This window comes from Nomascus leucogenys, chromosome 22a (assembly GCF_006542625.1).
Source record: "Nomascus leucogenys isolate Asia chromosome 22a, Asia_NLE_v1, whole genome shotgun sequence".
NCBI classification, from domain to species: Eukaryota; Metazoa; Chordata; class Mammalia; order Primates; family Hylobatidae; genus Nomascus; species Nomascus leucogenys.
Window position 1 is genome coordinate 49741671 of NC_044402.1, and position 72089 is coordinate 49813759.

Here is a 72089-nt window from a genome sequence, read left to right on the forward strand (position 1 = left end):
CAGATACAAAGTAGAGTTGTAGAATCTACAAAATAAATGAAAACCGTAGTCCTTGACCTTGTGATGCCTAGAAATTTGTCAGAGAAAAAGGCAAGATTTAAAATACAGAAAATAACACTAGAAAGTACAGAGAACTTGAATATGACTTTTGAATGTGGGTGGTGGTAAAAGAACATGGAGTTTAGAGTGATAATGTGTTTGTCTCCTCCATCCAATATAGATTTAGGTGACCTTGGGCATATCCAATGAGATAACCATTGTAAAAACACTTTAAAATGTAAATCAGAATGCTGAATAAATGTTAGTTGTTTTTACTTATTATCCAAATCATGAATTAGGTTATTTAAAATGGAAAGAATTTTATGTGATAGAGTTCATGTCCTTCCTGAATAGGTTTGGTGTTTTTCTTTTCATTTTGAAACAGAGTCTCACTGTGTCACCCAGGCTGGAGTGCAGTGGTGTGATCTCGGCTCACTGCAACCTCCACCGCCCGGGTTCAAGCGATTTTCCTGCCTCAGCCTCCCAAGTAGCTGGGATTACAGGTGCCTGCCAACACGCCCAGCTGAGTTTTGTATTTTTAGTAGAGACGGAGTTTCACCATGTTGGCCAGGCTGGTCTCAAACTCTAGACCTCAGGTGATCCGCCCACCTTGGCTTCCCAAAGTGTTGGGATTACAGGCGTGAGCCACTGCACCCGGCTGGTTTGGTGTTTTTCAAAAGTACTGTACTACTGGTAACACTAAGATTCTGGTGGGAGCCTTGAAATTCATCCTATTAATAGATACTGTTTTAAAAAAGTGACCTATTCATGAAATTAAAATTAGTGTCAAGGCTCATCAGCTTTACTTTCTTTATGCACTTTTCCTCAATTTTGCTAATTCTAATGTCATGCCTGACAAGGAATATTTGATTGATAATGGGTTCTCATCTGTGAGCACAAGCTTCCTCTCCCACACCTTTCTTACAGCTATTCTCACTTGTTGCTCACCCCGCTGCTTCTCTTGGTTCAGGAGTTCAACATCGAGACTGTTCTTCCCTCTCTTTCCAGTGCTCCTCCATACTCAGGCATCTCTAATAGCTTTACACACCTCTATGAAATTCTGGGTTGACAAAAAGGCCCAAAATAAACATGTGAGCTGGGTGAGGATTTGGACTGTCTTAAATGACTTGTTTCTCAACATACGTAGACAAGTATTTTGCCCCTGAGTCTGCTACATCCAGTGCAATTAGAAGACTGAAGGTGGAGTGAACTGCAAGGGATGGCATACAAGGGACCATTTATTTATCATGGTGTTTCTTTTAGGTGGAACAATTACGTTGGCTTCATCTACTTACTGTTCTCTTCCCTAGGTCATTCCACTCTAGGCAATATGCAGGCCCAGAACTAAGGTAAGGCAAGTGAGGCTTGCCTTGGGTGGAAAATTTAACAAAGTGCCAAACAACTTATTAGTTAAGATAAATAATATTTTAATAAATCAAAATTAATGCAATGAATCCATGATAAGCAAAATATCAAAATTATAAAGTTGGGATCATTATTACTGGATTTTTCCTTTTGCTTTAGGTCTCAATATAGCTAGGCAAAGCACTGTTACTAATCCTGTCTTTAATATTTTGATATTTTGTTTGAAACAGGTCTTACTGATGAACATCCTCCTAGATCAAAGCCTTTGCATTTGTGTTCCCTCCACTGGAATGCCCTTCCTGTATATCAGCAAGGCTAGCTCCCTCATTTCCTGTAGATTTTGATTCAAAGGACACTTTCTCGGTAAGATCTTCCCTGTCCATGCCACCTAAAGTTTTTACCATTACCTGCCTGCCCCCCACACATATGCACTTCATATTTCTTTCCCCTTTTCAAAAATTTTTCCAATATTTACTACTATCTTGCATTTTATTTCAATTGTTTTGGTTATAATGGCAGAGATTTTTAGTTTGTTCACCACTATATCTCCAGTGTCTAGAAGTGTGTCTCCACAAAGAACACACATTTGCATGGACGCACACAGGTGAACAGATGGAGAACAGCAGGCAGCTGGTAGTATGGTGGGGAGGTGATAAAGGCAACTTCTAGAGCAAGCTTGTCCAACGCAGGCAGCCCAGGACGGCGTTGAATGCAGTGCAATACAAATTCATAAACTTTCTTAAAACATTATGAGATTTTGTGTGTGTTTTTTTCTTTTTATTTTCTTTTTATATTTAAAATTTTTTTTCACCTAACCCTAACCCTAATCCTCTAACCCTAACCCTAACCCTAACCTTACTTTTTTTTTTTCTTATCAGCTATCTTTAGTGTTAGTGTATTTTATGTGTGGCCCAAGACAATTCTTCTTCTTCCAATGTGGCCCAGGAAAGCCAAAAGATTGGATACCTCTGTTTTAGAGCTTTGCTGCCCAATACAATAGCCATTAGGCACACATGACTATAGAGCAGTTAAAATGTGGTTCATCTAAACTGAATGAGCTGTAAGTAAGTGCAAAATACACACTGGATTTTGTAGACTTAGTGGGTTTTTTTTGTTGTTGTTAAATATATAATATGTTAATAATGTTTTATACTGATTATATGTTGAAATGATGACATTTAGGGTCTATCGAATAAAATATATTGTAATAAGTTAATTTTATCTATTTTTACCTTTTTAAATGTGGTGACTGAAAAGATGTGAAATTATTTGTGCAGTCGCAATTGTAATTGACGTTGTATTTCTGTTGGACAGTGTTGTGCAGAGTTATGCAACATTCCTAGAGAAACCTGGAAAATGGCTTAGGTGGCTCATCACTGCGGAAGATGGATGAGCCATGATTGTAAATCTTTTGTGGTTTGCGAAGGGTCAACGAGGCTGTGAGGACTTGCCTCTCAGCAGAAGCTGAGGCCCGGGGCTCTAGGGAGCCAGGATGCCAGGAGGGACCCTGGAAGGGGGACCTCTGCCTCGGGGTTTGGTGGACAGTTGGCCTGAGGAATTCCCACCTCCTGCCCACCAGCAGCCCATTTCCTTTCCTGTAGTTGGGATCCTATTCTGCAGTCTGATGTCTCCTGGTGCTTGGGGAACTTCGAGCTACAGGCACAGCTAGACAGAGCAGGTTTCAGAAGTCTGGCTTCTTTGACTGCCCATGGCAGGAAAGGAACTTAAAGGAAAGAATCAATTTTCTGTTGTTTGTCTATCCAGGAGCCAGAGACATCCTGGAGAATCCATCCTGGTTTTTCCACTCCAAAACAGGCTAATTTTATCTAAATCAAGATATTTTATCTAAAGCAAGAATGTTGAGATTTGGATGTAGGTTAGGTGAAAGATGATGAAAAGTGTATTCTCGTGGATTGTATAATTATGATAAAGCTCCATCCAGCATCTCAGAGTTGTGAAGATGAACTGAGGTAACTTCTGGAAAGTGACTACACACAGTGCTTCAAAGCTGTCAATTTCAGTGTCCCACAGGACACTGTGGTTGACTATCAAATGTCCGGTCCCCTATTCTGTCATGTTAAGAGATTCTTTTTTTTTTTTCTGAATAACAATGTGCCCATTTAAAAATATTTACCTCTCCAAACACTTGAAGATAGAGGAAGCCTTTTGACCCAGTTCTAGACAACAAGATGAAAGCAAAACCACTGAATGGAGTTTTTAGGAAAATTGTGTATTTTATGACCAAAAAAAGAAAAAAGAAAAAAATAATGACTCAACCAGCCCATACCTTTGGCCCTTCTTTCCTCCTAGAATTTAGAGAGGAGTCCCTTGGTAGAATGGCCATCTTTTCATGAGGAGGCAACCATGAAGATGAAAGCCATTTGCTGGAGGCAGAAAGTTATTGAACAATATTGAAGCAGAAAGAGAAGAAACATGGAATATTCATGATGTCATGGAGCTGCTATAACCACTTTGAACCGCCCCTAAGACACAAATTTTAGGCAGGCATGGTGGCTCACGCCTGTAATCCCAGCACTTTGGGAGTCCGAGGTGGGTGGATAAACTGAGGTCAGGATTTCGAGACCAGCCTGGCCAACATGGTGAAACCCCATCTCAACTAAAAATACAAAAAATTAGCTGTGTGTGGTGGTGGGTTACTGTAATCCCAGCTACTCAGGAGGCTGAGGCAGGAAAATCGCTTGAACCTGGGAGGTGGAGGTTGCAGTGAGCCGAGATTGTGCCACTGCACTCCAGCCTGAGTGACAGAGCAAGCTTCCATCTCAAAAAAAAAAAAAAAAAAAAAAAAGACACAAATTTTAAACTGGTTGGCTACTCCTTGTATTGAAACTTTCTCAATAAGTTTATCTGAATGATTCATGTTCATTGGGACACCATTTCAGTAATGATCAGGTCATTAGCAAGGACTTTTTAGAAAAAGTATAAAAATAAATGTGGAAATGCCAGTGACTTAAAAGTCTTTTAAAGGAGGCATATATTACTCCAAGTTCTTTCTTAGTTTTTGTCAAAATACACAATTTTTGCCCAGTTTTAATCACTGAACAGGCAGAATATTGATGCAGTTTTAAAAATTGTTTATAGATTTAGTGGGTACAAGTGCACTTTTGTTACATGGATATATTGCGTAGTGAAGTCTGGGCTTTTAGTGTACCCATCACCTTAATAGTGAACATTGTACCCAACAGGTAATTTTTTTTTCTTGAGGCAGAGTCCCCTCTGTTGCCCAGGCTGGAATGCAGTGTCACGATCACGGCTCATTGCAGCCTTGACCTCCTGGGCTCAAGCAATCCTCCCACCTCAGCCTCTCAAGTAGCCGAGACTACAGTTGCATGCCACCACACCTGGCTAATTTTTTATTTTTATTTTTGCAGTGATAGGGTCTTTCCACGTTGCCCAGGCTGGTCTTGAAATCCTGGGCTCAAGCAATCTGCCTCAGCCTCCCAAAGTGCTGGGATTATAGGTGTGAGCCACTGTGCCTGGCCCCAGTAGGTAATTTTTCAACCTTCACCCCTCTTCCATCCTCCCACCTTTTGGAGTCTCCAATGTCTATTATTTGCCTCTGTACATCCATATGTACCCATGGTTTAGCTCCCACTTATAAGTGAGAATATGTGGTATTTGACTTTTGTTTCTTAGTTATTTCACTTAGGATAATGGCCTCCAGCTCCATCCATGTAGCTGCAAAAGACATAATTTCATTCATTTTTATGGCTGATATAGTATTTTTTTTTTACCTAACCTTATGCTATAAACACTATCCCATGTCAGTTTTTGTTTTTTTGTTTTTGTTTTAGGTGCTTCAAAATGGTTCTCATTAGTGAATGTCTCATATTGACATAAAGCAAAATATTGCCTTTATTGTTGTTTTTGTGTGTAAAGGTCACTAAATATATGTGTAAAGGCAGTCTGAAGTAATTTGGAAAGGAATTGAATTCCAGTTTGTCTCCAGAACTCTATAAATTTGCTTATTAGAAATTTCTTTCTTTTTTTTTTTTTTTGAGATGGAGTCTCGCGTCTCGCTCTGTCACCCAGGCCGGAGTGCACTGGCATGATCTTGGCTCTCCGCAACCTCCATCTCCCAGGTTCAATCAATTCTCCTGCCTCAGCCTCCCAAGTAGCTGGGGCTATAGGCATGCACCACCACACCCAGCTAATTGTACTTTTAGTAGAGACAAGGTTTCACCATATTGGCCAGGCTGGTCTCGAACTCTTGACCTCAAGTGATCCGCCTGCCTCGACCTCCCAAAGTGCTAGAGTTACAGGCATGAGCCACCACGCCCAGCCAGGAATTTCTTAATAATAAGTGTAAGTATAGATTGGGACAAACTAATGTTAAGTGCCTCCTGGTGTAATGCAATAAGAAATATATAATATCACCTATGTGATGAGCCAAACAGGATTACCTTGAATTCCATCTTGAAGAAAGAATCAGATAAATTCAAATTGTGAGATATTAAAAAAAAAATCACCCTGGACTCTTCGAAACTATGTCAAGAAATTAAAAAAAAAAGTTGAGGGGACTGTCTTAGTCCCTTTGGACTACTATGTCAAAATACCATAAACCGGGTGGCTTATAAACAACAGAAATTTATTTCTTGCAGGTCTGAAGGCTGAGAAGTCCAAGATCAAGGTGCAGATAGATTTGGTGTCCAGTGAGGGCCCGCCCTCTGGTTCATAGATGGCATATTCTACCTGTGTCCTTACATGGTGGAAGGGGCAAGTCAGCTCTCTGTGGCCTCTTTCATAAGACTACTAATCCCACTCATGAGGGACCCACTCTTATGACCTAATCACCTCCCAAAAGCCCCACATCCTAATACCATCATATTGGTGATTAGATTTCAATATATGAATTATGAAGGGACACAAACATTCAGACCAGGAAGAGAAACTGTTCTAGATTAAAGAGACTAAAATGTTATGATAAATGCTATGCATGATCCTTGGATTCTAGATTTAAAAACACCCACAAAATACCCAATCCCACCTCAAGGACATTTTTGGAACAATTGAAGAATTTTGAACATATCCTGTATGTTTTGAGGGTAAGGATGACATTGTGATTATGAAGGAAAATGTTCTTTTTATGCATTCATGACTGAAATAGTTAGAGGGGAAGCATCATAATGTCTGCAATTTTCTTTCAATTGAGTAAGAAACCAAATCATAACAACTAGTGAATCTAGGTAAACGATATATGGGTGTCTGAACTTTTCTGTAGGTTTGAAAGTTTTTAAAAGGAAAATTGGGAGCTGGGCATGGTGGCTTATGCCTGTAATGCTAGCACTTTCTGAGGCTGAGGTCAGAGGGTCACTTGAACCCAGGAGTTCAAGATCAGCCTGGGCAACATCTGTCTAGAGACAGGGTCTAGCTCTACAAAAAATCAAAGATCAGTTGGGCATGGTGGCACACAACTGTGGTCCCAGCTACTCGGGAGGCTGAAATGGAAGGATCACTTAAGCCCAGGAGGTCAAGGGTACACAGTGAGCCATGACAGTACCACTCCACTCTAGCATGGGCAACAGAGTAAGACCCTGTCTCAAAAAATAATAAAATAAAATAAAAACTAGAAGAAAGATTTATGAAAAACAATTTTGAGAAATTTTAAGAAAGGTAGTAAAAGGTTACCTGTGAGAACAATTCCATTTTAGCTGAGCATTCAACATCTGGTACTTTCCTTGACGATTAAAATGTATTGTTATTTCAAAAACTGTCCCTATTTTCTTAAAGTTCTTCAAATATATTTCTATGCTCTATGCAAATGAACATTTGCTCATCTATAAATAAAATTTAGAAAATAAAACCCATCCTCCCATTAAAAAGGCATGGTAGGCATTTATTTTTATCCCTATAAGCATAATTTTTGCACCACTGCTTTTTCTGCTAAATCGGGGTTAGCAAACTGCTGCCTACAGACCAAAATTGCCCCATGGCCTGTTTTTTAATGGTCTGAGTGAGGAATTATTTTTATATTTTTTAATGGCTTGGGGAAAAATCAAAAGAATAATAAAATTTAGTAACATGAAAATCATATGAAATTCACTTCAGCGGCTATAAATAAAGTTTTGTTGGAACACAGCCATATTCATTCACTTATATATTGTCTATGGCTACTTTTGACCTACAAGGGCAGAACCCTAATTAAGCAAAAGGTTATTCATCCAAAAAACAATTTCATTCTTCACATTAGAAAATATGCATTGCAAAATTATACTCAATTATTATAGTTTGAATAATAATATAATTATATTGCATCAATGAAAATGTGCTTTTTCTTTTGTTATAAGTATGTAATATACACCATGGAATACTATACAGCCATAAGAAAGGAATGAGATCATGTTCTTTGCAGGGACATGGATGAAGCTAGAAGCCATTATCCTCAGCAAACTAACACAGGAAGAGAAAACCAAACACTGCATGTTCTCATAAGTGGGAGTTTAACAATGAGAACACATGGACACAGGGAGGGGAACAACACACACAAGGGCCTGTAGGGGGTGGAGGAGGGGAGGGAGAGCAGCAGGACAAATAGCTAATGCATGTGGGGCTTAAAACTTAGATGATGGGTTGATAGGTGTAGCAAACCACCATGGCATGTGTATACCAATGTAACAAACCTGCATATTCTACACATGTATCCCAGAACTTCAAATAAAAATTTAAAAAAAAAACAGTTATCTATTCCTTGGAATAATTGAACAAATTATTGATTATGCTTTATCATTTAAAATAAATGTACATTTTGTCTTAAAAAAGTATGTAATAATATCCTCAATTTTGCCTCTTGGCCCACAAAGCCTAAAATATTTACTATTGGCCTTTTGCAGAAAAGGATTGCCAGCCCCTAGTCTAGGTCATAACTTTTCTAAAGATCAAAAATATATTCTAAATTTCATTTTCCTGTGTCACTATCTGAAAGAAGTATTTCATCAACCAGCTTGGTAATTCAAGTCTACATCAGATACTAAATGGCTTAAATTTACAATTATCCAAGTAAGACATATCAATTTCATTGGCCTATCAAGTAGTTTATAACTCCAAAAGAAAATTTTCTTTACTTACACAAATTCTATAGTACTCACTCTATCCATATGATATTTTCACTATACATGTGACCATTCACATATAATACTCCCTGCTGTTTACCAGTTCCTAAATTCACATAATTTATGTATGAAACCAATTCTTATCCCCTTCAATCAAAGTACTAAAATTCTACTTAGAGCAAATGATATGATTTGGTCTTATTCAATTTAATTTCCCCCATTTTGTTGTTTAGAGTTCTAGCATCAGGAAGGCATCATTCTTAAGTTTTGACCTGGCTGTCAAACAACTGAGCACATCAACTTAATTAGAGAGAACCAAGATGATGTTAATGCCTATTTACATTTTAAGATGAGAGTTAAATGATCTTGCATAAAATGTTTATCATTTCTGAGAGTGAGATCTAATGTGTATCGAGAAAGTGGTTTCCAAACTACGAAGTTTCTGAAGAAGTCTCCCTAGATAGAAAGACATCTGTCTACAAGATCGAGTGGGATGCTTCTGTGTGTTTCTAGGGTGGAAAAGTCTGTGAATTTAATAATTAAAATCATGACTCTGGGCCGGGCATGGTGGCTCACACCTGTAATTCCAGCACTTTGGAAGGCTGAGGTGGGAGGATCGCTTGAACCCAGGAGTTTGAGACCAGACTCAGAAACAAAGTGACAACCGTCTCTACAAATAATTATTTAAAAAAATCAACCTGGCGTGGTGGTGGGCACCTGCAGTCCCAACTCCTCGGGAGGATCTCTTGAATCTAGGAAGTCAAGTCGGCCCTGAGCCATGATCGTGCCACTGCACCCCAACTTGGGCGACAGAGTGAGATCCTGTCAACAAAACAAAACAAAACAAAAAGTACAACTCTGGCCTTCACCTAGCTTAGAGGGTGAGCTCAAACTGATTCCAAAAGAAGTTTTGGTTCTTGCTTCCAATGGTAACAAGGGGGGTTGGGAAGTGATTAATTAAACATATTTCCTCCACGAAGAGGGTGGACAAATTCCTTTTTTAGGAAGGAAAAAAGGGGGAGCGTTGGTAGTAGGGATCTTCCACAGAGGGGTAAAGTTAAGGAGGTGGAAATGAAAGGGAAGAACAAAGGGTGAGAAGCAAAATGGTAAAAGGCGAAATCGAGAAAGAGAAGTGGGTGTTCCAACAGTAGAGGGGATCATTAACGCAAATTCGTCCTTTTATGTTCCCACACGGCTCAAGTTGGGGAATGCAAGTCCTAAAAACAGGCGCGCCCTAAGGATCCTACCTACTTCCCACAAGAAGCCTTCACGCAGCCAAGGCGCGCGCCGCATAGCACACGCGCGGATTCGTTCTCCGTTTGGTAACTGACAGGAAGCGGAAGCCGTGCGTGGGAGGCCGATTCTAGTGCGCCTGCGTGGCCGCGAATCACCAGCCAGCTTCTGGGTCTGTAGTAACCGCCCAGCCTTGAGGCGCGGCTCATGCCCCCGGTATCCCGGTCCACCTATTCCGAGGACATCATGGGCTCTCGGAGAACAGGACGCAGCTCCTCGGGGAGCCCACCATCCCCGCAGAGCAGATGTTCCTCTTGGGATGGCCGTTCCCGCTCTCACTCCCGCGGCCGTGAGGGCCTCAGGCCTCCTTGGAGTGAGTCGGACGTGGGCGCTCTTTACCCCTTTAGTCGCTCTGGGTCGCGAGGGCGGCCCCCAGGATTCCGCAACTACGCCTTCGCGTCCTCTTGGTCGACCTCGTATAGTGGATATCGCTGCCATCACCACTACTGTGCAGAAGAACGGCAGTCGGCGGAAGACTACGAGAAGGAAGAGAGCTATCGGCAGAGGAGGCTGAAGGAGAGAGAGAGGATTGGGGAGTTGGGAGCGCCTGAAGTGTGGGGGCCGTGTCCAAAGTTCCCTGAGCCAGATTCTGACGAACATAGCCCAGTTGAGGATGAAGAAGAGGTAACGCATCAGAAAAGCAGCAGTTCAGATTCCAACTCGGAAGAACATAGGAAAAAGAAGACCAGTCGTTCAAGAAACAAGAGAAAAAGAAAGAATAAGTCGTCTAAAAGAAAGCATAGGAAGTATTCTGATAGTGACAGTAACTCAGAGTCTGACACAAATTCTAACTCTGATGATGATAAAAAGAGAGTTAAAGCCAAGAAGAAAGAGAAGAAAAAGAAACACAAAACAAAGAAAAACAAGAAAAAGAAGAATAAGAAGACCAAAAAAGAATCCAGTGACTCAAGCTGTAAAGACTCAGAAGAGGAGTTGTCAGAAGATACCTGGATGGAGCAGCCAAATGTGGCAGATACTATGGATTTAATAGGGCCAGAAGCACCTATAATACATACCTCTCAAGATGAGAAACCTTTGAACTATGGCCATGCTTTGCTCCCAGGTGAAGGTGCAGCTATGGCTGAGTATGTAAAAGCTGGAAAGCGAATCCCGCGCAGAGGTGAAATTGGGTTGACAAGTGAGGAGATCGCTTCTTTTGAATGCTCAGGTTATGTCATGAGTGGTAGCAGGCATCGCAGGATGGAGGCTGTACGACTGCGTAAGGAGAACCAGATCTACAGTGCTGATGAGAAGAGAGCTCTTGCATCCTTTAACCAAGAAGAGAGACGACAGAGAGAAAATAAGATTTTAGCCAGTTTCCGAGAGATGGTGTACAAAAAGACAAAAGGGAAAGATGACAAGTAAGGACTTATTTGTTGCACAGCAGGACTTTTAACAACAAAAATTTTATATGACCAAAAGTGTTAAAAGGCTTTACAGTGCTACTGTACTTACCATATTAGTAAGTCCCTCAGGAAAAAGCTTCTTTTGAGATATCTTTAGCAGCTTATTTTTTGTTATTTTAACTTTAAAAAGTAATATGTGCACATGGTTTTAAAAATATTCAACCATTATAGGAGGAGAGTTAGTAAAAAGTGAATCTTTCACTTTAGCCCCTGACACCTTTCCCCCCAAAATATATATTTTTGGTGTCTTATATACAGAATATACATTCTGTGCATATACAAGGGTATATGTTGCAGCGTAAAGATTAAAAGCTATTAAAGGTTTTTTCGCTTGTTACTCTGTTTTGCCATTCATTTGCCCCGGGGGACCAAAAGAAGCCCAGAAAGAACAAAGGATTCAATGAAGTGTATACTTCTACTTTCAGTTAACAGACTGGCTTAGAAAATAGGAAAGATTTAGTGGCTCTTACAAATGAAAAGTCTAGAAGAAGGATGGATTTTCTGCATGGTTTTAATTGGACTTTGGCTTTCTTCTCCACTTTTTTTTTCTAAGGGCCATTTTCCTTGGGCTGGTTTCCCTTACATAACAAAAGGGCTGCCAAAGCTCCTGAGTTTAGTTATCTTTTTTCTGGTCCACTTCTGAAGAGAGAACACTTCTTAGTTGCTAATCCAACCAAGAATCCAGAGATTCACCATAATGGGATAAGCTTGGGTCACATACCCACTCAAAACAAGTGTTGTTGCTTAGGAAATAGAATGGCTTGTCTGTGGAGTCATAAGCCAGTTCTAGAGGAATGAATTCTTGAATGAAAATCAGGGTAATTTTGGGCAAGGGGGATAGACAACCAATAAATGCCTACTACACTTTCGAATGATTTTTTAAAAAACATATAATGAAAGTACATGTGCTAAAAGTGAACATTTTCTTGAAGAAAAGCTTGACTTTGACTATTAGAAGTCGATAGGGTTTATTCATAAAAAGAGATATAAAAGATGAAGATCAGAGTGCTTGAGTAGATTAGGGCCACCTAGACTAGCAAGAGAAAGAAAAAATGATAAGGTATAAAGAAGAAGGCCCAGGCATGATGTCTTGCCTGTAATCCCAGCACTTTCAGAGGCTGAGGTGGGAGAATTGCTTACGGCTAGGAGTTCAAGAGCAGCCTGAATACCATAGCCAGACCTAGTCACACACACACACACACACACACACACACACACACACACGTTAGGTTGTGAAGGGAAGACAAGGGTTAAAGAAAGACATACACACAGAGGGCAGTTCAACAGGAAATGCCGGCTTTATGTCCAGCATAACACCTACAGAGGTGGGGAACCAGCCTAATGCCAGTGCCCACCACCAGTTACAGGCTGGGGTACTTATAGGCCTAGGTGGGAGGGGTCTGGGCAGTATGGCTTGCTGCTATGTACTGCTATGTGTTGGTAAGGCGTTCCCATGATGAGGCAGTTTGGCTCTTGTTCCCACAGAATATGATGTTCCTTGCACTTTTTCCCAGCAGAATATGATAAAAGGCAGGCTGTTTCTCACAGCCTGAACCCCCGTGGAATGATTCACTTTGATCAAGGTCTGAGAAATGGTGGGAGACTTACAAAATGATGCAGTTGGAAATAACAAGAGAGACAGAACTAGAAGAAGAATAAGGTAGTTGGCAGAACTCATGAGGAGGAGACCAGATCAGGAGGGACCACAAGGACAGGAGAATTAGCATCTAGAGACTGGCTAGCACCAGTCTTGGGAATACTTCAGAGTGAGCTCCATTCATGGTCTATTAAAAGGCCTTTGTTGTCATTCAGTGACATGTGCCTGGCCCCTGAGACTTTAGTTCAACACTAGCCAAACTATCTCATTTGGATAACCCCCTTTTCAAAGTTCAAAATACTGATCAGCCCCCAGAGAACTGAAGGTGAGGAAATGGGGTTCTAGAATCTGGCAGGGCAGTGTGAAGTGGCAGGGCACATTTACCCTTCCACAGGATGTGACATGGCTGATACTAGACCACACCAGCTTGAGATTTTCGCCAAAGGGGGTTGTGGCATATTGGTGATAGACATGCTGTTACATGTGCGAATTTCCATTTTTAGAACAAACTATACCACATTATACACATGGATTGACACCTTGCTCTTTTCGATTAATACATCCTGGAGATGTTTTATATCAATACATATGAATCTTTCTTTCTTTTAGATAACCTTGTAGTATTCCATTATATGAAAGCACCATATTTTGTTGGATGGTTAAGATGTTTTTCTGTATTTTGCTATCACAGAGCACTATATTGAAAGCCTCTGTGGATATGTGACAGTATATCTGTAGCATATTCATCTAAAAATAGATGAATATTAGGCCGAAAAGAATCCTTTTGGTCATCTAGAAATGCTAATTTCAAAATAGAATTATGGAAACAAAGGGAAAATATCAGGTGCTTCCTATGTATTAGGCACTATGGCTGGTACTGGGGATAAACCAAGAAACACGTTAGACTTGCTCCTTGCCATCATAGAATTTTACATTTTACTGGGGGAGACAGACTTACAAAAGCCAACAGACAAAAATTACAAATTACAGTATGATGTGAAGAAAGTAACGGGCTAGAGACAGAATTGGGGGGAACTTTTTTGATATAGTGGTCAAGGAAAGTCTAAGAGTGCCAGATTTAAGCTCTGTGTGCTTTTAAATTTTAATAGATATTGCAACACCACCTTCTATGTTTACACACTCACCAACATCATCACCAATATTGTATTTTCAAACCTTTTGATATTTCCCAATCTAAGGTGAAAATGGCGTTTTATTTTTATTTGTTATTAAGAGTAAGATAGAACATCTTTTCATAGATGTATTTTTTTTTTTTTTTTTTTTTTGAGACGGAGTCTCGCTCTGTCGCCCAGGCTGGAATGCAGTGGCGCAATCTCGGCTCACTGCAAGCTCCGCCTCCCGGGTTCACGCCATTCTCCTGCCTCAGCCTCTCCGAGTAGCTGGGACTACAGGCGCCCGTCACCACGCCCGGCTAATTTTTTTTTTGTATTTTTAGTAGAGACGGGGTTTCACCGTGGTCTGGATCTCCTGACCTCGTGATCCGCCCGCCTCGGCCTCCCAAAGTGCTGGGATTACAAGCGTGAGCCACCGCGCCCGGCCTTCATAGATGTATTTACGAGTCTTTTGAAATTCTTTTGTGTGTATGTGAACTGCTCCCCTGATAACCTTTGTCCATTCTTCTATAGCGTTGTTGGTGTTTTTTTCTTAACTGATCATAAAAACTCTTTAATAAATTAGATCTTTATCAAATATCTTGCAAATATATCTCCACGTTATTTACCTTTGACTTGTTTTTCTGGGAGACACTTGACTATAATGCCCTTTAAAGCCTAAAAAGATTTTCTAAGAGTAGCCAAACAAATATCTTTATCTTTCTCACTTAGAAGATGCAGCTGAGAAACTGACTTCTAAGTAAGCCAAGGTAAGATCGGTGAGCTTCTTTCCCAGAAAGATAAAATACACACCATGCAACAAATAGTATATCTAATGCCTACAGTGGAATACTCATGATAGCTTTTTTGCTGTGGTTATGCTTAACTTGCCATTTAATGTTGCTATTAGAGAGGGACTTGGCCAATAAATCTGCCTTAAAAGAGATTTCAAGAGTTGGAATTTGACTGCAGATCACTGTTGTCTCAGGGGAGCTAATAAAAAGGGTTACAACTTTTCCTTTGAAGTAGTTTTGCCCAGAGTATGTAGCTATGGATTGTGAAATAGAAGAAAAACAGTATAACGAAAATTTTGTATTATGTTTACATTTCAAGAAACCATCAGAATCACTTTATTATTTCACTCTGCTCAAGCAGGAAGTTGACCAGATCAAATAACTTGTCTTAGCCAGTAGAGTTACACTGAGTTTTATTCAGTGCTGAGAAACAGCCTAAGAAAGCAAACTAGTGAGGCTGTGCTAATTTACAATTGATACATTTTATGAAATAGCATTAATGTTCTCACAGACCATTATTATATGACTTTGTGGAATTATCAAAAGTAGTGTTTCACAAAATATAAAGATCTCCCACTGGCATAAGGGGTCTAATGTGTATTTCATGTTTGTTTTAAAGTTCTGTAGCACAAGGGAAGGTGTTTCTTAACCTAGCCACCAGCAATTTAGGGAGTAAGAAATTATAGATTTAGCAAAATTGCTCTTTTTATTCTTAGCCTAACCAATTCAGCTAGATTTTAATCTGAATTTATGGGTGATATGTCTAAGATTTCACCATCAAATATAAGGGAGGTTTTTTGGTATATTTGAGATGCATTTATTTTTGCCTTATAAAGGAATCATCCATCTATTTTTTATTAGGAGTTTCTGCTTTTAGTCAGAAATACATGTTGAGTTTTATGGAATGACATTGTAGCATTTGTGGAGATTATATGATTTTTCTTTATCAGCCTACTCATATGGGTGACTTAAAGTTATAGATTTCCTAATATTAAGCTATAAATTTGTTAGATTCATTTGTAGGCTTTGATTGTTTAGAACAATCACTGGACAAATAATTTATTTAAAAACTCAGAGTAATGAATGAGACCTTGCTGTATACGTAGAAGCAGAGAGAAGAGCAGGAAGCATCATTACCAGAAGATAAGAACTGCAAATCTTATGCTGCAGCATGGTGGCATGACTCGTAATGCAATAGCATCTCTACTGATAATATGGAAAAGAAAGTTCTTATCTCGAATATCCTATGAATGAACCTGGCAGAAACGTGATCACTATAGTTTACAAAAATAAGGATAATCCTGGAAAATGAAAACCTCAAGTTTGAAAATTGATTTGTATTTTAGTATTTTGTCTCTCCTAGTCATAAGTGTTTTGAGTTATTCTCACCTTATCTACCCCTACCCCTCCCAAAAGATACAGACTGTTTAAATGAAAAATGCACACCTTGAAAATTTAAAAAAACTCTTCTTTGTCTAGCTACTTTAAAGGTTTTGATTTTCATGGGATATCCAATGCCATGCCAATAATCTCAGCCTTGATAATAAAAGTGACAGATTTAAGAAACTAGTCATGGTAGGGAATTTTAGAGGGGGAGTAAATAGGATATAGTATTTACTTTCTATTTAAATTAAATTTTCTTTATGTTTATCACTTATGTAATTTTTGAAAAAGTCCTTTTCTAGATATTAAAAAATAAGATATATGAGTTTTCCCTTCAAGAAAGAATATTGACTTCTAATTAGTAACACATTTATATTGACTAGATTTGTGATTTGTTGGCCTAATGAAAAGTTTTAAAGTAAACATATTTAATTTTTACTTTAAAAATATGCTTTCAAAGATACATTCAGACACCTAAGAAGAAAAGATAACTGCTTGTGATAATGAAACTGGTTGTTTTTTCTTTTCTGTTATGGTAATTTCAATGCTTGAAACACTGAATAAATTACATGTCAGTACAATGTTTTGTATATTTAATGATATTTCAAAGCTTCTGTCAACTGATCAGTTAAACAGAAAAGTTTGTTCAGATTTTTTGAAGGGGTTTTTTCTTTCTTCCAACTTTTGTTTTAGGTTCAGTGGGTACATGTGCAGGTATGTTACATGAATAAAGTGCATACTGCTGGGGTTTGGTGTACAAATGATTTTGTCACCAAGATCGTAGCATAGTACCTTATAGGTAACTTTTCAATCTTCACCTTCCTCTCACCCTCCACCCTCAAGAAGTCCTTGTGTCTGTTGTTCCCGTTTGTGTTCATGTCTACTCAATGTTTAGCACCCACTTATAAGTAAGAACATGCAGTATTTGGTTTTCTGTTCCTGTGTTAATTGGCTTAGGATAAATGGCCTCCAGCTGCATCCATGTTGCTGCAAAGGACATGATCTCATTCATTTGGCTGCATGATATTCCATGGTGTATGTACCACATTTTTTTTTTCCAGTCCACCATTGATGGGCATCTAGGTTGATTCCATGTCTCTGCTATTGTGAAAAGTGCTGTGATGAACATACACATGCATGGGTCTTTATGGTAGAACAGTACATTCCTCTGGGTATATACCCAATAATGGAATTGCTGGGTCGAATGAGAGCTCTGTTTTAAGTTCTTTAGGAAATTTCCAAATTGCTTTCCACAGTGGCAGAACTAATCTACATTCCCACCAGCAATGTATAAGCATTCAAAGAGTTTATCTTATTCAAAAACTATAAAAACCCAGTTTGTGATACTGTGGGCAAGAGAGAGACTATTTCTGTTCTCTGTTGTAGAATTTATTTTGATAAAGTGATATCTGTTGCTTTTATTCCCCCTGGAACTTACATTGATTGCAAAGTGTTGTTGACTTATTTTCTCTCACAGTAATAGCCCTAATTTCTTATTACCTTAAACCTTTCAATCCAAACATATGTCCATTGTTTAGTTTAATTTTCGAAATACTTTGACAATTATTTTTGCCATTGTGTTTGATGAATTTTTAAATTGGGAAAAAATGGCGAAGTATGTGTGTTTTATTTATGTGAGCAAAGTGAAAATGTTGGCTATTTGTAATAACACTCAAAGGAGCTGGCCTGTTTTTACATGAATAAAATAAACATCCGCTTTAAAATGAGAAAACAAAAACAAAAACAAAACAAAAAAAACCAACAATCTCAGCTCACAACGAGATGACCCTCCCAGCCATCCTCAGCAGGCGGTACCCATGTTAGTCTCCTTCTGCATGCCTAAGCGGCGGCACCATCGAGCCACGGTCCTCCAGCGTTCCTAGAGCGGAGAAGAAAGCGCTCCGAAGAGCTAGAGCTGACACTCGGCGATGAGCTAAGACGGTGTTTCAGAGCGTTTGGTTCCTCTAAGGCCCGTTGGACAGGTGAGCGGACCCTGGAGCTGGGCCCCGGGCTGGGGCGGAACTGCGGCCTAGGGACCTAGGGAGCAGCTACTTCCCGGCGGGTGCCGAGAACCTTCCCTCTACCGAGGGGGCGGGGTCTGTAGCGGAGGTGTCGGCCCTGGGACCTATGAGAGTGATGAAGCTGTGGATCTAGTTAACGGAGTACAACCTTCTGCTGCATATTTTTCATCCATTCAGCGCAATTTTAAGTAGACATTAAAGATAGGCGTCACCGAGAAGGTAATATTTGAGCAGAAATCTGAAGGAGGTGGGTGGAAAGACCTAAGTGGCTTTTGCGGGCAGGAAGTTTCTAGGTAGGGGCAATAGCAAGTGCAAAGGTCTTAAAGCAGGAGCTTGCTTGGCATATTTGAGGAATAACGGGAAGACTGGAGTGGTTGGAGCAGTGAACAAAGGCGACCTTTGTAGGGAATGATGTCAGAGAGATTGGGGTATGGAGAGGAAGAGTGTAGAGTAAATGAGAACTGTATCGTGTAAGGAATTTTGTCTTTTTTTGGTGTGTGTTTTTGGAGGATTTTGAGCAGAAGAAAACATGATCTGACTTACGTTTTAAAGCATCTTTACTTGGGGACTCATGATGATAATAGATTGTAAGTGGGCAAGAATGGAATCAAGAAAACTTAAAAGTTAAGAGTAATTTTTTAAAATTCCAGGTAATTCAGGTGGGAGATAAGTAATTCAGGTGGCTCAAGATATTGAGCCAGTGGTCAGATTATGATCTGCTTTGAAAATAGAGACAATAATATTTGCTGCTGGGTCAGATGTAGGGTGTGACAGTAAGAAGGCAAATATAAATCCTAGGTTTTGGGCCTGTGGGTGCAAGAGATACTGGAGGAAAGATCTGAGGTTTAGATTTGGTACCTTGTGTAAGTTCTTCAACTCTCCCCGTCTCAATTTCCTTCTCTGCACGATGAAATTAGGAATAGTGTCTTCTTTATAGGGTTGTGTGAGGGTTAAATAATTAATATATGTGAAACATGTAGTATAGTTGTCCTGGCTCATTGTTTTATTATGCTGAGACATGAAGTGTGAGTGGGCATTAACAAGAAGAAAATTGGAGGGTTGGAGGGTGGTCCAAGCAGAAGGAATAAGCTGTGGAAGGGCCAAGGAGCAAGAAGGAGTATTGCAAATTTGAGGAAATAAAGTACTTCATTAGATCAAAAAACAATTTAAACCATATTAAATGTTTTGAACTTGATCCTAAGGGTAATAATCAGCCATTATATGTAACAGGCATAGCAGGGACATAATAATATTTCATATCCTCCTTAGAATGATCACTGTTTGCGTGTGGAAAATAGATTGGTGACAGTCTGTCACAGTAGTCTGGGTAGAAGACGATGGCAAAGGGGATGAGAAGTGGATTGATTTGAGAGATATTTAAGCAATAGAATCAATAGAACTTGATTGATCAGATACGTGAGATATGAAAGGAGGAAGGAATGGTCAGTGTTCTGGCTCAAATAGCTGGGTAGATGGAGCTCCTCCCAAAACAGTTTATCAAATTATTTATTATATATTGTGTTTGATATATTTAATCACATTATAGAAATGAACTCACCACTAATTCATCATCATACCCAGCTAGGCACGGTGGCTCATGCCTGTAATCCCAGCACTTTGGGAGGCTGAGGATGGTGGATCACTTGAGGTCAGGAATTCAAGACCAGCTTGGTCAACATGGTGAAACACTGTCTCTGCTAAAAATACAAAAATTAGCTGGGTGTCATGGCAGGCATTTGTAATTCCAGCTACTCGGGAGGCCGAGGGAGGAGAATCACTTGAACCCGGGAGGCAGAGGTTGCAGTGAGCCAAGATTGAGCTGCTGTACTCCAGCCTGGGCAACAGAGGCAGACTCCATTTCAAAGAAAAAAAAGAAAAAAAAAAACACATCATACCCTATATATACATATCAACATCATACTACATGTTTATTTATATACCAATACTGATACAGATACCAGTATATATATATATATGTATGTGGCATAGATATATTTATATACTGATATTAGTATAGATATCTCTATAGATATAATAATACGAATACAGGTATATACATAAAATACGAATACAGGTATATATACATAAACAATAATCCGAATTATGTCTATATATACATATGCCTGTATTTGTGTCATTATTTGTATAACTAGGGTATCTATATCGGTAAAGATAGGTAGAGATCTAGAAAGAGATTTACTATAGGGAATTAGCATAGGCCATTATGGAGGCTGGCAAGTCTCAGTATCTTCAGAGTGAGTTTTCAAGCTGGAGACCCAGGAGAGCAAATGGTTTAGTTCCAGCTCAAGCCCAAAGGCCTGAGAACCAGGAGAGCTGATGGTGTAGTTCCTGTCTGAAGGCCATAGGCTTGAGATTCAGTAAGAGCTGTTTTATTTCCAAGTCTGATGGCAAGAAAAAAGCTGATGATTCAGTTTGAAGCATTTTAGACAGGAAGAATTCTCTTACTCAGGGATGAGTCAGCCTTTTTGTTCTAGTCAGACTTAACTGCTTGGATGAGGCCCACCAACATTATGGAGGGCAGTCTGTTTTAGTCTACAGTCTACCAATTTAAATGTTAATCTCATTCCAAAAACACCCTCACAGAAACATCCAGAATAATGTTCGACCGAATATCTGAGCACCCTGTGGCCCAGTTAAGTTGACACATAAAATTAACCATTACAATACCAATCTTTTATTTTGTGGCTAATGATCATCGCTTTTTTTTGAGACAGAGTCTCACTCTGTCGCCCAGGCTGGAGTGCAGTGGTGTGATCTCAACTCACTGCAACCTCCACCTCCCGGGTTCAAGTGATTCTCCTGCCTTAGCCTCCCGAGTAGCTAGGACTATAGACGTGTGCCACCACGCCTGGCTAATTTTTTGTATTTTTAGTAGACACGGGGTTTCACTGATAATCATCACTTTCTTGGACTTTTTTACTTATATTAAGAATACTAGGAATTGGCTTTTTAAAGTTTAAGTTCATTTTGACTAAGAAAAATAATTATTAGCTGGGAAGTGTTAACTATGTACACATTCAGCAATATATAACAGCAAACTGTTTGGAGGCTAAGCCACTGATTAAGTGAGCCTTCTCCCGTTCTCCCACTTACTGCATGCACATTGATTCAAAGGCATGTGTCAGCAGCTGACAGATGGTATTTCACTGATCTATAGGGATACTTAAGCATAGTCAAAATCAAGAATGCTAAATCCCCACGTACCAAGGGCCTGCCCCAAAGGATGATAGGGAATTGTCTGAGTTCATTTTTGACATGTTGGATTTGAGAGGCTTCTGTAGGGTATCCTGGTCCCAAATAGCCAGAAGGAAATTCAAGTCTGACACTTGATATATCTGACCTGAAGAATAAGGAAATCATCAGCATAAGGAAAGTAATTGAAGTTGCAAACATACTTATACTCTACATTAGCCCTTTCTAGTTTCTGCCCTATCTTTCTTGTTCCATTCAATGTATTACTTTTTTGAAATTTATCATTTATGCTCACTCTCCATTTTCTCATTTCCTGTGGCAGGTTAGCTATTCTTACTACCAAAATTACCTTCACAGAGGTCACTAATGACATCTTTGTTTTTGAATCAAGTGTCTATGCCAGGTCTTAGATTAATTCACCATCTTATAGCGTTTCACACTCTTGAACACTGTGTTCATATCATTTCCCTTATAAATCAGTGAATTATTTCTGTTCTTTAGAATTATCTCATTTACCTCAAAACTTCTGTGAATTAGGTATTATCTTCACTTTACAAATGAGTAAACTAAGTCCAAAAGGATAAGTAACTTGCCCCAGGTCACAACATGTAAGTGACAGGGCTGGATTGGAACCCAGGCCTGTCTAAGGCCCAGGGTCTTTCCACCATTCCACATTTACAGAAATAGACCTCCTTGACCTTCTGGATACTATTGTCTTTTTTCTCCTCCTAATTTTCCAGTCCCATCTCACGTCTGTTTCTTACGTGTAGATGTTTCCCAGGATTCCGGCTCCATATAACGTTTTCCCAGCCATAACTACTACACTGAACATCCAGCAGCTTTATGCTGTCTTTTTCTTTGTCTGAAAAAACTTTATTTCCTTGTCTTTCACTTGTCTTTTTTCTTTTCTTTTTCTTTCTTTCTTTCATTCTTTTTCTCTTTTCTTCCTTTTTTAATATAGGTCTTGCTATGGTTGCCCAGGCTGAACTCAGACTCCTGGGCTCAAGCAGTTCTCCCTCCTCAGCCTCCCGGGTAGCTGGGATTACAGGCATGTGCCACCATGCCCGGTGTCACTATGTTGCCCAGGCTGGACTCAAACTCCTGGGCTTAAGCAGTCTTTCCACCTCAGCCTCCCAAAGTGCTGAGATGACAAGTGTGAGCCACAATGCCTAGCCTCAGTTATTTTGAGGGCTACAAAATGGTGATTTTTCAAATCTATTATTCCTTCTACATTAGATGGTATTCCGTAAGATAGTTTTTTCCTTCTGTGTGTATGTTTAGAAATGGTTGTTTCAGAGAGAAAAAATGGATAATAGGAAACTTATAAACCCAAGAAAATGTTATTGTTCTTGTTAGCAGTACTATTACTGTTTCTGTCATTCTTGTTACTATATTTTTAGGAGTGTCTCTGAAGATACAGTCCAAAGAAAGTTCTCCAAAATAAGGAAAGCAGTCTGAAGCTGGGGATGGCGACAGCATTGGTGAGTGCCCATTCCCTGGCTCCCCTGAATCTGAAGAAGGAGGGGCTTCGGGTAGTGAGGGAGGATCACTACTCTACTTGGGAATAGGGATTCAAGCTGCAAGGAAACAGTAAAGGCCTTGGACAGGAGCCATTGTGCAAACAATTCAGGCAGTTGTGTTATGAAGAGACCACAGGACCTCGAGAAGCACTAAGTCGGCTCCGGGAGCTCTGTCAACAGTGGCTACAGCCCAAGACCCATACCAAGGAGCAGATCCTGGAGCTGCTGGTGCTGGAGCAGTTTCTGATCATCCTGCCTAAGGAGCTCCAGGCCTGGGTACAGGAGCATCACCCAGAGAGCGGGGAGGACGTGGTTGTTGTTCTGGAGGATTTGCAGCTGGATCTTGGAGAAACAGGACAACAGGTGGTAAGGGTCAGATGTGCTCTTTTTCAGGAATGCAGGAATTGAGATCTCTGGCCAGACAGGTGGACATGGGTTCATCAGCGGAAGGAGAATTACTAAGCTTTGATTCAGTTTTTTTCCAGTCTAGCTGTTAATTTCTATAGGTCTTACCTCAACCTTACCTGGCCCTTGCTGGGAGAAAACTGAATGTGCACCAGATTCCCCATCTTCTTTTCTTTGCCCCTCTGGGGTTTCTCTTTGTTCTTTTTTTTTAACATCTAGGTGTTTTACTGAACAGCAGTTTTCTAAACCCACATATATCTAATTATGCCTCCATATACCTAATTGTCCCTAGGACCCAGACCAAGCAAAGAAACAAAAAATGCTTGTGGAGGAGATGGCCCCTCTGAGAGGAGTACAGGAACAGCAGGTTCGGCCTGAGTGTGAAGTTACAAAGCCTGAGAAAGAGAAGGGTAAGAATTGGATTGCATCTTCTGTGTGTGAGATGTGATGGACTGTGCCTTTCCCTCTGAGGTTGTGCTTAGCACCCTTGTATTTTGTTTTTTGCTTTTGTTTTGAGTCAGGTTTACTGAAGCATAATTTACATGTAGTAAAATTCACTCTTTTTAGATGTACAGGTCAATGAGTTTTCACAAATGCGAAATAATTATGGTCTAATCAGGACCACTATCAAGAGATAAGAGATGTCTATCACCCCAAATATTTTAGTTGAACAAAATAACAAGGAAAGGGTACAAAGGGAACCTGGACCTTCACCTTGCTCTTCTTCCTCTTACTGTAGGGGTGAATAAAAAAAGCAGTGCTAGGCCAGCTACTTGGGAAGCTAAGGGAGAAGGATCGCTTGAGCCCAGTTCAAGGCTGCAGTGAGCAATGATCGTGCCACTGCACTTCAGTCTGGGCAACATCTCTTAAAAAAGCAAGTAGTGGCCAGGCATGGTGGCTCATGCCTGTAAACCCAGCACTTTGGGAGGCCAAGGCGGGTAGATTACGAGGTCAGGAGTTCAAGACCAGCCTGGCCAAGATGGTGAAACACTGTCTCTACTAAAAATACAAAAATTAGCCAGGTGTGGTGGCGGGTGCCTGTAATCCCAGCTACTCGGGAGGCTGAGGCAGAGAATTGCTTGAACCCAGGACAAAAAAAAAAAAAAGTAGTGATAGTTTTTTAATCAAGGCAAAGAAAGCCACATGCTTCATTACTCATTTTTTAAAATTTCCTTCAAATTATTGTAAATGGCCACTATCTTTCATTTCTAAATGTCACCTGGATTTTTTTTTTTTTTTGGTTCTATATTTTCTTTTTTGTTGTTGTTTTTCTATTGAGACAGGTTCTTGCTCTGTCTTCAGGCTGGAGTACAATGGTGCAGTCATAGCTCACTACAGCCTTGACCTTCCAGGCTCAAGTGATCCTTCCAGCTCAGCCTCCCAAGTAGCTGGGACTACAGGTGTGTGTGCCACCACACCTGGCTTTTTATTATTATTATTTGTAGAGACAGGGTCACCCTATGTTGCCCTGGCTGGTCTCGAACTCCTGGTCTTAAGCATTTCTCCCATTTGGGCCTCTCACAGTCCTGACATTATAGGTGCAAGCCATCTCGCCCACCCTCCTTTATTTTCTTTGTCACTGAAATTCTTCTTCCTAATTTTTGCTCCTTACATTTTTTCATTTCTTCTTCTTTTTTTTTTCTGTCATAGAACTAATTACATTATATTGTAGTTTCTAGTCTGCTTCTCTTTTTCTCTTGCCAGACTAAAAGGGAAGGGATTTTGTTTTGTTTTCTGAGTCAGCTACAGTCTGGCCTAGCGTAGACCCTCAATAAATGTCTGTTTGATGAATGGCTGGTTTTATATCTAAAATCATGCTTTACATGCTAGCTATTCTTCTGTTCAATTTCCAAGTCAGCTTCAAAGTTACCTTTCTTCTGGGAGCATCCTGAATAAAGTAGCTGAAAGAAAGGGACCTACCTTTTCTCAATAGCCTTGCAGAAATGAATTAGCCTTGCAGAAATGATTACCATGTAATCAGTGATGGGTGTATAGTTTAAATACAAAAAGTAAATGTGGCTGCCGTAATCCCACTACTTTGGGAAGCCAAAGTGGGAGGATTGCATGAAGCCAGATGTTTGAGACCAGCCTGGGCAACATAGTGAAACCCTATCCTCTACAAAAAATAAATAAATAGCTAGGCGTGGTGGCATGCAGCTGTAGTTCTAGCCACTTGGGAGGCTGAGGCAAGAGGATTGCTTGAGCCCAGGAGATCAAGACTGCAGTGAGCTATGCCATTGCACCACTGTACTCCAGCCTTGGCAACAGAGCAAGACCATGTCTCAAAAAAAGTGAATGTAATGTCAGTAGACTCTTGAAAATGTCCCTTACCCTCTGGATCTGTTAAAAATGTTATTTTGTATTCAAAATTCAGGTTGTTTTTTGGTTTCATCCTCTCTTGCTTTTTTAAAGTTGTATATGTGATTATGTCATTACTGGAAGAGTCTTATTCCTTTCCCTTAATCTCTCACTCCTGCCCCCTGCCCCTGTGTAGGATTGAATACTTCATTCTGTTGTAGAGGGTCTTTGTACACAGTACATTATTACATTATTTAATTTCTTCACTCCCCACCTGTGACCTTCCTTTCTCTGATGTCTCCTTACTAATCCCTTCACTTTTACTTTTCCTTTCAGCTGTCATCCACTCTCTCCTTTTTAATTATCTGCTGAATTAACTTGCTCACACTGATTAACCCTCTTTTGTTTGTTATTAGTGCTGCTTAGAGTCTCTTCTATTTTCTCCATCCAGCTTTCCTTTTACTCTTTCATTCTGACTTTGCATCCCCAGTCATGCTCCTAGCCTTTAAAGAGTTATCCTTAGCTACAAGAAAAACTGGTAAATAAAAATATAAAACTAAACAAACAAAAAAAACCTTCACATTCTTCTCACCCGTCTGCTTGTGTATCTGAGCTTAAGTTTTCTCTATTTTCATTTAATTTCACCCTTAGGACACAGGCCATTTATTTAGTAAACATTTGTTTAATGTCTGTTATGTACCAGGCTCTGTGCTAGAGAAAACAAAGTCTGCTCTGCATGTGCTTACAGTCTCTTGGGGCATTGTGCATCAGGGGTGCAGGGAGAGAGATAGACATGAATAAATTATCACAGCGTTGAGATAAAAGCTCTGTTGAACCACACAGGAGAGCAGTTACTGCTGTCCAAGGAGATTAGGAAAGGCGAAGGCATTTTTGTGAACTTCATGTTATTGTCAAGGTCTTATAGTACATTATTCTTTCTTTCTTGATGAGGACACAGAGCCCAGATAATTTACCTTACTTTTTTAAGATTACACAGTTAGTGATAAAATTGGCACCACATCTACATTTCTTCATTTTCAGCTAAAATGCTGTCCCTTTCTTATGGGCCCTGGGGGCCTCAATTAACCTAGCTTTTTTTATTTTCCATGTGACAAGTTATCTTCAAGACTGTACAGCCATGCCCTTTAAGACAGTTTATTTGCTTGCTTGCTAGGTTCTCTGTGTGTGGTATCCCATGATAAAATTTAAACTTTAAAATAAGTCACCTCCCACCAGAATTCCCCATCTTTCCCCAAAGGCAGTCACAGTTAACAATGTCTTGTGTACCATCCTGTAACTATTTTATACAATCACAAGCATCCACAATGTTTTTACTTTGCACACATGGCTTCATTAAATTTTTTTTTCCTTTTAGTTGCAGATTCCTTTCCCCAAGCATCAAAAGACAAGTAATTGGTGGTATATATTTAATATTGCAGGTGAGGAGACAAGGATTGAGAATGGGAAGCTTGTTGTAGTAACAGACTCTTGTGGAAGAGTAGAGTCATCTGGGAAAATATCTGAACCCATGGAGGCTCATAATGAGGGCTCTAACTTGGAAAGGCAGCAGGCCAAGCCCAAAGAGAAGACTGAGTATAAATGCTCAGAACGTGGGCAGGGATTCATCCAGCACTTGGACCTGATTGAACATGCGAGTACACACACGGGAAAGAAACTCTGCGAGTCTGATGTGTGTCAGAGTTCCAGTCTTACAGGACATAAGAAAGTCCTCTCTAGAAAGAAAGGTCATCAGTGTCATGAGTGTGGGAAAGCCTTTCAGAGGAGTTCACACCTCGTCAGACATCAGAAAATCCATCTTGGTGAGAAGCCTTATCAGTGCAATGAGTGTGGCAAAGTCTTTAGCCAGAATGCAGGCCTTTTGGAGCATCTCAGAATTCATACTGGAGAGAAACCTTATCTATGTATCCATTGTGGAAAAAATTTTAGGCGCAGCTCTCACCTTAATCGACACCAGAGAATTCACAGTCAGGAGGAGCCCTGTGAGTGCAAGGAGTGTGGAAAAACCTTTAGTCAGGCCTTACTCCTCACCCACCATCAGAGAATCCATAGTCACTCCAAAAGCCATCAATGTAACGAGTGTGGAAAAGCTTTCAGTTTGACCTCAGACCTTATTCGACACCACAGAATTCATACTGGAGAAAAACCTTTCAAGTGTAACATATGCCAGAAAGCCTTCCGACTAAACTCACACCTTGCTCAGCATGTAAGAATCCACAATGAAGAAAAACCCTATCAGTGTAGTGAATGTGGAGAAGCCTTCAGGCAAAGGTCAGGTCTTTTTCAACATCAGAGATATCACCACAAAGACAAACTGGCTTGATGAGGTGTTCTCTCCTTGTAGAACATCAGAGAGGGCACACTGACTAGCAAACAGCACTTTAAGAAAAGTCACCGTAGCCCACTGTGGCATCAGAAAATTCTTGGGGGCTGAGTTGGAGGCTCCCTGCCGCTATTCCCTCTCCTTTGCTTTCCTTGAAGTCAGCTTTGGACCACAATAATTTCACTCTAGATGATACGCTAGGATCAAAGTTAAACAGCATTCTTCACTGCTGGACATCTCAGAGCATTTAACATAACTGCATGATTATATACTCTAAGCAATAGAGAGCTTCATGACTAAGCGTTTTGAAGTCAGCAGTGAATCAAGTGCCCACAGATTTGCAGGCTTAAGCAGAACAAGGGAAGATTGATATTTTTGCATATGCTATAGCAACTTACTCCTATGAAATAAAACTGATGATGTTTGGAAGTATACTACTCTCAAAGGTGTCTTAAAGTACAGGTTAATGGTGAACATTTTCCCCCAGTGGCTTCACCTCATTCCTCCCACTGGCTTTACCCCTTCCTTCCCCAATGGAAGCATTTTCAAAAGCAAAGATAATTTTCACTGGTGAACTTTAGAACTTGCCTTCAGGGTTAGCTTCATGTAATTTTACCATTTCCCATCCCCATTCCCCACCACATTATGTCAAGATTCAAGTTATAAATCAATGTTTTACTTAGACTTTGAAAGAGATTTCATGAGTAATTTGAATGAACCTTGCTGAATTAATCTGTATAGCAACCGTCTGACTTGATAACTCCAGTGCCAGTATAGTGGCTGCTGCATAGACACTATTCAGTAAATGCCTGATGAAAGAAATTGGACTTTTTCCCTTTAATATTGATAATGCAATTTTGAAATGTTGCTTGTTCCGGAATACTTCGGAAGTTAAACAATAAAGTCAGCTTGGAGAGGAGATCATGATCTTTATATTGTGAATACCAGAATGTCACAGATGAAGAATATTAAAATTAGGGGCGTCCACTCCAAAACATATCACCAGAGTGACAAATACCACTTACTTATCGTTGGTAGCTGCAGAGGGTATTCCTGTCAGGAGAAGACTTCTCGGTCTTCCAATGTGAAAAGATCAGTGAACCCTCATGTAGTGATTGGGACTAGATTCAGCTGCATATAATTTAAAAAAAAAAAGCATGAATGACTTCATACAAGTTTATTTTTCTCTCTAATAGAAAAGGGCTGGAGATAATTAGTCCATCCTTGATGGCTGCTGAAGCTCCAGTTATCACATGCAAAATGTGGACAAAAGGCAGAGGAACAAAAAGAGGCTCATCCCAGTTCAGTCACCTCCTTTTGAGCAGCCCCTCCAAAAATCACTTAGTAAGTATATCATAGGCAAAACCTAGGCAAAGAAGGCTGGAAAGTGTGTCTTATTCTGAATTGCAGAGTGCCCAGCTGAAAATTAGGCTTCCATTACTAAGGATAAAGGGGAGAGTTAAGCTGATCAAAAGCAACAATCAATACAATTTCTTGGAGGGAAAACAAATCTGTCATAGAAGCAGCTGTAGCTTTTTTTTTTTTTTTTCATGCGGAGTTTCACTCTTTTTGTCCATGCTGGAGTGCAATAATGCGATCTCAGCTCACTGCAACCTTCCCCTCCTGGGTTGAAGCAATTCCCCTGCCTCAGCCTCCCACGTAGCTGAGATTACAGGCATGTGCCACCACGCCCAGCTAATTTTGTATTTTTAGTAGAGACGGGGCTTCACCATGTTGGTCAGGCTGTTCTTGAACCCCTGACCTCAGGTGATCCACCCACCTCAGCCTCCCAAAGTGCTGGGATTACACGCGTGAGCCACAGCGCCCAGCCTTCAGCTATAACTTTTTGAGACACTAAAAGATTTCATGTAAAATCAGTTGCATTGTGTTGCTTAGGAAGCCAGAAAGCTATGTATATTTTATTCTGCCTTTACGAGTAAAATTAAGTTGATGTCCGGAATTTTCCCCCAAGTATTTTGAGGACTATGTTAAGATCGGTATCTAAACATTTAGCACCATCTCATAGTTTAAATCTATTTGATTCTGCTCAGTTTAAGAAAGTACATAGAATACATTATTATTATGAAAATGAAAAGATTCGAAGTGTGAAGTACTTTCTCTCACAATTATCTGGAAGACGTATATTGGCTTTCTCCATGATGATTTTATAGAACAGGTGTAAACATTCTAAATGTATTGACACCTTAAACAACTTACTTCTTCCTTATAGATCCAAAGGAAATGGTGTTCTCGTTATTTCCCTTTGGTCAGACCCATATCCACCTGGGCATAAATGTCAGCTAGAGGTATATTTAATTAATAATGTCTTCTTACTACGTAATTCTTAAAAGTTATAGAAACATTTAACAAAGGGCAAATGTCATAACAAATCTCAAGGTTTTGCTTGCAGTGGAAGACACCCTGAAAGGTAAATTAAAAATCCCTATTCAGAGGACAGGAACCCAGGAGGGATGTATTGCAGCAATATTTTCTACTGATCAGGCATTTCTGTTTGAGTAGTATCTTGTAATATCCAAATATACAGTGAAGTGGGAAGTCACTGTTTCTCCATTTCCCACTCACTCACTTGTTTAAAAAACTGATAAAGCTACTAAGTAGTTTGCTATTAAAAGTAGTATGGGAAAATAGGGAAGGGGAAAAATAACCCTAATAGTCTGTATTAATATCTTCATAAATTCTTATTAAATTATGTCTGATAGAAGTTCATATCCATTGTTTAAAAAACTTGAAAAATGTGGCCAGGCGCGGTGGCTCAAGCCTGTAATCCCAGCACTTTGGGAGGCCGAGGCGGGCGGATCACGAGGTCAGGAGATCGAGACCATCCTGGCTAACACAGTGAAAACCCGTCTCTACTAGAAATACAAAAAAATTAGCCGGCTGTGTTGGCGGGCGCCTGTAGTCCCAGCTACTCGGGAGGCTGAGGCAGGAGAATGGCGTGAACCCGGGAGGCGGAGCTTGCAGTGAGCCGAGATCGCGCCACTGCACTCCAGCCTGGGGCACAGAGCAAGACTCCGTCTCAAAAAAAAAAAAAAAAAAAAAAAAAAAAAAAAAAACTTGAAAAATGTAAAGAAAACAAATCATCTTGTTCATGGTACAAATATAACCTCTTAATGTAGATTTGTAGATAACTGGTCTTTTTCACACATAAACAATTGACTTTTCTCACTGGACTTTAGGTCATGAACAATTTTTATTTGTACCAGACAGGATAGTCAGTTTACCTATCCTCACATCCTGTTCTAATCCACTCCTGCCATAATTCTGAGTGTGCAGCCTGCCATGTGACCTGTCCCCCACCACTGATGATTGGATCAAGAAGGGACCCTCAAGCCAGGCTTTAGATGCCCATAAAAATTTGACATTGGATCACAGATTTTGATTGGTGTTTATTAGGTATTTGAACCCAAAAGTAATACAGAGTTGGAGGCCAGGTGCAGTAGCTCATTCCTGTAATCCCAACACATTGGGAGGCCAAGATGGGAGGATCAGTTGAACCCAGGAGTTCGAGACCAGCCTGGGCAACATGACGAAACCCCATCTCTACAAAAAATAAAAAAATTAGCTAGGTTGGTGGTGCACACCTGTAGTCCTAGCTACTTGGGAGGCAGAGATGGGGGGCTTATTCAAGTGCAGGAGATCAAGGCTGCAGTGAACCATGATTGCACCACTGCAGTCTAGCCTGGGCAACAGAACAGGACTCTGTCTAAAATATACATAGAAAAAGAGAGAGAGGACACAAGCACACACTGGAACAATTTTTGTGGCCAGTTGAAAACCAAATAGAGACAAACTGAGAAACAAAAAATGAAGCGGACTCCTGAAGTGGGAATCCCATGAGGGCTCCAAGAGAATCAAGTGGGGCAACTTCAGCCCTCAGCCTCTGCAATCCATATATACCCTGGTCTTGGGAGTCCATAGAATACTGTTTCCTTCTAATAAATGTTTCAAACAAATCCCTGCAGATTTATTAAAAGTCTTCATAGAAGATAATTTTCCATATAAGCTGTGCAATATTCTATGGTATATGTCCCCAGTGTTAATCATTGACGTCATTTACAGTTTGATCACCATAAACAATTTTTCAGTGAACATCCTTGTATATACAACTTTGCATACTTACAAAATTTTTTTCTTTGTTCAGTTCCCATAATGAGAATCAATGAGGCAGAAGGTAGGCATATTTTCTAAGGCTTTTGATGCATTTTCCAGAATGCCCTCCAGAAAAGTTACACTAATTTGTACACCCTGTTAGCAGCCTGTGATAATGCCCAATTTTCTATACCCACATAAACTCTGGGAATTATTCTTTTGAATATTTGACAGTCTGATGTGTACAAAATGGATTGCTTTTTTTAATAGGCCATTTTTTAGAGCAGTTTTAAGTTCTCAGCAAAATTGAGAGGAAGATACAAAGATTTCTCATATACCCACTGCTCCCATTCATGTATAGCCTCCTCTATTATCAACATCCCCTCCCAGGGTGACATTTGTTACAATTGATGAACCTACATTGACATATTATCACCCAAAGACCATGGTTTACATTAGGGTTCACTCTTGGTATTGTTCATTTTATGGGTCTGGACAAATACATAATATCTTGTCCACCATTACAGTTTAACTGCCCTAAAAATCCACTGTGCCTTACCTATTATTCATCCCTCCCTTTTTCCAGCCCCTAGCAACCACTGACCTTTCTACAGTCTTTATAGTTTTGCCTTTTCCAGGATGTCGTGTATACATGTTGAGTACACCTAATCTGAAAATCCAAAATCCAAAATGCATTAAAATGTGAAACTTCAGCACCAACATGATGCCACAAGTGAAAAATTTCACACCTGACCTCATGTGACAGGTCATAGACAAAATGCAGTCAAGACTTTGTTTCGGCTGGGCACAGTGGCTCAAGCCTGTAATCCCAGCACTTTGGGAGGCCAAGGCGGGTGGATCACCTGAGGTCAGGCGTTTGAGACCAGCCTGGCCAACATGGCGAAACCCCGTCTTTGCTAAAAATATAAAAATTAGCCGGGTGTGGTGGCATGCACCTGTAGTCCCAGCTACTTGGGAGGCTGAGGCACAAGAATCGCTTGAACCCAGGAGGCGGAGGTTGCGGTGAGCCAACATTGTGCCACTGCACTCCAGTCTGGGCAACAGAGCAAGACTCAATCTCAAAAAAAGAGACTTTGTTTCATGCACAAAATTATTTAAACTGTATAAAATTAGCTCTACGTGAGTAAGGTATATATGAAACAAATTTCATGTTTAGACTTGGGCCTCATGCCTAAGATATTTCATTATGTATATATTCCAAAATCTGAAATTGGAAGCACTTCTGGCCCCAAGCATTTCAGATAAGGGACACTCAACTTGTAGTTGAAATCATACAGTAACTCCAGTTGAAATCATCCAAGCTTTCAGATTGGATTCTTTCACTTTGTAATATGCATTTAAATTTTCTCCGTGTCTTTTCATGGCTTGATAGCTCATTTCTTTTTTCTTTTTTCTTTTTTTTTTTGACATAAGGTCTCACTGTTGCCCAGGCTGGAGTGCTGTGGTACGATCTTGGCTCACTACAACCTTTGCCTCCTGGGTTTAAGCAATTCTCCAGCCTCAGCCTTCTGAGTAGCTGGGACCACAGGCGCACACCACCACGCCCGGCTAATTTTTTGTATTTTTAGTAGAGATGGGGTTTTGCTGTGTTGCCCAGGCTAGTCTCCAGCTCCTGAGCTCAAAGCGATCCACCCCCCTTAGCCTCCCAAAGTGCTGGGATTACAGGCTTGAGCCACCGTGCCTGGCCAGCTTATTTTTAGCACTGTATAATATTCCATTGTCTGCATATACCACAGCAAAAGAAATATCTGTTAAAGGACTGTTATCCAAAATACAGAAAGAACTCTTAGAAATAAGGAAAGAACCCAATTCAAACATGAGCCAAAGACCTTGACAGACACCTCATTAAAGAAGATATACAGATGGAAAATGAGCATATGAAAAGATGCTCCACACCATATCCCATCAGGGAAATTGCAAATTAAAACAACCGTGAGATGCCACTACGCATCTATTAGAATGACCAAAATCCAGAACACTGACACATCAAATTCTGGTATGGATGTGGAGCAACAGGAGCTCTCATTCATTGCTGGTGGGAATGCAAAATGATACAGCCACTTTGGATGACAGTTTGGTAGTTTCGTACAAAATTAAACATAGTCTTACCATATGATCCAGCAATCGCCCTCCTTAGTGTTTACCCAAAGGAGCTGAAAACCAGTGTCTACACAGAAATTTGCACACAGGTGTTTATAGCAGCTTTATTCATAATTGCCAAAACTCAGTAGGTAAATGAATAAATAATGGGTCTGTTTTTAAAAGAGTGTTTTATATTTTTACTATTGAACATCTTTTCACATGTTAATTTGTCACTTATCTTGTTTTGTGTATAGTAATGTTCATATCCTTTACTAATTTTTCTACTAAAGTCTCCTTTTACTCTTAAACAGAAGTGCCCTTAAAAATAAAATAGGGAACTTGCATTTCAACATTTTAAATGCACATGTCCTTTGGCTGATCAGTTCTAGTATGTGGCATTTATCCTAGAAATATATTCTTAAAAGAACATAAAGGTATTAAATGGTGTTCCCTCTAGCATTGCTTTTAAAGAAAAAATATAACCTAAGTATGCATCAATAGGATAGTTAAGTAAATTATGGAACACCCATACAATATTACTTAGCTGGTTAAAGAATAAGCTGATCTGTGAAGATCTCCAAGCTGTCTTAACCGAAAAGAGCTAAGGTGCAAAATTACATTATGATACCATAAGTGTTTTAAAATGTGTAAATACTTATTCACTAAACAAAATGTTCATTAAGTGCTACTGTGTGGCAGGTAGTGTCCTAGATAAACATGAACAAAATACAATGGTTAACTCTAAAGAGGGGACACTTTTCGTTTTATGGTCCTTTTGCAACTTGACTTTTTTATTGTACATATATTATGTATACTTAAAATAATTTGTACAGCTTACTATAATGGTCTTTTTATTGATCTGTGTCTCCTACCAGCCAGTGATGACCCCGAAGGCAGACATTCTGTTGGTTTTTAATCGAAATGATGTACATAAATTTGGGTCGTGCTTGCACCGTCCGAATGGGCCTGGGGTCCGGCGGGGGAGAGCGACCTGGGCGGGGCCGGAGGTGGCAGCGGGGGGTCCTCCCGGTTAACCAGAGAGACGAGCGGCCGTGTTCCTAGAGAGGCAGGGAACCCGCCAGACTCCGCCGCTCGGCTGCGGGCGCGGCCGGGGCGGGGGGTAGCTTTTGTGCCGGCCCAGCTGCGGGAGGCGCCGGCAACACCCGCCAACCCCGCCAGCGCAGCGGCCCGGGCTCTGGGGAAACCGGCGCTCCCGACAGGGGAGCACCGGGCGTCTGCGCTCCCTCGGGAGCTTTTCACGAGGTCAGCTACGTCTTTGTTGTGCGCGTTCCTGAACTTTTGGTCCGTTAACCAACAATTAGACACGCAGGTATTCAGTGCCTGGCGCGGTGCTAGATGCTGGGTGTAATCTTAGAGAAATACATTCAGGGGAGCGCCTGAGGGTGCTGGCTGCTGGCATCTCAGGTGCTTTACGTGCATTCGTGAAGAAGCCCATCAGTATTTGTTGAATACCAGGTACGTGCCGGGCATGTAGAGTCTGTGCAGAGATAAACTCCTGTCCTCAAGAACCCGGGTGGGGATGGGGTGGGGGATCTGTAATACGAGATGGAGATGAGAGTTAGGTGCAGTTTTCCATGGGAACACCCCATCTCTACCTGTGTGGCTTACTTTTCCTGTCTATATGTTAGGGTTAGGGGTGGCCAGGGAAGGTTTTACAACAGCACATTTGCTCTGGGCCTTGGGAATTTACCCTTAGAAGGGCAGTCCTGACTGTATAGAGTGGGTGGAAAAAAATTGAGTACTTAGCATGGCAGTGACATAAGGAATTTGGGAAGACCATGGCTTTCTTGAAAGCGGGAACCAAGTCTTTTATTCCAGAGTTAGCTTTATGCCTGGAAAATAATGAGATGCTCCACAAATGTTTATTGAGTGACAAGTCAGCAAAACCCAGTAAGGATTAGATCCTGGGGAGTTTGAATTTACTTCAACGAGTTTAATGAAAACTTTTGTGTGTGTTTATGTGTGTGTTGAATATCGTCACAATTGTGCTTCAGGGAATATTAATCCAGTGACCATAGAAGCGGGGAGTTGGGCAGGAATGCCATAACAGAACATTGTTGTAACAGTGAATGAAAATGACAGTAAAATAATAAGAAGGAAAGAATGGCTGCAAGAGGCGTTTTCAAGAATTGACATGACTCACTGATTGTATATAGAGGCTGTTTAAAAGACTGAATGCATGGAAGATGATGGTGATGCTAGTAGAAATGGAGAAATACAGAGTGAATGCAGCTTTGAGGGACTCTGATCTCAGTTTGAGATCTGTTGAAATTATAGTGCAGGAGAGGCCCACAGCTGCTGGCATTTCAAGATGTGGGTTTGGAGTGCAAAAAGCAAGCTGGAGCCAAAGATTTGAGTCTTCTTGGAACAGAGATATATTGAAAGTGTGACTGAGGAGATCACAAAGGAAAAAACGAGAAGAGGGAATAAAAGAACTTGATGCATGTCTACTGTTTCAGTTATGTATTGCTGCATCAAAAATAAAACTCTAAACTTAGTAGCTGAAAACAAGCTCAGCTTATTGTTCCTCAGGATTATGCGGATTGACTAGGCAGTTCTACTAGTCTCACCTGTAGTTACTAATAGCGCTGCATTCAGCTGGTGAATTATTTGAGCACTAGGCCTGGCTGGGCTTTAGCTTGGGCATTTTGGTTCTCATCCACGTGACCTCTGTATGGCTAGCTTGGGCTTCCTCACAGCATGGCAGTCTTATAGCAGTGAGCCAAGAGCTACAGCAGCACTCTCTCTTACAATGTCATTTCTTCTGTATTCCATTGGTCAAAGCAAGTCATAGGCCAGAACAGATTCAAGGGAAGGAAAAATAGACTCCACCCCTTGATGAGAACTGTTAGGTAACATGGGGTACCTTAAAATAGCGCCGTACCTTAAGATGGGGCCGGTTCCGGGTTCTTCTCCCCTCCTTGACCGGGCACTGTCTGAACCCGCCAAAGGAGGGCCAATCAGAAAGAAGCATCTCCCCCCTTCCCTTGGGCCCGCTCCACGTAGGCCCAAGGGATATAAAACCCAGCACACCAGCAGCTCTCTCTCTCTCTTCTCTTCTCTTCTCTCTCTCCCCCGCGCGACCTGACCTCTACCTCTCCAATAAAGATCTCTTGGCTGCCACCGGTGTCGTCTCTGACCAGCCTGTCGCCCTTCAAGAACAGTGGCAAAATCTCCTACATTTAAAGTGGAATATTCAATGAGAGTTACACAGATATAGATGACCTTTGAGACTGTATTATTTGTCCATGAAGGCAGCCATCTGCCTCCTCAATGGGTAAAATTATCCCTTCTCCCCAGCTGAAGTGCAAGCTACTCAAGCTTTCTTATTGCTAACCCTTCTTCCCTCATGTCATACATCCATTACCTCTGGACTCAGGCCCTTTAGTACTAGTTCAAAATATACTTCTGATTCATTTCACTGATAATAGAAGCAAGCAGGCTCAGCTTTTGAGCATTACCTACAGTGGGGACAAAAATGTAAGTAGGTTACATACAGTTTTGAAGCTCTTATAATTTGCATGTTGCTGATCAATTCTTATGCCTCAGATCTCTATTTCTGAATATAGACCCCAAGCTAAGTGAAGCTTTAGCCTCTAAGCTCAACATGTATGAAGCTTTGCCAGGCCCTGCTCCTGAAAATGAAGATGGCCTTGTGAAAGTGAAGGAGGAGGATCCCACCTGGGAGCAGGTGTGCAACTCACAGGAGGGCAGCTCCCACACTCAGGAGATTTGCCGCCTGCGCTTTCGGCACTTCTGCTACCAGGAGGCTCACGGACCCCGGGAAGCCCTGGCCCAACTCCGAGAACTTTGTCACCAATGGCTGAGACCAGAGATGCACACCAAGGAACAGATAATGGAACTACTGGTGCTGGAGCAGTTCCTGACCATCCTGCCCAAGGAGCTCCAGCCCTGTGTGAAGACATATCCTCTGGCGAGTGGAGAGGAGGCAGTGACAGTCCTGGAGAATCTAGAGACAGGAAGTGGAGACACAGGACAACAGGTGGGAAGAGAATGTGTGTGGTGATGTGGGAGAAGAAAAGGGGGACATGTGTCGGTTTATTTTTAACTTTTTATTTTGAAATAACTTCTAATTTATAGAAGTATTAGAAGAATAGAGAATTCCTGTAAACTCTTCATCCAAATTTGCCAGTTGTTAACATTTGTTTCATGAAGTCCCATTGTTGTGTACACACTCATGCAAGGAAGTGCATTCCCCCCCATACACACACATACATACACATATACAGTATTTTTTTTCCCTCAAACTATTTGAGAGTTAGTTGCAAACACTATATCCCTTTACCTCACTGTTGCCCAGGCTGGAGTGCAGTGGTACGATCATAGCATCATTGCAGCCTTGAACTGCAATGGTGGAAGGCTCAAGCAATCCTCCCACCTCTGGCTCCTGAGTAGATGGGACTACAGGTGCATGCCACCATGCCTGGCTAATTTATTTTTAATTTTTTGTAGAGGGGGTGGTGTCTCACTGTATTGCCCAGGCTGATCTTGAACTGCTGGCCTCAAGTGATCATGCTGCCTTGGCCTCCCAAAGTGTTGGGATTACAGGCATGAGCCACTGCACCCAGCCATTCGGTGTGTATTTCTGAAGAGTGAGGATATTCTCTTGTATAACCAGAATACAAAAATCAAGTTTAGGGAAATTAAAATTATGATACTATCATCTAACCTTAGTCCTTATTCATATTTTGCCATGTTATCCTAATAATGTTCTTTATGATAATTTTCCTCTGATTCAGGATACAAACCAGCATCACATATTGCACTTAGTTGCCATATCTCTAGTCTGTGAATCTGGAGTAGCTGCTGTCTTTGTCATGACATTGTTATTTTTGAAGAGTACAGCTAGTTTTTTTGGAGAATCCCTCAATTTGAGTTTGTCCTATATTTTCTCATGATTCAGGCTGCACATTTTGGCTAGAATACCACAGAGGTAATGTGTGTTCTTAGTGCATTACTTCAGGAGGTGCATAGTGATGATTTGTCCCATTACTGATGAGGTTATGGTGGTACCTGTCAAATTTCTTTACTAGAAAGTTACGATTTTCCCCTTTGTAATTACTAAGTAATCTGTGGGAGACATTTTGAGGTGGTGTACATATCCTGTTCCTCATTAAATTTTAAACAGCTAGTTTAAACATCCACTTGTTTGTTGTTTTTGTTTTTCTGGGCTGGGATCCTTTGCCTGTCTTTTCTGCCTTGTTTGCTGCTGTATCCCCAGCATATAGAACAGTGCCTGGCTCTTAGCATGCAGTCCATATACGCATGCCCTTTCAAAATAAATCTTTTGTTTCCAGGCCTCTGTCTATATTCAGGGACAGGACATGCACCCAATGGTGACAGAATATCAAGGAGTCTCTTTGGAGTGTCAGAGCCTGCAGCTCCTGCTTGGGGTAACCACCCTGAAGTGTGAACCTCCACAGCTTCCTCAAGAGAACCCCCAAGAAGTGAGTGGTGAGTGCTAGAGTGAGTTTAGTGAGGACACTGGGAGCTGGCCACTGACACTTGCACAGCCTTCTTGTCCTCAAGTTTGTATACATTGTGAAATGATTACCACAAGCTAACTTACATATCTCATAGTTACCTTTTATGTGTCTGTGGTAAGAATTCCTAAAATCTACTCTCATGAAATTTCAAATATACAATACATTATTACTAACTATAGTCAGCATTCTGTACGTAGGTCTTCAGAGCTTATTCATCTTTTTTTTTTTTTTTTTTTTTTTTTTTGAGACAGAGTCTCGCTCTGTCGCCCAGGCTGGAGTTCAGTGGCGCAATCTCGGCTCACTGCAAGCTCCACCTCCCGGGTTCACGCCATTCTCCTGCCTCAGCCTCTCCGAGTAGCTGGGACTACAGGCGCCCGCCACCATGCCCGGCTAATTTTTTATATTTTTAGTAGAGATGGGGTTTCACCGTGGTCTCGATCTCCTGACCTCCTGATTTGCCCGCCTTGGCCTCCCAAAGTGCTGGGATTACAAGCGTGAGCCACTGTGCCCGGCCGAGCTTATTCATCTTATAACTGCAAGTTTGTACCCTTTGACCAACATCAAGTTTTATTTTTTTGTCTAACCCTGTATCTGAACAAACTTTTAAAGACCTGCTTTATTTTACAGTATGCTTTTTAAGCTGGTTTATTTAGTATGTATGTGTTGTGGACAAGTACATATGATAGTAAAAGTGTGTCGGGGCAAGGCTGTTTTTTTCCAGCAAACTTTATTCCTTCTAGAAATGCAACAACAGCAATAAAAAGATTCCATAGTGATCCATTATGGAAGCAAAGAAAAGCAGAGCAAAGAAAAGTGATGTTCTGTTTTATATTTTTGGGTTAGAATTACCACAGGTGCTCTTCATTTGATAATTTTGTACTCTGCCATCTGCCAACTGCCAACTGTGTGACCTAGGCAAGTCATTTAATAGGTTATTCAATTAGTCAACAATTATCTGTTTGATCTCTGTGTGTACTCTGCACTTAGCTGTGATTCTTCTGAATGTGCCTAGGATTTTGGAGGCAATAATTTGGACCTTCTTGATTATTTTGAGGATTGGAAATAATCTTTTAAAGTAACAGCACAGTGGCTGGCATTGTGCAGTCATCATCGCCATTTTGATTATTGGTGGTTCTTTGGGATCCGTACCTCATAACAGTTTTCCTAGTTCATGGCTAACATCTCTTCTCTATTTTTTAAAATATCTTTATTTTCCTGTCTCTCTCTCCGTCTTCCTTTCTTCTGCTTTCCTGTTTCCCATCAGTCCCATCTCTCTACTCTACATCCTTTCTTTTGCCTCTGTGTTCTCTCCTTCATCCTTCCTTTATCACCAGCTTCTTCCTCCCCTTTATTTTTATCTATGATTTTTATTTTTTCTTTATGTAAAAGTGCATGCCTGTAAAGCACCTTATGAGTTCATAAATCCCACTCCATTTTTTGGGTGAGAGACCCTAAAGTTGTAGAATTTTAGAATTTCTGACAGAATGAAAGCAGTTGTGATGCTCCTTCTCACACAGTAAAATCTACGTCTTAGTTCTTGAATGTTTAAAAACATAACATTTGGGGGAAAAGGCTAGGTCTCCAAAAAGGGTACGCTAAAGGCCATCATGTCTCATTTAGGACTCTTGCCTTCTCTCTCTACAGGGCCTGTTCCCCACGGATCAGCTCATCTCCAGGAAAAAAACCCCGGAGACAAGGCTGCAGTGTCTGTGTTTAACCCAGTCAGGTCCCAGGTAAGTAGGATGCCCAAGCTTCTAGGAATGTCAGTAGTGGTCTTTCTCCCTCATTCCATGTTCCTTGCCCTTCTCTTGGCTCACACTTATCATCCTGAGAGCCATTCAGGTGGCATAGTCCCTCTGCCTTCACCTTGTCACAGCATATCACAAAGTGTGTTGCATCATTCAAGGAGCTTGTATTGATTACATGCCATTGCCTCATTTCATTGTTTAGGAGGCACATCCAAATCTCAAGGCATGGGAGTGAGGGGTGGAATGAGGCTCCTGGTTTCAGAAAGTGCTCCACTCATTTGATGTTGAGTAACTGATATTTTCTCTTTTGAAGTCTCTGGTTTATCTCCCCAGCCTTAGAATAAGGGCCCTTTCTCACATTACTTTATATTCAGCACATATGCAATTAATGCTTGGTGATAATAATGGAAATTCTATATATCCAAGGTAATACCTAACATCTTCTTCACAAAATGGACTCTGGTTTTTTTTCTTATCAGTGGTTCATTCATTTTCCTAGTCATTTATTTACAAAAAAAAAAGTAAGTCTCTCATTTAAGTCCTCTTGCATACTGCTGCCACATCAGTTTCCTCAAGACACTTGCTCAGTCCTCTTCTATGGCTTCTAATTGATTTTTAATTCTGTAAGACCCAGTGCCTCCTGTTATTAACAAATACTTCCTGAAAAGAAGTGTCTAGAAAATAAAACCTACTCGTGCACATTCTGAAAATCAACATAATTACCTTAAATGTAATATAATGGTATAATGTAGAAACAAAAAGTATTTGTTTTAAAAGTAGTGTTTCAAAATGCAAGTGCTTGATGTGATTATAACTAAGGAAATTACAACATAGGTGTTTGCAATGAAATATAGTTAGTAAGTTCAAATTAAGGAGGAATAAGAAGATGAGAAGCCTAAGAAAATCAAACGGCAATGGTATAGGTGGACAGTGGAATGAAACTAGTATTGAGTCAGATAATACAAGACTAGACAGAGAAAGTAGAGTCCTTAATTGAAGTAAGGCTTAGATATTGTAAATTGAATTATGTCCCTCCAAAAGATATATGAAAATCCTAACCCCAAGTACCTGTGAATGTGACCTGATTTGGAAACAGGCTCTGTCTTAGTCCATTTTGTGTTGCTAATAACAGAATTCCTGAGACTGGGTCATTTATTTTAAAAAGAGGTTTATTTAGCTCAAAGTTCTGCAACCTGGGAAGTCCAAGATCATCAGCCTATCTGGTGAGAATCTCATGCTGCTTTAGCTCATGGCAGAAAGTGGAATGATGGAGAATCAAGTGTGTGCAAGGAGACCACACATTAGAGGCAGCCATCCTTTAAACAGCCTGCTCTTGGAGCTGAGCAAGAGCAAGAATAGAAAGCTTATTCAAAGAAATAACAATAGGCCGGGTGCAGTAGCTCTCACCTGTAATCCCAGAACTTTGGGAGGCCATGGCAGGAGGATTGCTTGAGGCCAGGAGTTCGAGACCAGCCTGAGCAACACAGCAAGACCCTGTATCTATTAAAAAAAAGAATAGTCCAGGTGCGGTGGCTCACGCCTGTAATCCTAACACTTTGGGAGGCTGAGGCAGGTGGATCACGAGGTCAGGAGTTTGAGACCAGCCTGGCCTACATGGCAAAACCCCATCTCTACTAAAAATACAAAAAAAAAGTAGCCAGGTGTGGTGGCAGGCGCCTGCAATCCCAGTTGCTGGGGAGGCTGAGGCAGGAGAATCACTTGAACCTGGGAGATGGAGGTTGCAGTGAGCTGAGATTATGCCATTACACTCCAGCCTGGGCAACAAGAGCAAGACTCCATCTCAAAAAAATTAAAATAAAATAAATTAAAAATAAATTTAATAAATAGAGAAATAATTACAAAAATCTTCACAAAACTTGTGAAAGATGTAAATGTCCAGGTACAGGAAGATCTGAGAACACTGAACAGAATCATCCCAAATAAGACTACTCCAAGGCATATAATAATCAAACTCAACTGTCAAGGAATAAGAGAGGATCTTAAAAGCAGCAAGAGAAAAGAAACAAATAAGGAGCTCCAACTCGTCTGGCAATAGACTTCTCAATGGCAATCATACAGGCCAGGAGAAAGTGGAATGACATTTTCAAAGTACTCCAAGAAAAAAACTGACATTCAAGAATATTGTATCCATCAGAATTATCTTTTATATATGAAGGAGAAAGTCTTTCCCAGACAAAAAAAGCTGAGAGAGTACACCACCACCAGACACATCTTACAAGAAATGCTAAAGAATTCTTCAATCTAAAAGGAAAGAAGACTAATGTGCATAAAGAAAACTTTTGAAGGCATAAAAGTCACTGATAAAACTAAGTACATGGACAAACCCAGAATACTTTATTACTGTAATAGTGACATACAATATACTCACAACTGTGAAGTCCCGAGACATACCTATCAAAAACAATAATAGGACTGGACACAGTGGCTCATGCCTGTAAACCCAGTTCTTTGGGAGGCTGAAGTGGGAGGATCACTTGAGACAAGGGAGTTTGAGACCAGCCTGGTCAATATGGTAAGACCCTGACGCTTTACCTGGAGAGTAGAGACAGAGTGAGACCATATCTTTAAAACAAAACAAAACAAAACAAAACAAACAATAATAGCTAGCAACCTGTTAAGAGATAGGTAATATAAAGATATAAATTTAGACAACGAAAAGTCAAAATCTAGAGAAATGGAATTAAAGCCTATAATTTTTTTCTGTGTGTTTCTGCCTTTGTTTCTACTCTTGTTTTTGGGATCTAAGATAAGTTGTCATCTCTTTAAAATAACTTATTATATCTAAAGGTCTTTGTAAGCCTCATGATAACCACAGTGCAAAAACCTATAATAAACTCACTAAAAATAGCAACAAATGAAGGCATACTGTAAGAGAAAATCACTTAGCCACAGAGGTTTTTTGTTGTTGTTGTTGTTGTTTGAGATAGGGTCCCACTCTTTCACCCTGGCTGAAGTGCAGTGGTATCATCTCAGCTCACTGCAACCTCTGCCTCCCAAGTTCAAGTGATCCTCCCACCTCAGCCTCCCAAGTAGCTGGGACCACAGGTGTGTGCCACCATGCCTGGATAATTTTTTGTATTTTTTGTAGACCTGGGTTTTTGCCATGTTGCCCAGGCTGGCCTTGAACTTCTGTCCTCAAGCAGTCTGCCCACCTTAACCTCCCAAAGTGCTGGGATTACAGGAGTGAGACACCATGCCCGGCTGTATGTAACAGTTATAAATACCTACGCATGCAACACCAGAGCTCCCAAGTATATAAGGAAAATATTAATAGATCTAAAAGGAGAGCTAGACTGCAATACAGTAATAGTAGGAGATTTTAATACCCCACTCTCAGTAACTGACATATCATCCAGACAGAAAGTCAACAAAGAAACAGTAGAATTAAACTACCTACTAGATCTAATAAGCCTAACTGATATTTACTGAACATGTCACCCAACTGCTACAGAATGCACATTCTTTTCATCAGCACATGGAACATAAGAATAGACCATATCTTAGGCCACAATCAAATCTGAACAAATTTTTAAAAAGTATAAATCATATCAAGTTCTTTTTTAATCACAGTGGAATAAAACTAGAAAGCAAAAACAAGAAAAACCTTGGAAACTACACAAATGCATGGAAATTAAATAGCATGCTTCTAAACAACTAATTTGTCAGGGAAGAAATTAAGAAGGAAATTTAAAAATGTCTTGAAACTAATGAAAATAGAAAATGTGACATATCAAAATTTGTGGGATACTGCAAAAGCAGTACTAAGAAGGAAATTTATAGCAATAAACACCTATATCAAAAAGGTAAAAAGACATCAAATGAACAACCTAATGATATACCTCAAGGAACTAGAAAAGCAAGAACAAACCAAACCAAAATTAGTAGAAGGAAACAAATAATAAAGATTAGAGCAGAAATAACTGAAATTGAGACCAAAAAAACCCCAGAAGAACAATGAAAGAAGAAGTTGGATTTTTTTAAAAGGTAAACAAAATCAAGCCTTTAGCTAGGACAAAAAAAGAGAAGACCCAAATGAATAAAATCAGAAATGAAAAAGACATAACACATGAGACCTCAGAAATACAAAGAAACCATTAGAGACTATTATGAACAACTATATGACAATAAATTTGAAAACCTGGAAGAAATGGATAAATTTCTAGATGCATGCCAACTACCAAGATTGGACCATGAAGAAATAGAAAACCTCAGCAAACCAATAACAAGTAACAAGATAGAATCTGTAATAAAAAGTCTTCCACCAAAGAAAAGCCCAAGACCTGCTGGCTTCTCTGCTGAATTCTACCAAACATTTAAAAAAAAGAACTCATACTAATCCTATTCAAACTCTTCAAAAAAAAAAAAAAAATTGAAGAGGAGGGACTACTTCCAAATTCATTCTAGGAGGCCAGCATTACCCTGATACCAAAACCAGACTAGGATACAACATAAAAAGAAAACTACAGACCAATATCAGTGATGAACATAGGTGCAAAAATTCCCAGTGAAACACTAGCAAACTGAATTCAACAACACATTAAAAAGATCATTCACCATAATCAAGTGGGATTCACTCCAGGGATGCAAGGATGGTTCAACATATGCAAATCAATAAATGTGATGTATCACAATATAATCAGGAACAAAAACCATATGATTATTTCAATAGATGCTGAAAAGCATTTGATAAAATTCATTGCTTTTTGATAAAAACCCTTGTCAAAATTGATATAAAAGGAACATACCTCAAAATAAGGGCCATATGTGACAAACCCACAGCTAACATCAAACTGAAGGCCTTTTCTCTAAGGACTGGAACAAGACAAGGATGCCCACTGTCACCACTGTTGTTCCATATAATACCCAAAGTCCTGGCCAGAGCAATTACACAAGAGAAAGAAATAAATGGCATCCAAACTGGATAGCAAAAAGTCAGGTTAGTCTGTTCGCAGATGATAAAATCTTATACCTAGAAAAACCTGAAGACTACACCAAAAAAACTGTTAGTGCTGATAAACAAAGTAAAGTTGCAGGATAAAAAATCAATACTCAAAAATTAGTAGCATTTATATACTTCAATGGTGAACAATCTGAAATAGAAATCAAGAAAATAATCGCATTTACAATAGCTACAAAAAAAAATACTTAGGGAATTTAAATACTAAAAATTTAAACACCAAATTAAGTTAAATTTAGTGTTTAAATTCCCTAGGTATTTTATATTTTTTAGTATTTATAATTTATAATTTAGCATTTAATTTAAATACTAAAAAGTGAAAGACCTGTATAAGGAAAACTAAAACTCTCATGGAACAAATTGAAGAGGACACAAGAACAATGGAAAGATATTCCGTGCTGATGGATTAGAAGAATTTATATTATTAAAATGACAATACTTCCCAAAACAATTTACAGATTCAGTGTAATCACTGTCAAAACACCAATGACATTCCTCACAAAAATCAGAAAAAAAAATTCATGTGGTGAGCCCTAAATCTAATGACTCATATTCTTATAAGAAGTCCATATTTGCAAATTGACCAAGGGGTTGAAAAAAAAGAAAGAAAAATGCCCAAGTGAAAACACACACAGGGAGAATGCCATGTGATGACTGAGGCAAAGATTTGTATAACACATCTGCAAGCCGAGAAACACCAAGAATTGCTGACAAACACTAAAAACTTGGAGAGAGGCAAGGAAAATTATCCCATAGAGCTTTTTCCTTTTCTTTTCTTTTCTTTTCTTTTCTTTTCTTTTCTTTTCCTTTCCTTTCCTTTCCTTTCCTTTCCTTTCCTTTCCTTTCCTTTTCTTTTCTTTTTTCTTTTCTTTCTTTTTCTTTCTTTTTGAGACAGAGTCTTGCTCTGTTGCCAGGCTGGAGTGCAATGGTGTGATCTTGGCTCACTGCAATCTCCGACTCCCTGGTTCAAGTGATTCTCCTGCCTCAGCCTCCCGAGTAGCTGAGATTACAGGCATGTGCCACTATGCCCAGCTAATTTTTATATTTCTAGTAGAGACGGGGTTTCACCATGTTGGCCAGGATGGCCTGGATCTCCTGACCTAGTGATGCGCCCACCTTGGCCTCCCAAAGTGCTGGGATTACAGGCATGAGCCAGCACGCCGGGCCTCCCATAGAGCTTTCAAAGATAACATGGCCCTACTGATATCTTGATTTTGGATTTCTAGCCTCCAGAGCCATGAGAGAATACGATTCTATTGTTTTTCCACTATTGAGGTTGTGGTACTTTGTTACGAGAGCTGTAGGAAAGCAATATAAGTTACAAAACAAATGATGGACTGATGAAGGGAGAAAATAAGGAGGTATGGTATTACAGATACACTTCCTTTATTGTGTTTCACTTTATTGTGCTTTGCAGTACTGAAAGTTTGTGACAACCCTGTGTGGAACAAGTCTGTCAGCAACATTTTTCTGCAGCATGTGCTAACTTTGTGTCTCTGTGTCACATTTTGGTAATTCTTAAAATGTTTCAAACTTTATTATTGTATCTGTCATGGTGATCTGTGATCAGTTATTTTTGATGTTACTATTGAATTTGTTTTGGTGTGCCACAAACCATGCCCATTTAAGATGGCAAACCTAATCGATAAACATTGTATGTGTCCTGACTGTTCCATTGATCAGCTGTTCCCTCATCTCTTTTCCTTTCCTTGGTCCTTGCTATGTCCTGAGACACAATAATATTGAAATGAAGCCATTTATAATCATACCACTACAGTGACCTCTATGTGTTCAAGTGAAAGGAAGAGTCACATGCCTCTCAGGTTAAATCAAAAGCTAGAAGTGATTAAGCCGAGTAAGGAAGGCATGTTGAAAGCCGAGACAGGCCAAAAGCTAGGAGGCCTCTTGTGCCAAACAGGCAAGTTGTGAATGCAAAAGAAATGTTCTTGAAGGAAATGAAAAGTGCTACTCTGGTGAACATACGAATGATAAGAAAGCAAATAGCTTTTTGCTGATATGGAGAAAGTTTTAGTGGTTTGGATAGAAGATTACACCAACCACAGCATTGCCTTAAGGCAAAGGCTAATCCAGAGCACATCTCTTACTCTCTTCAATTCTGTGAAGGCTGAGAGAGGTGAGGAAGCTACAGAAGAATAATTGGAAGCTAGCAGAGGTTGGTTCGTGAGGTGTAAGGAAGAAGCCATCTCCATAAAATGCATCAGCAACAAGTGCTGATGTAGATGCTGCAGCAAGTTACCAGATCTAGCTAAAATCACTAATGAAGGTGGCTACACTAAACAGCAGATTTTCAATGAAGATGAAACAACCTTATATTGGAATAAGATGCCATCTAGGACTTTGATTGCTAGAGAGGAGAAGTCAGTGCCTGGCTTCAAAGCTTCAAAGGACAGCCTGACTTGTTAGGGGCTTATGCAGTTAGTGACTTTAAAGTTGAAGCCAGTGCTCATTTATCATTCTGAAAATCCTAGGGTCCATAAGAATTATGCTAAACCTACTCTGCCCGTGCTCTAGAAATGGAACAACAAAGCCTGGATGATAGCACATCTGTTTACAGCATGGTTTACTGAATATTTTAAGCCTACTGTTGAGACATAGTACTCAAAAAAAAAAAAAAGATTTCTTTGAAAATATTACTGCTTATTCACAGAGCACCTAGTCACACAAGAGCTCTGAAGGAGAGGTACAAGGAAATTAATGTTTTCAAGCCTGCCAATACAATACACATTCTGTAGCCCATGGATCACGGAGTACTTTTGACTTTCAAATCTTATTATTTGAGAAATACATTTTGTAAGACTACAGCTGCCATAGAAAGTGATTCCGTAGATAGTGATGGATCTGGGCAAAGTAAATTAAAAACCTTCTGGAAAGGATTCATCATTCTAGATGCCATTAAGAACATTTGTGATTCAAGGGAGGATGTAAAAATACCGGCATTAACAGGAGTTTGGAAGAAATTGGTTCCAACACTCATGGTTGTCTTTGAGAGGTTTAGGACTTCAGTGGATAATGTAGCTGCAGATGTGGTGGAAAGGACTAGTATTAGAAGTGGAACCTGAAGATGTGACTGAATTGCTACAATCTCGTGATAAAACTTAAACAGATAAATTACTTCTTATGGATGAGCAAAGAAAGTAGTTTGAGATTGAATCTACTCCTGGTGAAGCATTGTTGAAATGACAACAAAGGATTTAGAATATTACATAAACTTAGTTGATAAAGCAGCAGCTGGTTTGAGATGATTGAGTACAATTTTGAAAGAAGTTCTACTCTGGGTAAAATGCTCTCAAACAACATCCCATGCTACACAAATCTTTTGTGAAAGGACGAGTCAATCAAGGTGGCCAGTGTTACTCTTGTCTTGTTTTAAGAAATTGCCACAGCCACCAAAACCTTCAGCAACCACCACACTGATTAGTCAGCAGCCTTCAACATTGCAGGAAGCCCCTCTACTAGCAAAAAGATTACAACTCTCTGAAGGCTCAGATGATTATTAGCATGTTTTAGCAACAAAATATTTTTAAATTAAGATATATACTTTTTTAGACATAATGCTTATGTACAATTAATAGACTACATAGTATAGTGTAAACATAACTTTCACATGCACTCAAAAGCCAAGAAATTTCTGTGACTTGCTTTATTGTGATATATGCCTTATAAGTGGTGGTCTGGAACTGAACCTGCAATATCTCTGAGGTAGGCCTATGTTTAAATGAGGTGGGCTTTGCCTTTTATTATCAAAATAATTATCTGTTTGTAGTTTGGGATAGGGTGATGATGAGTTAAAGAGAAAACATCTTCTGTCTTGAAACCCCCTCCTTGTCAAAACAGACATTCATTCTGTAAAAGACTGGCACTGTATCTTTTTTCAGGCAACAAGAAAGAGAAAGTAGATTGGAAAATGAGAGAAAATCAAGAGGCTAATGAAACCATGTGGTAGCCTTTTGGGACAGTGTTAGAGAGATAGAAAATCAGACAGTTCCCAAAATAAATAATTTCGGTATATGATTTTTCCAGCCTACATATCATTACTAGCTTTGAAATGTTTTTAAACAATCTTTGTTCATGAAATTCAGTGAGATTTCTGCATTTACATTAGATTCCAAGTCTATTAAGTCTCAAAACTCCATTATATATTTGTAGTCAGTTGAATTGAGTTTGTTATAACTACAATATTATATTGAAGTGCTGTTCAACCAAATACATAGAAAATGCTGTAAAATAGTGTGTAGAACAATCCAAGTGAGTCAACTTTTGTGACAATGTCTTTAATCGATGTAAGCTTCCTTCTCTAACTTTCTTGACTAACCGACTTTTTTTCCAGTATCATCCTGTAAAAACTCTTCAGGATTCCTATGTTTCAGTGTAACTAATTTATATTGATTGTAGGTTTGGTTCAGGAGGACACTCAAAAGTCCTGCAGGATGTGGAAGAATTCTTTGTAGTGTAGGACTGTCCCATATATTGCAAGATGCCTAGCATCTCTGGCCTCACCCTCTGAATGGCATTGGCTTGAGGTGGTGGTGGACTTCATTGTTATAATCAGAAAGGTTCCCACAAATTTACAAAATGCCCTGAGGGGCTGGAACTACTGGTCTACAGTGTGGTATTCAACACCCTTCACAACTGGATTCCTTACCATGTGAAAACAAAGAGGCTGTTTTCTTTTTTTGTCTTTTTAGACACTGGTGAAGACTGAGGAAGAAACAGCCCAGGCCCTTGCTGCAGAGAAGTGGTCACATCTGAGTCTGGCTCGGAGGAACCTCTGTGGGAACACAGCTCAGGAGACAGTTACAAGCCTCAGTCTGATGAGTAAGGCCAGGCCTCCGACTGGACCCCTGTCTGGACTCTCATTTTCCCGTCACTCACCCTGGCTTGGCCCTTGGGAGGCCACGTTTCCTACAGACCCACACCCTTCCTTTCCCTTCTTCTAGCCTCTGCCTCCAGACTTCTCCTAGCCCTTATCACTTTGCATCCTTCCCAATCACATTTTCTTCTGTTGCTAATCAGCTTACTGATTCTTGTGATTATCTTCTCTGATCATGCCTTCCAGTTCCCTGATTCCTTCAGTGACTCCTTTGTATCCTTTTCCCCTTTTTTCTTCCCTCTCAAGGATTCCATATAACTTGTCTTTCAGATATCCCTTCATACTTGAACACCTCTGTCTGATCTTGTCTTTGTCTCAGAGGAGGTCATCTTCACTCTCTAAGAACACTACGGTTCATGTTTATTTTATTTTTTAAGTTTTTTTAAAGATGGGGTCTCACTTTGTTGCCCATGCTGGAGCATAGTGGCATGATGATAGTTCACTGCAGCCTCAAACTCCTGGGCTCAACTGATCCTCCCACCTCAGCCTTCTAAAAAGCTGGGGCTACACCCAGGTAATTTTTTGTACACACGGAGTCTCGCTATGTTGCCCAGGCTGGTCTTGAACTCCTGGCCTGAAGCAGTCCTCCCACCTCGGCCTCCCAAAGCACCCAGCCTAATTTTCTTGAAATGTGCTCTGCCCTGTTGGGCCCTCTCTCCAGCTGGGCTTTGGTGCCTTAATTAACCTTTTTTATCATTTTCCCATACCATGCCACATTTTGTAGGATTGCTGAAACTGTGCACCCTTGAAACACCAATATGATTTTTTTTTGTTTGATTTGGAACATCTATTCCCTACCCTGGAAGTTTTTTTTTTTTTTCAAAATTCACGTAACAGATGACATTTAAATCATTAATATTATATTTTAGCTGAAGAAATTGTAACTAAAGATAGATTGTTTAATGCAAAGCAAGAAACTTCTGAAGAAATGGAACAAAGTGGAGAAGCCTCAGGAAAGCCCAACAGGTGAGTGTCCGTGGTCCTCAGTGAATCAAATCCTGCAGATACAAGAAATTGGAATGGAATCAGAGAAACCAATTGGTCAAAAGCCTGCTTCTCTGGAATAAGATATGATGACTGCCACTCACTTCTGTGATCATAGGAGGTCCATGCCAAGAAAGTGACCTATTCAAAATTTCAGTATGCAATAAATATACAAAACCTTCAGTTGATACTCAGTTTCCTCCAAGAAGCCTATCCTGATCCAGTCTGTCCTGCTTGATTACCCTTCCCTGGGCTCCCTTACATTTTTATGGAGCTGCGGAGAAGCCAGAAGGCAGATAATTTAACAAGAGTGAGGGCTACAGATGAAGCTGCCATGACAGTTAAGAAAGAAATGTCAGAGCGGAAGAGGACAAGCAGGGTACAGGTTGAGCATTCCAAATCTGAAATGTTCCAAAATCTGAGCTGTTTGAGCACCAGCGTGATGCTCAAAGGAAATGCTCATTGGAGCATTTTGGATTTCGGATCTTTGGTTAGGGATGCCCAACTGATATAATGCAAATATTCCAAAATCTGAAAAAAATCCAAAATTCAAAAATCTTCTGACCCCAAGCATTTCAGATAAGGGAAAATTAACCTGTATTTTCAACTGCCATTAGGAGACCTGAACAAGGTATAGATCAAAAGGAAAGTTAGCTGATGAAGTAGAAATGAATGACAGTGGTGGGTTCTTCATACGTGCTGGTTGTGGGAATGAATGAACTTGTAACAGATACTCCTATGCAAAGCAAGAAACTTCTGAAGAAATGGAACAAGGTGGAGAAGTCTCGGGGATGCCCAACATTCCGAGGCTTCTCAGGATTGCAGAAAGAGAGGGAAGAAATCACAAGCAGAGGGTTGGCTTCTGGTGAGGCCATTCGGTCCTCAGAGACTTGAGAAAAGAGAGAGTAAGCAAGGTGTGCTACTTGGCTAAAGAGCTGAGAAGGGGGTGTGAATTTTCCTTATTGACATTTGTTCAACTTAGAGAAACTGGGAGCTAAATCTCAGCTAAAGTAGAAATGTCTTAAAGCTTAAGAAGAGAAGTGAAATTTTGCATTAAGATTAGTGAAGACTGAGCCAGGCTCCACTAAAGGAAGAGAAATGATGTTCAGTAACTTAGAGCAGAGTTATGCAACTGGAGAATAGGAATCTGCTATTGTGCCTGTGAGGTGCATTTAGTATCAGGCAACTAACAGGTAATTCATAGTGCCTATAAGAATAAAGATACTCATATAACAAAAAGTATGAAGGTAGGCTATTTCAGGTTTGGTGCAATAGCTTAACCATGGTATCAAAGATCTAGCCCCCTGCCCTCCTTCTAGTCTCCCTCCCTCACCTCCACCCCACTTTCTTAGCTCTTTTTTCCCATTTCTCACTCCCATTTCCTTCCCTCACAATATTGGGCTTAACGCACTGTGGTTCTTAGAGTTTAGATGTCAACAGTAGAAAGACTCAGTGTGATCAAGGAATGTCACTGAAGTTATGGATGTCAGGGAACTTTAAGATGGATGTGTTGAATACATGCAGACATTGAAGACACCCTAGATGATAAACATTTTATGTAAAGAAATGTATGTAGTGTAAATTATATTAAAATATACTCTTCATGCTTCTTAAATGTCTTTGAAAACTTGACTAGTTTACCAACAGAACACTAATAAATTAAATGCACATATCTAAAAATTAAAAACTTTGTGTAAAATAATACTTTTCAGCTGGGTGCAGTGGCTCACGCTTGTAATCCTAGCACTTTGGGAGGCCGAGGTGAGTGGATCACAAGGTCAGGAGTTCGAGACCAGCCTGGCCAACACAGTGAAACCCTGTCTCTACTGAAAATACAAAAATTAGTTAGGCATGGTGGCACGTGCCTGTAGTCCCAGCTACTTGGGAGGCTGAGGCAGGAGAATTGCTTGAACCTGGGAGGCAGAGGTGGCAGTGAGCTGAAATCATGCCACTGCACTCCAGCCTGGGTGACAGAGCTAGACTCTGTCTCAGAAAAAAAACAAAAAAAAAACTTTTCACCTTTGTAACTTTAGCTTACTTCCTTGTAAACCCCATAAAAATAAGTCCAAGTGCAATGAGTTGAGTTTCATTTGTTTTTCCCCAGAGTAGTATGTCCATCAGCTGAATGTAGAACTAGCAGGGACTAAGTCCTTCCATGTTCAGAAATTCTGTGAGAGATGTCAGAAGACCTGGTAAATAATAACCTTTTTTTCTTATTCAGATTCAGAACCAATTGACAGGGATGCAGGAGTAAAATAGATGGTTCTGGAAACCTCAGTTTCTTACTGACAGAAGTTAGACTGGATAAAAACGGCTTAAAGGCAGAGCTAAATAGGCTTGTACTGGCAGAGGAGGAGTGTAGCAGATGTCCCTCTGCATAGGTCTTCTCAATGCAACTTGGGGCACCAAGGAGCATGGGATGTCTGCATCCTGCTCCTAAAGAGGACAGAGGGAGGAGTGTACCAAGGATACTCAGTTCTTTCTCCCAGGCTCAACAGTTAGTTCCATCCTGAGGAGTGAGTGAGAGGTGGAGAGAGGTTAGAAATGTTCAATCTAGCCAAAGTCCTCCCCGTGGAAACTTAAGAGGAATAAGTAAGTATCCCCCCACACCCACCCCAAGCCCCAAAAGATTTAAGCTTCAGCAGATTTATCATGTGTGAGAGAATATGATTGAGGATTTTTATAACATGTTCTTTTTTTCTTTCCCAGAGAGTGTGCACCCCAGATTCCTTGTAGTACTCCTATCCCTACTGAAAGGACAGTTGCACATTTGAACACTCTGAAGGACCGTCACCCAGGTGATTTGTGGGCCCGGATGCACATCTCATCCTTGGAATATGCTGCAGGAGACATTACCCGAAAAGGGAGAAAAAAAGACAAAGCTCGAGTGAGTGAACTGCTCCAAGGCCTCTCATTCTCTGGTGACTCAGATGTGGAAAAAGATAATGAGCCTGAGATCCAGCCTGCTCAAAAGAAGTTAAAAGTATCGTGTTTCCCAGAAAAGAGTTGGACCAAAAGAGACATTAAACCCAACTTTCCAAGCTGGTCAGCACTGGATTCTGGACTTTTGAATCTCAAGAGTGAAAAGTTGAACCCAGTAGAGCTTTTTGAATTATTTTTTGATGATGAAACATTCAACTTAATTGTCAGTGAAACCAATAATTATGCTTCTCAGAAAAATGTCAGCTTGGAAGTCACAGTTCAGGAAATGAGGTGTGTGTTTGGTGTCTTACTTTTGAGTGGATTTATGAGGCATCCTAGAAGGGAAATGTATTGGGAAATCTCTGACACCGATCAAAACCTGGTTAGAGATGCAATCAGAAGGGACAGATTTGAATTGATCTTCTCAAACCTGCATTTTGCAGATAATGGCCACCTAGATCAAAAAGATAAGTTTACAAAGTTGAGACCTCTCATAAAACAAATGAATAAAAATTTCCTCTTGTATGCTCCCCTGGAAGAATACTATTGCTTTGATAAGTCAATGTGTGAGTGCTTTGATAGTGACCAATTCCTGAATGGAAAGCCTATCAGAATTGGCTATAAAATTTGGTGTGGTACAACCACACAGGGTTATCTGGTTTGGTTTGAACCCTATCAAGAAGAATCAACTACGAAGGTAGATGAGGATCTTGATCTTGGGTTAGGTGGAAATCTAGTGATGAACTTCGCTAATGTTCTTTTAGAGAGAGGTCAGTATCCCTATCACCTGTGTTTTGATAGCTTCTTTACAAGTGTCAAATTGTTGTCAGCCTTGAAAAAGAAGGGGGTGAGAGCAACAGGAACAATTCGTGAGAACAGGACTGAAAAATGTCCCCTTCTGAATGTAGAACATATGAAAAAAATGAAGAGAGGGTATTTTGATTTCCGAGTAGAAGAAAACAATGAGATAATTTTGTGTCGTTGGTATGGGGGTGGCATTATCAGTCTGTGCTCCAATGCTGTGGGCATAGAACCAGTCAATGAGGTAAGCTGTTGTGATGCTGATAATGAAGGAATCCCTCAGATAAGTCAACCATCCATAGTAAAAGTGTATGATGAATGCAAGGAAGGTGTAGCTAAAATGGATCAAATTATTTCGAAATACAGGGTGAGGATAAGAAGCAAGAAATGGTACTCAATTTTGGTGAGCTACATGATTGATGTGGCCATGAACAATGCATGGCAACTACACAGAGCCTGTAACCCAGGTGCTTCTCTAGACCCCTTGGATTTTCGGAGATTTGTTGCACATTTCTACTTGGAACACAATGCTGATCTGTCAGATTAGGGCACATAAAATGGACATAGTGCAGACATTAATAAGACAGAAAAATAATAATTGTACATGCTGTTGTACCCTCCCAAAGTAAATCTGATATATGTAATGAAGTTATTAAATAATACTTTAAAAAATCAGACATTTATATAGAGTTTCAAAGACTATTGTAACAAATAATGTTAAAAATTATCTGTGAAAATGTTGAACTGTAGTACCTTTATATCAAATTTTGTGTCAGACATGGGAAATCATGTATTTGTTCAATTGACTATTTTGTGCACTTATTTATTGATTTTTTGAGACACAGTCTCACTCTGCGGCCAGGCTGGAGTGCAGTGGCACGATCTTGGCTCACTGCAACCTCTGACACCCTAGTTCAAGCGATTCTCCTGCCTCAGCCTCCCAAGTAGCTGGGATTACAGGCACGTGTTGCCATGCCCAGCTAATTTTTGTATTTTTAGTAGAGACAGGGTTTCACCATGTTGGCCAGGATGGTCTCGATTTGACCTTGTGATCTGCCTGCCTCGGCCTCCCAAAGTGCTGGGATTACAGGCGTGAGCCACCATGCCTGCCTATTTTGTGCATTTAAAGAAGGAAATCCTACCTCTTAAAAAAAATTCTCTGAAGAATGCCGTTTTTAAGATGCAAGCAGTGTCATAGTAACCATAGAATGGTGCTGACTCCATAGTTCAAACTAGTGACACAGCCTATGAAGTAAGAATGATCTAAACAAAACATAAGTGGTAAGAGACTAAAAACCTTAGCATTGGTGTAAAACTGGATCAGATTGTGTGTAAGTGAGAAGGGTCAGGCATGGATATTGAAGGAGAGTGCTATAAAAGAAAAACCAGAGGTGAAGCAGTGCCTTTGAATATTGAAGTGATAGATGTATCCTGTGGTGACTGTGTGAGTTGGCAGCAGAAGTCAGAAGAGTAAAGAAAACCAAGGAAACATGAAGCAAATCAGGATAACAAGTAACCAGGAAAGTGAAGGAAAAGATAGGCATAAAGTCAACATAAAGGCCATGTTGAAATCACCTGAGGAGATGTCTAGGCTTAAGGTCGTCAGTGATAGGTAACTGAAGGAGAAACACTTGGAAAAGTGGATGATACAGGCTGTGACTCCTTAGTGTTGAAGTCTAGTATTGGTGGATTAGTCTGGAGGGTAGAGAAGACAGGCTCCACCTCATTTCTGTGGGTTGTAGCCACAACAGCTCCTTGCCTTTCTTTCATATCCTAATATTTACAGTCCCTTCCCTGGCTGGAAGGCAGGTGGTCAGGTTTGAATTCTTTCAACAGGTATGTTTATTATGTGGATGACTGGTGAAAGTGTAAGCTGCACGTAATATAGTCACAGATTTACCTATTCCATGCAAGATGTTCAAAGAAAATATAAGTTCATTATTTCCTGTAATTGATCTGATATTCTTTGTGAAATACATCACCAGGGTGGGTTGGTTTCTACTTTTAAATGATGAAGTGTCTGGTGTCTAAGTATCTACCCACAAAAGGGTATTAATAGAATGCAGGTTTTAGTTAAATGATGAGTGGTGCAGATAGTAATTGCTAATATAGGCAGGAAATAGTTACATAATAACTTCGTATTTCACTTTCATGTCTGCCCTGATGTTTGGAGCCCTCTAGCCATCCCCACTTGGCAGTTATCAGAGGCTGCACTTTATATCTCCCATATTCTAAATCTGCTTTTCTCTTCTCCAGGGTTCCATAATTATGTAAATAATATCACTGAACACCTGGGTTATCAAACAAGACACCTAAATGTTACCTGTGACCCTCTTCTACCGCCCACCTCTAATATCTCTTGAATCCATTCACACCATTCCACCTCTTTGCCATCATTCAGACCACAGTTCTGTGATGTTGCTTGACTGCTCACCAGACCCTTCCTTGACCCTCCCCCTCCCCAAACCTGTCTCCAAACAATGACTGTGAAAGTTCTGAAGAGCAAATCTGAGCATCAGCTGTGCAGAAGATAGAAACAGTATGTTACGAAAAAGCATAAATAGTGGACTGTATGTGGGTCTTGGCACCAGAAAGTCTTTGAATTTCAGCCATGTAACCTTGGGCGGATTAACTCTCTGAGCCTAACCCACACTCTCCATGGCATTCAGTATACCACTCTACAGTTGAGAAGTAAATGTGGAGCCCAAGAAAAATGGGGAGTGACACCCTAAGACTGGAGCAGAACTGGCCCATGCTGTACACACCAGCACCTGCCCAGGAAGTGAAGTAAGCTGGAAGGAACCTGGTTCCCTGAAGACTGGAAAAGAGTCTTGAAAATTGCCTACGGCTGAGATTTACATGTGAGGGCAAAAAACTTCTATCCTGGTGAATTCATTGTTACTGGGAGTGGGGTGGGGGTATTTGTTATTCCCAGCTGAACATAATTCTAAGTGACAGTCACTGATCCATATCAGGTCTCCTAGGTTAGATGACGTTGGATACAGGAGAACAACTTTGGATGACTCCTAATTCACACCCACAAAAAAAATTGAACAAAAACGTTTAGCATTTGCTACATATGACTATTCTAAGAGTTTTACAAATATTAAGTTATTAATATCCCCATTCTATGGATGAGAAAAACATAAGTAGAATTTTAAAAGTCATATAGCTAGTAAGTGGTGTAATCCTTGCAGCCAATATTGAGTGCCAATTTGTTTTATGGTTTCTGCTTCTAGTTTTTATTCCTTTTGGTCTTCTCTTTAAAAAACCCAAAAAAGATCACACTGTAGGAGAGTTCAACATCTTTGTCATTGTGAAAGGGTTAGGAAAAGACATTACAAATGTTCCTGGAGATCTGTACCAAGAGAATGACTGTCTACCACACCATTGTACTGAACATCTATGGTACTTCTGCACACACCGTGTTCATGGTGCTCCTTAAATACTGCTGCCTTACATGGTAGTTGTTTTTGTTCAGGGCATATCCTTTATTAGACAACAAATTTACAGGGAATCTCTTTTGCAACCCTCCTTGCAACCAAAACAAGACTTGAAATTTGCTATATTATTCAGCATACTTAGAATACACTGCAATTTGATGGGAAAATTTAGCTATCCAAATACATAGCTTTATCTTTAAAGTGTACTATAGAACAATGGAATATGAGAGTAACCTTGGACACAATACAGAATAATTTGGAGTGAGAGATAATGAAGACAAATGGTGACTTTAAAACATTATTAGGTAAATTTATACCTTAGGAGAGGCCCCAGCATTCTTTACTAATCTGGCTCGCTTCAAGGAACTGTTTCCAACTAAGTCACAGGACAGTGACTTTTTAAGGCAGGACAATTCTTCAAGGCAGGACAAACATGATTAAGTTCTCCTGTAGTCCTTACACTGAGGTATCTAATTAGGGATTGTCCGCTTTTTAATAACTGGATACCAAATTAACATCAGTCTGACTTGCATTTGTGCCTAAACGTTCTGACTTAACCCCCAGGCTCAGACTGAAACTTCTTCCTTATTTGATACTATAAAGTTCATTCTTTTAAAATTTTATTTTATGTATTTCAATAGGTTTTTGGGGAAAAGGTAGTGTTTGGTTACATGAATAAGGTCTTTAGTGGTGATTTCTGAGATTTTGGTGCACCCATAACCCGAGCAGTGAACACTGTACCCAATGTATAGTCTTTTATCTCTCACCCCTGCTCCCATCTTTTCCCCGCAAGTCCCCAAAGTCCATTGTATCATTCCTATGCCCTTGCATCCTCATAGCTTAGCTCCCACTTATTAGTGAGAACACACATTGTTTGGTTTTCCGTTCCTGAGTTACTTCACTTAGAATAGTGGTCTCCAATTCCATCCAGGTTGCTGCAAATGCCATCATTTTCTTCCTTTTTAATGGCCGAGTAGTATTCTATGTTGTAATATACCACAATTTCTTTATCCACTGTTGATTGATGGGCATTTGGGCTGGTTTCATATTTTTACAATTGTGTATTATGCTGCTATAAACATACATGTGTAAGTATCTTTTTCATATAATGATTTATTTTCTTCCGGGTACATACCCAGTATTGGGATTGCTGGATCAAATGGTAATTCTACTTTTAGTTCTTTAAGGAATCTCCACAGTTTTCCATAGTGGTTGTACTAGTTTACATTCATCCACCAGCAGTGTAAAAGTGTTCCTTTTTCACCACATCCATGCCAACATCTATTATTTTGTTATTATGGCCATTCTGGCAGGAGTCAGTTATTGCATTGTGGTTTTGATTTGCATTTCCCTGATAATGAGTGATGTTGAGCATTTTTTTATGTGTTTGTTGGCCATTTGTATATCTTCTTTTGAGAATTGCCTATTGATGTCCTTAGCCCATTTTTTGATGGGATTGTTTTTTTTCTTGCTGATTTGTTTGAGTTCCTTGCAGATTCTGGATATTAGTCCTTTGTCAGATGTATAGATTGTGAAGATTTTCTCTCATGCTTTGGATTGTCTGTTTACTCTGCTGATTGTTTCTTTTGCTTTCAGAAGCTTTTTGGTTTAGGTCCCATCTATTTATCTTTGTTTCTATTGCATTTGCTTTGGGGTTCTTGGTCATGAACTCTTTGCCCAAGCCAATGTCTAGAAGGGCTTTTTAAATATTATCTTCTAGAGTTTTTACGGTTTCAGGTCTTAGGTTTAAGTCCTTGATCCGTCTGAGATGATTTTTGTATAAGGTTAGAGATGAGGATGCGGTTTCGTTCTTCTACATGTGCCTTGCCAATTATCCCGGCACCATTTTTTGAATAAGATGTCCTTTCCCCACTTTATGTTTTTGTTTGCTCTGTTGTAGATCAATTGTCTGTAAGTATTTGGCTTTATTTCTGGGTTCTCTATTTTGTTCCATTTCTCTATGTGCCTATTTTTATACCAGTACCATGCTGTTTCTGTGACTATGACCTTATAGTTTGAAGTCAGGTAATGTGATGCCTCCAGATTTGTTCTTTTTGCTTAGTCTTGCATTGGCTATGTGAGCTCTTTTTTGGTTTCATATGAATTTTAGGATTTTTTTCTATTTCTCTGAAGAATGATGGTGGTATTTGCATAAGAATTGCATTGAATTTGTATATTGCTTTTGGCAGTATGGTCATTTTCACAATATTGATTCTACCCATCCACGAGCATGGGATGTCTTTCCATTTGTTGGTGTTGTCTATGATTTCTTTATTCACTGTTTTGTAGTTTTCTTTGTACGGGTCTTTCACCTTGGCTAGATATATTCCTAAGTATTTTATTTTATTTTGCAGCTATTGTAAAGGGAGTTGAGTTCTTGATTTGATTCTCAGCTTGGTGGCTGTTGGTGTATAGCAGAGCTACTGATTTGTGTACATTAATTTTATACGCTGAAACTTTGGTGAATTCATTTATCAGTTCTAGGAGCTTTTTGGAGGAGGCTTTAGGGTTTTCTAGCTGTATGATCATATTATCAGCAAACAGCAACAGTTTGACTTCCTCTTTATCAATTTGGATGCCCTTTATTTCTTTATCTTGTCCAATTGCTCTGGCTAGGACTTTCAGTACTATATTGAATAGAAGTGGTGAGAGTGGACATCATTGTCTTGTTCCAGTTCTCAGGGGGAATGCTTTCAACTTTCCCCATTCAGTATTATGTTGGCTGTGGGATAGTCATAGATGGCTTTTATTACATTAAGGTATGTCCCTTCTATGCTGATTTTGCTGAGAGTTTTAATCATAAAGCGATGCTGGATTTTGTCAAATGCTTTTTCTATGTCTATTGAGATGATCATGTGATTTTTGCTTTAATTCCATTTATGTGGTGTATCACATTTATTGACTTGCATGTGTTAAACCATCCCTGCATCCCTGGTATGAAACCCACTTGATCATGGTGGATTATCTTTTTGATATGCTGTTGGATTTACTTAGCATTTTGTTAAGGATTTTTGCATCTATATTCATCAGGGTCTATAGTTTCCTTTTTTGTTATGTCCTTTTCTAGTTTTGGTATCAGGGTGATATTGGCTTCATAGATTAATTTAGGGAGAATTCCCTCTTTCTCTGTCTTGTGAAATAGTGTTAATAGGATTGGTACCAATTTTTTGAATGTCTGATAGAGTTCAGCTGTGAATCCATCTAGTCTTGGACTTTTTTTTGTTGCCCATTTTTTAAATTACCGTTTCAATCTTGCTGCTTGTTATCAGTCTGTTCAGAGTTTCTATTTCTTCCTGGTTTAATCTAGGAGGGTTGTATATTTCCGAGAATTTATCCATCTCCTCTAGATTTTCTAGTTTATGCATATAAAGGTGTTCATAGTAGCCTTGAGTGATCTTTTGTACTTCTATGGTATCAGTTATAATATCTCCCATTTGGTTTCTAATTGAGCTTATTTGGATCTTCTCTCTTCTCTTCTTGGTTAATCTTGCTAATGGTCTATCAGTTTTATCTTTTCAAAGAACCAGCTTTTTGTTTCACTTATCTTTTGTATTGTTTTTTGTTGTTTCAATTTTATTTGGTTCTGCTCTGATCTTTGTTATTTCTTTTCTTCTGCTGGGTTTGGGTTTGGTTTGTTCTTATTTCTCTAGTTCCTTGAGGTGTGACCTTAGATTGTCTATTTGTGCTCTTTCAGACTTTTTGACATAGATATTTAAGGCTATGAACTTTCCTCTTAGGACCACCTTTCCTGTATCCCCGAGGTTTTGATAGGTTGTGTCACTATTATCATTCAGTTCAAAGAATTTTTAAATTTCCATCTTGATTTCATTGTTGACCCAATGATCATTCAGGAGCAGGTTATTTAATTTCCATGTCTTTGCATGGTTTTGAGAGTTCCTTTTGGGGTTGATTTCCAATTTTATTCCACTGTAGTCTGAGAGTACTTGATATAATTTCAGTTTTCTTAAATTTATTGAGACTTGTTTTGTGTCTATCATACGGTCTATCTTGGAGAATGTTCCATGTGCTGATGAATAGAATGTATATTCTGCAGTTGCTGGGAAGAATGTTCTGTAAGTATCTATTAAGTCTGTTTGTTCTAGGATATAGTTTAAATCCATCATTTCTTTGTTGACTTTCTGTCTTGATGACCTGTCTAGTGCTGTCAATGGAGTATTGAAGTCCTCCACTATTATTGTGTTGCTGTCTATCTCATTTCTTAGGTCTAATAGTAATTGTTTCATAAATTTGGGAGCTCCAGTGTTAGGTGCATATGTATTTAGGATTGTGATATTTTCCTGTTGGACAAGTCCTTTTATCATTTTATAATGTCCTTCTTTTTCTTTTTTAACTGCTATTGCTTTAAAGTTTGTTTTGTCTGATACAGGGATAGCTACTCTTGCTCACTTTTGGTGTCCATTTGCATGGAATATCTTTTTCCACCCCTTTACCTTAAGTTTATGTGACTCCTTATGTGTCAGGTGAGTCACTTGAAGACAGCAGATACTTGTTTGGTGAATTCTTATCCATTCTGCCATTCTGTATCCTTTAAGTGGAGCTTTTAAGCCATTTACATTCAACATTAGTATTTAGATGTGAGGTACTAGTCTATTCATCATGCTATTTGTTGCCTGAATACCTTGTTTTGTTTTTTATTTATTGTGTTTTTGTTTTGTGGGTCCTGTGAGATTTGTGCTTTAAGGAGGTTCTATTTTGGTGTATTTCAAGGATTTGTTTCAAGATTTAGAGTTCCTTTTAGCAATTCCTGTAGTGCTGGCTTGGTAGTGGCTAATTCTCTCAGCATTTGTTTGTCTGAAAAAGACTATCTTTCCTTCATTTATGAAGCTTATTTTCACTGGATACAAAATTCTTGGCTGATAATTCTTTTGTTTAAGTAGGCTGAACATAGGGCCCCAATCCTTCTAGCTTGTAGGGTTTCTGCTGCGAAATCTGCTGTTAATCTGATAGGTTTTCCTTTATAGATTACCTGGCACTTTTGCCTCACAGCTTTTAAGATTCTTTCCTTTGTCGTGACTTTAGATAACCTGATGACTGTGTGCCTAGATGAAGATCTTTTTGTGTTAAATTTCCCAGGTGTTCTTTGAGCTTCTTGTATTTGGATGTCTAGATTTCTAGCACAGCCAGGGAATTTTTCCACAATTATTCCCTCAAATATATTTTTCAAATTTTTAGATTTCTCTTCTTCCTCAGGAACACCAGTATTCTTGCATTTGGTTAACATAATCCCAAACTTCTTGGAGGCTTTCTTCATTTTTCAAAATTCTTTTTCCCTTGTCTTTTTTGGATTGGGTTAATTCAAAAGCCTTGTGTTCAAGCTCTGAAGTTCTTTCTTCTGCTTGTTCAGTTCTATTGCTGAGATTTTTCAGTGTGTTGTGCATTTCTCTAAGAGTGTCCTTCATTTCCAGAAGTTGTAATTTTTATTTAGGCTATCTATTTCACTGAAGATTTTTCCTTTCGTATCTTGTTTCATTTTTTTTTCTATTTCATTAAGTTGGACTTTGCCTTTCTCTGGTGCCTCCTTGATTAGCTTAATAATCAACCTGAATTCTTTCTCTGCAATTCAGGGATTTATTCTTGGTGTGGATACATTGCTGGTGAGCTGGTATCATCTTTTGGGGGACATTAAAGAACCTTTTATATTATCAGAATTGTTTTCCTGGTTCTTTATCATTTGGGTAGACTATGTCATAGGGAAGATCTGGGGCTTAGGGATGCCGTTCAGATTCTTTTGTCCCACGGGGACTACTTGATGTTGTGCTCTCCCTCTTCCCCTACTGATGTGGCTTCCTGAGAGCTGAACTGCAGTGATTGTCTTCTCTTCTGGATCTAGCCACGCAGCGGAGCTACGTGGCTCTGGGCTGGTACTGGGGGAGTTTGCATAGAGTCCTGTGATGTGAACAGTCTTCAAGTCTCTCAGCCATGGATACAAGCACCTGCTGTTGTGGAGGTGGCAGGGGAGTGAAATGGGCTCTTGTGAGGATCCTTAGTTGTAGTTTTGTTTATTGCACTAGTTTTGTGTTGGTTGGCCTCCTGCCAGGAGGTGGTGCTTTCAAGACAGCATCAGCTGTGGTAGTATATGGAGGATCAGACAGTGGGTGGGGCCCTAGATCTCCCAAGAGATTATGTCGTTTGTCTTCAGCTAGCATGGTGGGTAAAGACCATCAGGTTGGGGCAGGGTCAGGCATGTCTGAGCTGAGACTCCCCTTGGGTAGGGCTTGCGGTGGCTGCTGAGGGATGGAATTATGGTTCCTAGGCCAATGGAGTTATATGTTCCCAGGGGGATTATGGCTGCCTCTGCTGAGTCATGCGGGTGGCCAGGGAAGTTGGGGAAAGCTGGCAGTTATAGGCCAGGCCTCACCCAGCTCACACACAGCCCAAAAGACCAGTCTCACGCCCACCGTACTCCCCCAGCTGCACTGAGTTTATTTCCAGGCAGCTGGTGAGCAGGGCTGAGAACTTGCCCCAGCCTACCAGCCTCCTAGCTGAGAAAGCAAGCAGTGCTTTCAGGTTTTGTGCCTCCCCACCTGATGTGGTTTCTGTGCTGTGTCTGCACTCCCGATTCACCCCCTCCCGGGAGTTCTGTACAAGAAATTTTGAATTTGGTCAAAATTCATACGAAGTTCAGCTGGACATTTCCTTCTCTCTGTGGTCTTAATTCCTCTAGCAACCTTCCCCAAGGACCTCTTTGAGACAAAGTCAGAAATGGCTTCCCTGGGGACCAAGCACCCATAGGGCTCTTCCCACTGCTGCTTCTACCCCTGTGTTTCACTCAGCTCTCTAATTTTGTTTCAGCTCCAAGTAAAGTCAAATCCTTCTCTTGTGATCTAGACCTTCAGGTTCCCTAGTGACAGTGAGTGATCAGGGGCAGATGATCCCCCTTTCACACTTTGGGCACCCACAGTTTTTCAGCTGTCTCCTGGGGCCTGCAGGAGCAATCTGCTTCCTTCAAAGGGTCTGTGGGTTCTCTTGTCTTTCCTGGTATGTTATTGTGGTAGTTCTTGGAGCAAAAGTTCACAATGTTAGTCTCCACACACTGCTCTGTCCATCTGAGTGGGAGCTGCAATTTAGTCCTGCCTCCTATTCACCATTTTCCTGTCTTGTCCCTTAAAATTCATTCTTTACTGAGGTTTCACTCCCCTGTCATTCAGAGCAAAATGAAAGTGGAACTTCTTGCGCACATGGAGTTTCTGATGTTGGAAGTCAGAATGAAGAAGGAAGATAGCGCCAAATTCAATTGTCTGATAAGTTTTCTCTCCAGGACAAATTTACCGAAGTATTCAGATTGACTATATCTGTGGCTCTGCTGTGTGTGTGTGTGTGTGTGTGTGTGTGTGTGTGTATACATATACATTTATTTGTCTTCTAAGGTAGGGATGATGTCAGTGTCAATTCAAGCTCCAGCTCTGTTTTATTTTCCTTGCTCCTGCTCCAGCTTGACACACTCTCAGAAATAGGTGACTACCACTATTAGTAAAGTATAGGTTCTGGTCAAAGATATAATTGGTTTATGCTGGAATAGATGCACTTCTGGTATAAGAATTAAGCTCTTCATTTCTTCTCTTAATGTTCATATATTGATTAATCCAAACTTATTCAAGTTCTACTCAAAGGTTTTCTTTCCATCACACTACCAATTAGCATCTTTTCTTGGCTTTTTTTAATTTTTTAAATAGAGGGTTCTTATGCCCAAGAAGTATTGAGATCTGCCCAAACGCATTGCCACATACATACTGATAGGGCCTCTCGCCCATGTGGACCCGCTGGTGCGGGATGTGGCAGGAACTCTGGCTAAAAGTTTCGTGGCAGCCGCTGCAGTCATCAGGCCTCTCACCCGTGTGTGTACCTGCGGGTGCTGGAAGCAGGTTGAGTTCCTTAGGAAGCGCTTGCCGCAGCGTTTGCTTGCGTAGGGCCTGCGTGGAGTACGAGATAGACGCTGAGGAAGAAGACGGTAACTGCTGGAGGCATGCGCACAGCGGTGGTGCTAAGTGCTTGCTGGGGGAGTGGCCGAAGTCCCTAGGCCCACGCAGGTGCTGGGTTTGTTTGGAGTGCTGCTCCCACGCCGACTTCCCCTTGGCGCACTCATACGGTCTTTCCCTTGCGAGGAAATGCATCCTCGGGTGGATCTGGAGGTCACGTGAACCTTTTTTCCCTTGTGGGTTTGCCCATCCGTTGCTTCTATCTCATTTAGGACTGAAAACCTTTGATTCGAGGTCTGCATAGGATTGCTTTAGGGGCTTTCACTTATTCAGGTGTTTCTTGCTTTAAGGCTAGTTCATTTTTCGTTGTTGTTGTTGTTGTTCTTAGTCTCCATGTCTTCAACCTTAGATTCTGATCTGAAAATATAAAAGAAGTTTGTCAACTGGTCCCCATCTTGGGGGAGAACAGGATGAATCAAGTGAAATAAGAGTGTAGTAAGCTTGAGGGTTGGTAAAGGCGTGCAAGGTATCACTGCCATGAACCGAAGGAAGGGGACAGAGCAAGAACCTGTCTCAAAAAAAAAGAAAAGAAAAGAAAAGAAAAAAGAAAGGACAGGAAATACTCTGTTGAAGCTGAACACTGAATCATGAGGAGCCACTCTGGATCCTGACTCTCTCGACCCCTTGCTTTCATTCTTTGCTTAAGGCTTTGTTAGAGTTAACAAAATTGACTTGTTAATCCCTGAACGATGACATGTATATATAAAATCTAAATTCTAAGATTTAGGAATCACTATTCCCAACTGTCATGTTGGCTGCTGAATGTTATCTAGATATCCGTGACTAACTGAGGCACATTAAGTAATTCCCTTCAACACAGGTGCTAGGACAAATCATCAATGAACTGAAACCAGAAAACCATATATTGCCTCAAGCAGATATATGTTGAACCTATGGCATGGACAAAAAGGAATTTTTTAAAATATGGATACGGTTTGCTGATAATTCTTTTTCTTCACATCCTGGACTTAAGGAAGCCCAAGAGTTGGGGAGGGGAGCTGGTTGGTTGAAAGGGAAATAATATAGTTTATATAGTCTCACCTGGGGTCAAGGAAAAGCATCAAAAGAAAAGCAGGCAGAAGAGCTATCATTTTTGAGAATTTGGGGTTTGAGGTGCAGATCGGCAAGTCTGAAACTAAAACAAGCTTGGTGGGGAGGTAAGGATATCCAGGTGAAACCTGGGATTTGTCAACTCAGGCATGAGAGCTAAAGGAGGAGACAGCAGGCAGCTCATATTTTTATTCTAGGGCCAGAGGACTGGGAGTAAGTGAAAGATTATAGTCAGGAGAAGGAGTATAACAAAATTAGGCAGATGTGAGAGGCGAAGTTGTAATTAACAAAGGATATTCTACAGAGTAGGTCCTAGTTATTTTCTCCCCAGTGCATAGGAAGAAACAGCCACCAGGAAGTCTTTTAATGTTCTTTTCTTTCTTTGATGCTTATATTTTCTATGTCTTGCTATTTTCCTTTAGGGAGGTACCTGTAGCACACAGAGAGAGACTAAGCCAAGAAAGGCCAGAGTTAACCTGGCAGCCATCCAACTGTGAGGGGCAATACACAGGGTTCTTCACATGGTCCTAGAGCCATGGTTGAGTCTAGAATTGTGTGTATGGCTATGTAATCGTGGGTACACATTTACATGCTAATGTGAAGGTGTCTTAAGCACTGATCACACATTCTCAAAAGGTCACATCAACACTTTTATGGTAAAGGCTATAGTCAGTTCTCTCTTGTCTATGCTGAGACACAGACTAAACACAGGCCACTCAAATGATAGGACAAACAAGAGGCCGAACACACTTGGTCTCCAGAAGGAATGGGTAGATGTTGGCTCTGCCCACATATCTTCATTCATTTAGCTAATAAATTTTTTGTATGCATCAACTGGGCATAAGAAGGTGGATAGAGTAGAGTTTTAATGAAAGGGGAAATGAATAAAAAATGGGCCGAATGTTACTTCTGTGTCTTTAGCTGGCAATACTTCCATCTCAGAAGAAACTCCGCTTCTCACCAGTCTTTGGAAAGGTACATGGTTTTGGAGGTTCTCATTTATCTGGGTCTTTATGGGCTGCAGATGGGTGACTAAGTATGCCTTCTATGCCCTCAAAGATAATTTTTCCCTCAATATTATGTCCTTTTTATGGAGATGGGCTGGACCCTGAATCAGTAGGTTTATTACAAGAATTAGGGCTAAATCCTTAGAGAAGAGATTGCAAGACATAGAAAAATTAGTGTTTCATTAGACCATTCAAAGCCTGCAAGGGTGATGTCTGAAAGTTGAAAAGAAAAATGAAAATAACTAATAACTTTAGCTTGGCTCAGTAAAGACTGAAGTTTCTCAGAAATAATCTCCTCACTGCCAACCTGTCAGTGCCCCTCATTCTGGCTTTATATCTCCAAGCCTTCTACCTTCTTACCTGCTGTCTTGATCCATCAGTCTTTCTCTTCTACATGGCCAAGCAGGTCACAGCCTCTTTTCCGCTTTCTGGATGATGCTCTCTCACTGAGGCCTGGGGCTTCTCAGGCAGGATGGTCAGGAACTGCTCCAGCAACAGAAGCTTCAGAATCTGCTCCCTGGTGTGGGTGCTCTGGCTGCAGTCTCTGTTGGCAAGTCTCCCAGAGATGTCTCAGAGTCACTCAAGGCCCAGGGGAATCCTGATAGCAGAGGTGCCGGAAGTGTCATCTGCAGATTTCATGATATGAAGCACTCTTTCCTGGAAGTCTGTATTCCTGATTCCATGTCTAATGACTAGTGCAAACCAGGAGCAGGCAGTAGGAAGTTTATAATAAGAAAGGATAGAAAATAGGCCGGGCAAACTGTCATGTTAAAGAAGCATACACAACCGTTTTTTTCCACCTTGACTTGCACAGCTGTTTTCTGTACCTCAGGGAACTGGCATGGCCACAACTAGGACTTCTCTTGTTCTCCAGATAGGTTGAGCCTTGAAAATTTGTAGCAGGTTCACTCTGCCTAGAATTTTGGGATTCAGGAAGATTCCCATTCAGCGTTTTATCTTCAGAGTTAGTCCTAATTTTTATAAAAAATGAAATTATATAATAAATATATATGTATATATACATATATCCTATATATAAATACACATACACACATACAACAAGGGATTAATATCTAAAATATAAAGAATTTCTACCCTCTGATAAGAAAAAGTTAAAATGTTCACCATAAAACCAGACAAAGGATATGAATAAGGAATTCACAAAGGAGGAAATGCAAATGGCCAATAAATGGTATAAAAAGATGCATAGTGTCATTAGTATTCAAGGATTAAAAATAGAAGCGAGATACCATTACACATTTAATAGCTTGGTAAATGTTTAAAAGTTTGATAATGGGCAAGGATACAGAATAACAATCATACTGTGCTAGTGGGAATATATATTGGCACAGTCAATTTGGTGGCACGTTAGTGATATTAAAATTTTAAATGCACATATGATATCATGTTTTAATTCTGTCATTCTCCACTGTCTTTGAGAACTAGGATACTTGACATGGAAGCTAAGTATGAGTGACAGCCTCTAAAATGTCCCCCAGTACTCCCACTTCCCAGTATTCAAGGCCTTGCATAATCCCCTCCTTTTTTTTTCAATTTCTGACACACAAACTTTTATTTATTTGCTTGTTTTTGATTAAACGTTTGTTACAGGCAACCTGGGAATAGCTTTCTTTTTCCAAACCAGCTATAGAAAGGTAATTGATTGTACTTAGTTCTCAGAACTTCAGAAACAACATAATAGGTAAACAAGTTCTTAAAAGAAGTATTCTAGATAACAGTAAATGAGATTCTTTCAACAATAGTACTCTGTTGCAGTGAGAGATGATTTTTCTGAAGAATCCCAAACCTCACAATATTCTCTATATTTCCCAGCCCCTTACACACACACACAAATGTAAAATCTTGATCTCACATATATAGAAAGGCTCTATAAATGACAGGAAAAAGTGAAAAAATAACAGCATATGTCAAAGAGATATAAAATAGGCATGTGTTAAGACTTTTAACAGAAATTATAGAAAAACACTTTTAAATACCTTTACATTGTTACAACAGAACTGATGAAATCATAACTTTCATAGATAACTGAGAATTATGACTATATCCTTTGCTTCAATACTTTTGCTCTAAAATATGACCATAAGTAAAACATATGTACATAAATTCTTTCCATGAACAGCTTGATTGCAGAAAACCAAACATATTTTAGATATATCTTAACTAAATACTGAACTATTTCAGTGCCTTCAGTTACAATGTGTTGCTCACACTGGCATCAAGTGGAGACTGATAATCTAAAAGAATAGCATTAAGTGTTATTCAAACTGGTCCATAAACATTCTCAGTGGTTCTTAGGTTCTCAAATTTGAGGAACATAGTCCTAAAAGTTTACAAGTATGCTTAGCTGTAATTGAAATTCTAACCTGCATAACATAATATAACTTAAAATGTTAGTCTCTCCAAAAAAAATAAAACCCAGGACCTCTTTATAAGAAATCATCAAATTTATTACAATATCTAGTTTTATTTTTAAACTGTAGCTGCTGGACAATTTTTGTAATTTAAAATTCATTATTGGGGTACAGAAAACACTAGTAAGCTGACAGTGAATTAAATACTAACAGTGAATAAAATTACTAGACCATGCATTTATAAAAGCCATGTTTAATAGTAAAACATCCCAGTTATACTTCTTAACTGAAAGAAACATCC

The 72089-nt window shown here is 40.0% G+C and overlaps 2 protein-coding genes across 8 annotated transcripts; both read left to right on the plus strand.

Annotated features, from left to right (window-relative positions):
• Positions 1-9842: 9842 nt before the first annotated feature.
• On the plus strand, positions 9843-11507 carry NKAPL (NFKB activating protein like). The gene has a single exon (XM_003271994.2). It carries the CDS (start codon positions 9912-9914, stop codon positions 11127-11129), a length of 1218 nt encoding a protein of 405 aa, XP_003272042.1. The 5' UTR covers positions 9843-9911; the 3' UTR covers positions 11130-11507.
• Positions 11508-17932: 6425 nt separating this feature from the next.
• On the plus strand, positions 17933-56725 carry PGBD1 (piggyBac transposable element derived 1). Of its 7 annotated transcripts, none has more exons than XM_030803162.1 (10): positions 17933-18038; positions 22691-22771; positions 22859-23176; positions 23508-23625; positions 37658-38091; positions 39407-39563; positions 41240-41328; positions 51028-51157; positions 52082-52178; positions 54906-56725. In XM_030803162.1, exons 2-10 carry the CDS (start codon positions 22757-22759, stop codon positions 56464-56466), a joined length of 2919 nt encoding a protein of 972 aa, XP_030659022.1. In that variant the 5' UTR covers positions 17933-18038; positions 22691-22756; the 3' UTR covers positions 56467-56725. The 7 variants fall into 7 exon arrangements, with proteins under 7 accessions (XP_030659022.1, XP_030659024.1, XP_030659021.1 ...); XM_030803161.1 differs by having other exon boundaries at positions 17934-18278; XM_030803164.1 differs by lacking the exon at positions 22859-23176.
• Positions 56726-72089: the final 15364 nt, after the last annotated feature.

Coding starts and splice junctions, on each gene's coding strand:
- NKAPL (XM_003271994.2), top strand. CDS start 9,912: ATGCCCCCGGTATCCCGGTCCACCTATTCCGAGGACATCATGGGCTCT.
- PGBD1 (XM_030803162.1), top strand. Junction 23,626..37,657: donor AAAGCCTGAGAAAGAGAAGG/GTAAGAATTGGA, acceptor TTCTGAATATAG/ACCCCAAGCTAAGTGAAGCT. Junction 41,329..51,027: donor TTAACCCAGTCAGGTCCCAG/GTAAGTAGGATG, acceptor TTGTCTTTTTAG/ACACTGGTGAAGACTGAGGA.